This window comes from Schistocerca americana, chromosome 7 (genome assembly GCF_021461395.2).
Source record: "Schistocerca americana isolate TAMUIC-IGC-003095 chromosome 7, iqSchAmer2.1, whole genome shotgun sequence".
Taxonomy (NCBI): domain Eukaryota; kingdom Metazoa; phylum Arthropoda; class Insecta; order Orthoptera; family Acrididae; genus Schistocerca; species Schistocerca americana.
The window spans coordinates 438,328,093-438,400,181 of NC_060125.1; positions in this window are offsets into that span (position 1 = coordinate 438,328,093).

Consider the following 72,089-nt stretch of genomic DNA (forward strand, 5'->3'; position numbering starts at 1 on the left):
CTGTTGAAATATGGCTGTGGCCGAGCCCTGAAAGTAAGGAAGGACAACTGGCTCCAGCACCTCGGATATGTAGCGCCGGCTATTTAAAGTACCGGCAATGCGTATTAGAGGCGTGCGAGAGTAATATCCAATACCGCCCCATACCATAATACCCGGTGCAAGACCAGTGTGGCGGTGCATAATGCAGCTGTCCAGCATCCTCTCTCCACGGTGACTCCACACTCGAATCCGACCATCGTGGTGCTGCAGACAGAAGCGTGCCTCGTCAGTAAAGACAACGTCATTCCATTCTGCCGTCCACATCCGTCTGTCATCACACCATTGGCGACGGAGACGTCTGTGGTTCTGCGTCAATGGTAGACGAAGCAATGGACGTCTTGCGGACAGTCCACTCTGCTGTAAACGGCGTCGAATGGTACGCGCAGACACTGGATGATGCGTTACAGACGCAATGTGCTGTGCTATGGTTCGGGATGTCACTGAGCGATCCGTCACTGCCATGCGCACTATTTGCCTATCAGCACGTGCAGTGGTGCACCGAGGTGAATGCGATCGACCACGTCGGTCCGTCTTACCCTCATGCATCCAACGGTCACATATCCGCATTACAGTTGTTTGGTTTCGTCCAACACGACTAGCGATTTCTCTGTATGATAATCCACAATCTCGGTAAGCCACTATCCTTCCTCTGTCGAACTCGGATACTTGATCAAACGATGTTCGCTGTTGTCTACGAGGCATAACTGATCGTCTTGTGAAACAACCACAAGGTAAACACACGTGCCGAACGTACACTCGTCAAAATCGCCAAGCCTTAAATGGCGCTATGAGGTGGCGCCACAGGCGCGCGTGATGTGCGTCTGCGCTGAAATTCTAATCAGTTGCATATCTCATCGCTGCAAACCCATGGTGTAAATTTCACTTGATTCGGATGCTTCCTTCAGGGTGTTGCATTTACGGTGGCCAGCAGTGTATTATAAACATCTCGCATTGAAGTCCTCGCTATGTTTCGAGCTTCTGCGAAAGATCGCCAATCTTGGAGATTTTGCGTTCGTTTATATTTGGCATGCTTTTTTCGTTGTTTCTGCAACAGTATTCTAACCCGTTCGTGTACCAACGGGAATCAGGTCCGTCGTCCGTTAATTTATTTGGTATAAATCTCTCAATTGCTGTAGATACTACTTCTTTCAATTCAAACCACATCTTCTCTACACTTACGGGTACACTGTTAATTTGGAAGGAGTAGAGGTTGTCTCTCAGGTAAGCGTCAAGTGAATTTGTATCAGTTTTTTTGCGTATGTACATTTGTCGTTTATTTTTGGAGTATTTGGGGTTACAATATTCAATCTCGTTACGACAGCCCTGTGTTGCCTAATCCCTGTATCCGTTGCGATGCTCGCTATTAGCTCAGAATTATTTGTTGCTAAGAGGTCAAATGTGTTTTCAAAACCATTTACTATTCCTGCTGACTCAAGAACTAAATGCTCGAAATAATTTTCAGAGAATGCGTTTGGCACAATTTTAGATGATGTTTTATGCGTACCTCCGGATTTAAACACGTATTTTCGCCAAGATATCGAGGGTAAATTAAAGTTACCACCAACTATAATTCTGTGAGTCAGGAACGTGTTCGAAATCCAACTCATGTTTTCTTTGAACCTTTCAGCAGTTGTATCATCTGAGTTGGGAAGTCGGTAAAAGGATCCAGTTATTATTTTGTTCCGGTTGCCTAGAATGATCTCTGCACATACCAACTCACAGAAACTATCTACTTCAATTTCGCTACAAGATAAACTACTTGTAACAGCAACAAACACGTCACCACCAACTTTGTTTAGCCTATCCTTCAAAAAAAATATTCAGATGTGTGTGAAATCTTATGGGACTCAACTGGATAAGGTCATCAGTCCCTAAGCTTACACACTACTTAACCTAAATAATCCTAAGGACAAACACACACACCGATGCTCGAGGGAGGACTCAAACCTCCGCCGGGACCAGCCGCGCCTATCCTTCCTAAACACCGTTAAATCCTTCACAAAAATTTCGGATGAACTTATCTTCGGCTTTAGCCAGCTATCATTGCCTATAACGATTTGAGCATCACTGCTTTCTATTAGCGCTTGGAGCTCTGGTACTTTCCCAGCACAGCTACGACAGTTTACAACTGTTATACCGATGGTGTTGGATCTACGTTTATTAGTGTCATTTAGACTCGGTACATTCAAGGTAGCAGTTTTTATAGTTTTATTAGGTCACTTTCGCATGTTCGTAAACGCTTGTTTAAATTACAAATACGAGGGATAATCAGTAGGTGCAGCTTACCGTAGGTCACTGTTTAATTCGTTTATAATATTCACTAGATAGCCCCTAGCAGGTTCCTGTATGTCTCTGTCTTATTCTTTAGTATTCACTAACTAGCCCCTAGCAGGAAAATAAGCACCAGATCTCGCTTCTACCATAAATTTTTATTTTCATTATTGAGTGTCCTTTCTGCCAACTAGAGTGTAGCTGTTAACCTTGTGCGGCAGTAGTTTTCCTTAAGTTTTTTTACAGTAAGCCAGTTATTTGCTAGATGGTTAGGGACTGTATCTGTTGTGTGCGGATGCAGGAGGAGTTGGCCAAAGTCCAAACGCAGCTGGAAGCTTTGTTGGCCACAGTCAACAAGCTCCAGAGTGCCACCTAGAGGTGCGGTGAGGATGGGGTGCCTGTTGCAGGCTCTGCTGTACTAAATGTGCAGGGGGGGATGTCACAGCTCTCCGTCACTGAGCTGACCTCAGGTGCGACTGAGTGGGTGGCAGACTGTTTCGAGGTCTCGAGCCTCAAGGCGAAGGCTGCATGGGGGCAGCAGGCTCCTGCCAAATCCCATGCACTTTGCTAATAGATTCAGTGTGCTATCTGATGCTGGGGGGTGGGATGCTGAGCCGGATCAGACTGCACCTTCTGCCAGGATAGTAGCGGCTCCTTCAGCAAGATCCGGACAGGTTTTGTTAGTTATTGGGAGCTCCAATTTTAGGAGGTTCGTGGAGCCGCTCAGGAATATAGCGGCTAGGGCGGGAAAGAAGTCCAACGTTCACTCGGTGTGCTTGCCGGGGGGCCTTGTCCAGGATGTGTAAGAGGCTCTTCCGACGGCTATCGAGCGTGCAGGGTGCAGCCACCTGTAGATTGTTGCGCATGTCGGCACCAACGATGCCTGTCGTCGGGGTTCCGAGGAAATCCTTGGGTCCTTTCGGCGGCTGGCTAAATTGGTGAAGGCGGCCTCTATCTCTCGAGGAGTGGAAGCCAAGCTGACGATCTGCAGCATCGTACCCAGGGTGGACCGGGGTCCTCTGGTTCGTAGTCGAGTGGAGAATCTAAACCAGAGGCTACATCGACTCTGTGACGAAAATGGTTGTAGATTCCTCGTCCTACGCTATGGGGTGGAAGGTTGTAGGACGCCCCTCGATAGTTCAGGGGTGCACTACACACAGGAAGCAGCTACATGGGTAGCACAGTACTTGTGCCGTGCACATGGTTTTTTTTATTACGTTCCTCCCCATGGGAAATAAACAGCTGGCCCGAAAAATTACCAGTTCATGACAATGATGTGCGTGTGCCAACTGTAAAATTTGTTAGTTTGCCTAAACAGGTCATTCCAAAGGATTAAAATATGCCTAATCTCACGTTTGTAAATTGTCGAAGTGTCTGTAGCACGATCCCCGACTTATTCTCCGAAATAAACATTATCAATGACAATATTGCATTAGGTACCGAAAGCTGGTTGAAACTAGAAATACAAAGCAGTTAAATTTTGAACTCTGGTTGGACAATGTTTGGGAAAGATAGGACTGATGCTATGGGATGTGGTGTGTTAATTGCAGTTAAAAGCTGTTTAAACGCAGTTGAGATCGATACTGCGTCGGACTGTGAAATAGTCTGGATAAAGCTGTCAATCAGACAAGGACTGACCATTGTATTAGGGTGTTTTTATAGACCACCAGCGTCCGCAACAAACGTCGCAGACCGTTTCAGGAAAAGTGTTGAGTACATAGGAAGTAAATACACAAATTATCCATTAGTTGTAGGTGGAGACTTTAATCTAGCATCCATTGACTGGGAAAATTACACGTTTATCACAGGGGACAGAAGCAAAGATTGGTGTGAAGTTATTCTTGAAGCGCTCTCAACATACAACCTTGAGCAATTGGTTTGAAAACCAACTCCAGGTAGGAACATATTAGATAACTTGGCGACAAACAGACCTGATCTTTTTGAGGAAGTTAATCTAGAAGAAGCTATTAGCGACCATAATGTCGTTGCGGCTTCTATGTCAGTGGAAGTTGGGAAAAAAAAGAAAAGAAGAAGAAGGAGAAACAGTGTAGAGTTTTCTTGTTTGGGAAAACAAATAAAAGTGTCATTAATGAATATCTTCATAGTCAGCTCCAAGGATTCACCGTGGGACACAAAGATATTGAGCATTTTTTGTCAGAATTTAACGGTATTGACCACCACGTGCTAGAGAAGAATGTGCCTAGCAAAAGTATAGGGGAGGGAAAGGCTCCACCTTGGTACAACAAACATGTTAGGAAGTTGCTGAGAAAGCAGAGAATTTTGCACAGTCATTTTAAACGTAGTCACTGCCCCGCTGACAAACAGAAATTGTGCGAAATGAAAGCAGTTGTCAGAAGGACAATGAGAAACTCTTTTAACGAATTTGAAAACAATATTTTATTTGCAGATTCTAAAAATAGCCCCAAAAAATTTTGGTTGTACGTAAAATCTATGAACGCTACAAATAATTCATTACCTTCTCTTGCTGACAGTTCGGATAATGTAACTGATGATGATAAACAGAAGGCCAAAATTCTAAACCTAGCTTTCAGCAACTCGTTTACGATAGAGGACTGCAGCACGATTCCCCCTTTCAGTTATCGAACAAACGAAAGGATGGCTAACATAGTGTTTAGTGTATCTGAGATTGTAAAACAGTTAAGATCCTTAGACGCCAGAAAGGCATCTGGCCCAGACGGTATCCCCATAAGATTTTATGTTGACTATGCTGCAAATATAGCACCATTCTTATCCGTCATCTATCAGATATCATTGGAAAGGCGGAAAGTTCCACGGGACTGGAAGAAGGCCCAGGTCATAGCAATCTATAAAAAGGGTAGAAAATCGGATGCACATAATTACCGGCCAATTTCACTGACATCGATTTGTTGTAGAATCATGGAACATATTTTGTGTTCAGACATAATGACCTTTCTAGACTCTGAGAAACTCATCTGCAGGACCACCACGGTTTTAGGAAACAGCGGTCATGCGAGACACAGGTGGCCCTCTTTTTGCATGATATACAACAGGATCTAGATACCTGCTCCCAGGTTGATGCCATATTTTCGACTTTCGAAAGGCGTTCGTTTCAGTTCCGCACTGTCGCTTGCTACAAAAAGTGCGTGCTTACGGTCTATTCAATGACGTATGTGGTTGGATAGAAAGTTTTCTAACAGACAGGGAGCTGTATGTCGTCCTGAAAGGGGTAACTTCAACAGCATCAAGAGTAACTTCAGGTGTGCCCCAGGGCAGCGTAATAGGTCCTCTGCTTTTTACGATTTACATAAACGGTCTGGTTGATGGCATTGACAGCGGTCTTAGACTGTTTGCCGATGATGCTGTAGTCTGCAGGAAAATTGTGAAAAAATCAATGAGGATTTGCAGAAAATAAATGCGTGGTGTAATGACTGGCAGTTATCTCTCAATATTAGTAAGTGTAATCTACTGCGTATAACAAGGCGAAAATCCCCATTAATGTATGAGTACAAAATAAATGATCAGTCTTTGGAAGTGGTAACATCAGTGAAGTATCTGGGTGTGACTATTCGAAATGATCACAAATGGAATGATCAGGATACACAAGTAACGGGTAAGGAGAACTCTAGATTGCGGGTTATTGGTAGAATCCTGAAGCGATGCAGTCCTTCAACAAAGGAAATAGCTTACAATACGTTAGTTCGTCCAGTCTTAGAGTATTGTTCGTCTGTATGGGACCCTTACCGGTTGGATCTGATTCAAGAGATTGAGAAGGTCCAAAGAAGAGCGGCAAGATTCGTGATTGGTACATTTAGCCGTCGCGAGAGCGTTACAGATCTTATAGAAAGTCTGAAGTGGGACACAGTTGCAGATAGACGACGCGCTAAACAGAAGGGGCTGCTCACTAAGTTCCGAAATCCAATCTTCACCGAGAATGTAGAGCATATATTATTACCACCAACTTTCAAATCGCGTAATGATCATCATTCAAAGATAAGGGAAATTAGAGCTCGTACTGAGGCGTTCAGACAATCGTTTTTCCCTCGCGCGATCCGCGAGTGGAACAGAGACGGGGAAATATGACTTTGGTGCGAATTGTGACCTCAGCCACACACCGCTTGATGGCTAGCGGAGTATATATGTAGATGTAGATACGTTCATTCTGTGTTCGATAAGCATCATTTGAGACAAACTACTTTTGTGTCTTCCCGAGACCCTCTAACCTAACAAACAGCCCAGTCCACCCCACACAGCCCCTGCTACCCGTGTAGCCGCTACCAGCGTGTAGTGGACTCCTGACCTATTCAGCGGAACCCGAAACCCAACCACCCTTTGGCGCAAGTCGAGGAATCGGCAGTCTACACGGTCGCAGAACCGTCTGAGCCTCTGATTTGGACCCTCCTCTCGGCTCTGTACCAGAGGTCCGCAATCTGTCCTGTCGTTTGTGCTGCAATTGGTGACTTTGCTTTCATCTCGCAAGCAAGACTGGCAGCCCTTATCACTTCTGTTAGCCGCTCGAAACCGGAGAGAATCTCTTCCGATCCAAAGCAACACATGTCATTGGTACCGACGTGAGCCACCACCTGAAGTTGCCTGCACCCTGTGCTCTTCATGAAAGGAGGCATTCCACATGACTCCAGTGCGTATTGGCTTTCTGCCAATCAGAGCATGCTCTCGGAAATACAAAGAACCTAAAGGCAGTAGGAACTGACAGTTAATATGGAATTGATAAAATATTCGTAGACTTTAGTAGGATTGAAAACAAGCTTCCTTATATTTCTGAAGCTTTGATGGACAAGGTAGCAAACTCCAAAGATATCACTCATAAGACTAGTGTTCAAAATGGGCAACACATCAAATGCGGAAAATTTTAGAGGGTTATCGTTAATGAAATGAGCATATAAGAGATGTGCTAGAACAATAACCGAAAGATTAAAGCCCAAAATGTATCTATCAGAGGAACAAAGTGGATTCAGGAGAATAAAAATTGAATAGAAAAATCTCCTGCAGTCAAGATTGTTTGTTATTTTATTGGTATTTTATTTTGTTTTCGTCTTTGCATAATGACTGGTTTCGACAGAATCTTGCTGTCATCATCGGAACTTCGGAAAATTCTTATTGATATGCACACACGCCATCACTACAATGTAGGCACGTTAAAAAGAATTTTCCGAAGATCCGATGATCACAGCAAAATTCTGTAGAAACCGGCCGTTGTGAAAGGAAATGAAATACGAAGCGATCTTGGCTGTAGAAGATTTTCCTATTCAACACTGACAGCTCGCTCCCTACGAGCACGTGCGATCTATGTAATAGAAGATGTAGCGAAAAAATCTTATACTACAACAAATTATGGAGAGACTCAAGCAACGCAATAAATGGTTCAAATGGCTCTGAGCACTATGGGACTTAACATCTTTGGTCATCAGTCCCCTAGAACTTAGAACTACTTAAACCTAACTAACCTAAGGACAGCACACAACACCCAGCCATCACGAGGCAGAGAAAATCCCTGACCCCGCCGGGAATCGAACCCGGGAACCCGGGCGTGGGAAGCAAGAACGCTACCACACGACCACGAGATGCGGGCAAGCAACGCAATAAAGATTTATGAAGGCCTTCGGTAAAGTATAATAGGAGATATGAAGAAGAAGCGGAGTATCAATGCACCTTGTACAGGTAATTCAGAAGTCCTATACTAATACAATGTGGCAGTACTAGGCAGTAAGAAGAGAGAGAGTTGGACCTATTGATTGAGAAACAAACTGAAAAAATTTGTGCATTTATTTAAATAACTACTTTTAAGATACATAAGAAGTCACAGTAATACTTTTCAGATCCAAAATTTAACTTGAGCTCAGACAAGAAGCAGCTTAAAGATTTACAGTAATGCCACAAAATGTCTCGTAAACAGACTCACGATCAAACATATCAACACCTGCAAAAAAGTCTCAAATGCAATTTAGTAAAATCAATATTCAAAACAGAGCTTCAGAATTATGATGAAAAGTTGACAGTTATGTAACAAAATCTTAGAAATCAAAAGTTTAGGAACGACAGCTTCATTTCGATAATGAACTTCCATGGACCGCATTTGAATCCCAGACAGTCTTACTCAAACCTGGCTGCTGTTAAACATCCACTTGGTTCTATTATATATACGAGGGGCGTTTGAAAAGTCCGTGCAAAGTCCGAGAGATGGCACCACCGGCGCGTATCGAGGTCATGTTTAGTTAGTAGCATCTTTGGAAAGAATGCACACCAAGTTACAGTCATATTGCTCTATTTCTTTGTGTTTGGCATTCGTGTGAATCAAGGACGTCAAATGATTGTCAAAGAATGGACGAAAAAGAATTTCGTGTGGTGATTAAACATTACCTTATGAAAAGCATAACGCCTGAGGAGACTAAAGAGAAGCTTGGTAAACATTATGGTGACTCTGCACCTTCGCTTACAACAGCTTGTAAGTGGTTTCAAAATCTTCGGAGTGGCTGAACGTTCTGGACGCCCCGTGGAGGTTACGACTCCAGAAATCATTGATAAAATCGATGATATTGTGATCGATGACAGAAGAGTTAAGGTGCGTGAGATTGCTGGAGCTGTGGGATTCTCGAATAAACGCGTACATAATATTTTGCATAAACATTTGGACATGAGAAAGCTATCCGAACATGGGTTCCGCGATTGCTCACGCTTGACCAAAAACGGAATCGTGTGAAGTGTTGTAAGGATGGTCTGCAGCTGTTCAGGAAGAATCCGCAGGACTTTAATCGTCATTTCGTCACTGTGGATGAACATGGATACATTAATATACTCCTGAGACCAAACAACAATCTAAACAATGGGTTACCAAGGGAGAATCTGCACCAAAAAAGGCTAAGACCATTCTTTCGGTCGGAAAGGTTGTGGAGATTGTCTTTTGGGATTCGCAAGGGATAATCCTCAACGACTATCTGGAAAAGGGTAAAACTATTACAAGTGCATATTATTTATCGTTATTGGAGCGTTTGAAAACCGAGCTGGGAGGAAAACGCCGGCTATTGGACCGCAAAAAAGTCCTTTCCATCATGACAATACACCAGCACACACCTCAGCAGTTGTGGTCGCAAAATTATGTCAAATAAGATTCCAGTTCATTTCACATCCCCCCTATTCTCCAGACTGGGCTCCCCCGGACTACTATTTGCGCCCCAATTTGAAGAAATGACTGGTGGGACAAAGATTTTATTCAAACGAGGAGGTGATTGCAGCAACTAATAGCTATTTTGCAGACTTGAGCAATGCCTATTATTCAGAAGGGATCAACAAATTAGAACAGCGTTGGACGAAGTGTATATGTCTAAAAGGAGACTATGTCGAAAAATAAAAAAGGTTTACCCCAAATTAGTTTTTATTTTTGCACGGACTTTTCAAACGCTCCTCGTACACCTCCTTACATCTTAATTTTCATATCAAAATTAGGCATTACTCAAAGGTTCACCTGAAACAGTTCAGTATTAGACCCAAGACAAAACAACATGTTAACAAGAACAATTTAACGTATTCCTTTCTTGTGTCGCTAACAGCTTAAGTATTTCAGAAACCTCTCCGAAAGGTTTATAACAGCAAGCAATAAGCCAAAACGGTACCCGCTGGCCACAGGGAACATATTCGTAAATCAATTTAAACATTAAATAATTCTGAATAATTGCACATATTAACATGCAACGAAGACTTCATTCACTGCAGCATGTAACCTGATTACTAACGGCCAGTTAACGTAACAAGTTACCAAAGTTCCCATTGAACTAAAGCAGTTGAATCATTCTGGCTTAGCGAGGACAGAATTAGCAAAACGAGCAACTTACAGTGCCTGATCGAAAAGCTTGCTAGACAGATGCTAATCACACTTAGTTGTGGGTCACACATTAACGTATTGTTTCCAAAATAGCAGAATTCTCTGCCACATTTGTACACTCAACACCGGTACGTCACACATCTCTGAACAACTGACGTGTACTCAGCCCGGCAGGACAGGGGGCCGTCCCCCGCTGGTGACACAAGCCGCAGTCAACAGCCGAAAACTCGGCTCTCAGCCAATTTCCTCGACATGACTCGGAGCGATCAATCACTGTTTCACACGTGGAGATGTAACAAGGGGAGTTGTCACAACGTCACAAACTTGAAGCCGACGTCCGCCATGTCAGTTGCCACAAACATCGGCTTCTGACACTTTGATTGTGTGGAGTCGTGGAAGTATTTTGATAAAAAAATGCCAGCTTGCGTTATTTAATGCTGCACTACTCGTTCTGATTACAGTCGAAAGTGTGATGGTATCACATTTCATTCGTAAGTGGACTCGTTTAAGCGATATTTTCTTTTATGTACGTGAATTTTGATTGCGCTATTTACACGCACTGCAGTGGTTTTATTTCTGTAACTTGACTTCAGATTCCTTACCAACTCAACTCGAAAAGCTATCTGGATGAACCCTGTGAGAAGGAAAGATTGGAAACCGACCAAACATAGTAAAATATGTTCTCCATATTTTTGCGAAGATGTACCAGTCCGTGTTAAGGAAAATGCTGATTTACGAAAGGCAGCCTATTCACATCACATAATTCTCTTATTGGTTATTCTAAACGTATAACAAAAAAGTTACATTAACGAGATGAAATGCGCGGCACTACTGCATCAAATACGCACGTAAAACCAGTAAAACGGTTGAATACGTTATTCCCCGAAACCACCGTAGCGTTTACTATTTGAAACAGCTGTTGCGCGCACACGAAAGAAACTATGAGGCAACCGCAACAGTAATCTGCTGATGTTTGGGGGCATCTAACAGGGCGGCACCGACTTCAAAGCAACGTACAGTGTCAGTTTACAGCGCCATCTACCTTCATTATATCGCCATGGCTTTGCCATGGACCATAGATCACCTCTGCCCAGCGACTCACTGACCCAAAGTGGTGCCAACCTAGTTACATAAACAAAAATTTTGCCAATCTTCACACAACGAGAACCCAACTACAAGTACTTTAGGATAATAAGAAAAGAACAGAGTATATGAACTAAGGAGTTCGACAAGGTTGCAGCCCTACCCCATTGCTCTTTAATGAAAAAAATGTATGCCAATGGAAAACGAAACTACAGATTTACGCATACCATTTTAACCAACAAGATTATATAGTGATGATGCAATTTGCAGACGAGCAAATTTTAATCTCGAACGGTGAAGACAGATTATACACTCCTGGAAATTGAAATAAGAACACCGTGAATTCATTGTCCCAGGAAGGGGAAACTTTATTGACACATTCCTGGGGTCAGATACATCACATGATCCCACTGACAGAACCACAGGCACATAGACACAGGCAACAGAGCATGCACAATGTCGGCACTAATACAGTGTATATCCACCTTTCGCAGCAATGCAGGCTGCTATTCTCCCATGGAGACGATCGTGGAGATGCTGGATGTAGTCCTGTGGAACGGCTTGCAATGCCATTTCCACCTGGCGCCTCAGTTGGACCAGCGTTCGTGCTGGACGTGCAGACCGCGTGAGACGGCGCTTCATCCAGTCCCAAACATGCTCAATGGGGGACAGATCCTGAGATCTTGCTGGCCAGGGTAGTTGACTTACACCTTCTAGAGCACGTTGGGTGGCACGGGATACATGCGGACGTGCATTGTCCTGTTGGAACAGCAAGTTCCCTTGCCGGTCTAGGAATGGTAGAACGATGGGTTCGATGACGGTTTGGATGTACCGTGCACTATTCAGTGTCCCCTCAACGATCACCAGTGGTGTACGGCCAGTGTAGGAGATCGCTCCCCACACCATGATGCCGGGTGTTGGCCCTGTATGCCTCGGTCGTATGCAGTCCTGATTGTGGCGCTCACCTGCACGGCGCCAAACACGCATACGACCATCATTGGCACCAAGGCAGAAGCGACTCTCGTCGCTGAAGACGACACGTCTCCATTCGTCCCTCCATTCACGCCTGTCGCGACACCACTGGAGGCGGGCTGCACGATGTTGGGGCGTGAGCGGAAGACGGCCTAACGGTGTGCGGGACCGTAGCCCAGCTTCATGGAGACGGTTGTGAATGGTCCTCGCCGATACCCCAGGAGCAACAGTGTCCCTAATTTGCTGGGAAGTGGCGGTGCGGTCCCCTACGGCACTGCGTAGGATCCTATGGTCTTGGCGTGCATCCGTGCGTCGCTGCGGTCCGGTCCCAGGTCGACGGGCACGTGCACCTTCCGCCGACCACTGGCGACAACATCGATGTACTGTGGAGACCTCACGCCCCACGTGTTGAGCAATTCGGCGGTACGTCCACCCGGCCTCCCGCATGCCCACTATACGCCCTCGCTCAAAGTCCGTCAACTGCACATACGGTTCACGTCCACGCTGTCGCGGCATGCTACTAGTGTTAAAGACTGCGATGGAGCTTCGTATGCCACGGCAAACTGGCTGACACTGACGGCGGCGGTGCACAAATGCTGCGCAGCTAGCGCCATTCGACGGCCAACACCGCGGTTCCTGGTGTGTCCACTGTGCCGTGCGTGTGATCATTGCTTGTACAGCCCTCTCGCAGTGTCCGGAGCAAGTATGGTGGGTCTGACACACCGGTGTCAATGTGTTCTTTTTTCCATTTCCAGGAGTGTAGATAGCTGCCAATGTGGTACAGAAATTATGTCGGATACACATGTCAATTTAAATTCAAAAATTCAGTCACAGCTTCAGCGACTGAGGTCAACTTGCTGTTGTACGCATCGTCAACTTCAGCTGATGGTGCTGTCTGCAGATGGCCTAAGTATAGGCCGAAACCGGTCATTTTTAATAAAGTACCATCGCGATATAGACTGTTTTTTCACTGATTTTATGACGAAGAAAAGACAAAATTAGATTGTGGGACAACGAAAATAAAAGGATACACCAAGTAAGATTATAAAAGAAATATAGATCTTAGGAGTAAATTTGAAAATATTCGAAATGAACGAAAAGGTTGAAGAAAAAAGGTAAAAAGGATATCTGATCTATTGCGAGGAATCATTATTAGCACTAAATTTTTGGCAAAATAAGAGATGCATTGGAAGACCAGCAAAAAGATGGATCAAGTGTAGCTGGAGCAGACCGAGCCATGCTTATCGCTTGACAGACCAAGAGATCACATGTTTCAGGCTGACAAATCAAATCGCATGCTGTACCTGAGTTTATCGCAAGAATTGTCCATTATTGTGTTACTTTCGTACTCGCACTATTTTTTCTGTCGCAGTTTTACTTTCGCAGTCATTCAGATATTACGAAGAATATGACCCCCCGCCCCCCCCCCCCAATATTTTGTGATCATTGAGCCACTGAAAACTTTATTTCGCGTTGTTAACGATAGCGGCATTATTCAAAATTGTAACAATTTTAACGTCCCCTTAGAAAATTTTATGAATTACTGCGCTGATAAACCTCTTACGTCATCTGATTTTCAAACAGCTGATCAGAACTGAACGTACTCAGACATTTCTCTCTTTACATATTCTGATCAACACTTAACTGACACAATATTTTTAGCGCAACGCAGTCTGACTTCCAATAATCTCTACAAAAGAATGGCCCTGACTAACAATAACGTATACTTTTCATGAATTACTTACCTCACAAAAATCTTAGTTACTCGAACTACTGCAATACAGCAAGCGCCAATACTGCAAGCTACATAAAAGATTCAAACTACTGAAGGCACTAGTTACTGATAGGCATAGTTAGCAAATGAAAGATTTTGATAGAGAACAAACAATGCATTTACCTTAATAGTGTTCAAAAGTCATTATATATATATATATATATATATATATATATATATATATATATATATATATATTATTATTATTATGTGCGATTGGACCCATACGGATCACGCAAAGCTTTTCCGATTCAATTTTTTAATTCTCCAAACTTCTCTCATTCTTTCCCCATGAATTCTCTTTCTTTCCTCTGTCCATTTTGTCCCCTGTCGCTTGCAAACTTCATTCTCGGGTTGTACTTTCCAACTATTGATTTTTTGCCTGTATACATTTCTGTTTATAACTTCTGAAGAATTTATTTGTGCATTTGCTAGATCTGTTTTGGTTTCTTGTATCCAGGGTATGGTTTTCAATTTTTCAATGTATATTAAAATTTTGTGGGAGAGTCTGGGTGTTGGGAGTCTGTGAATATAACCGTAAAATTTTAGTCTTCTTTTCCGGATGTCTGCGGCGAGGTTAGATAATTTTTCTGTAGTTTTCCGAGACTGTAACCTGTATCCATCTTCCGTTCTTTTTAGGCCAAGAATCTTTCTGATAATTTTGCGTTCCTCTTTCAGGATGCCTTCCAGGTCGCCTTTTCTATGGAGTGTGAGTGTTTCGCTGGCATATAGTGCTTCGGGCTTGATTACTGTATTGTAGTGTCGTATTTTTGAGTGAATGGAGAGACACTTTTTATTGTAGATGTTGTGGGTTTTCCAGTATGCTCTTTTCAGTTTTTGCAGTCGAACTTTTTGTGCAGTTTTCTCTCCCCCTGTGGATTCTAGGACCTCGCCTAAGTATTTAAAGAATGGAACTCTCTCAATTTGTCCATATTTTGTAGTCAGTTTTTGAGTTTCAAATTTTGAGCAGATGAATTTGGTTTTTTGGAAGGAAATTTGTAGCCCAACTTTTTCGGCGCATTCTTTGAGAATGTCTATCTGTTTAATTGCTGTGGTCTCGTTTTCTGCTAAAATGGCCACGTCATCTGCAAATGCCAAGCATGAAATTTTAATACCATCTTTAGATCTTCCTAGTTGTATAGGCTTCCAGTAATTTTGATTCTTCAGTTCCTTTTCCCATTCTCGGATGACTTTGTCTAAGACAAGGTTGAAGAGGAGTGGAGACAAGCCGTCACCTTGTCTGACGCCGGTTTTGATAAGGAAGGGCTCTGATATTTCACCCAGGAATTTTATCTTAGAAGTTGTGTTTGTGAGCGTTTCTTTGATAAGGTTTAGGGTTTTCGGATCGAGTCCTAGCTCCTCAAGGATAATAAACAGAGATTGCCTATCGATTGAATCATAAGCCTTTGCGAAATCAACAAAGGAACAAATGATCGGACTGTTTCTGACTGCTTTGTATTTTAGTGTTGTCTTCAAATTGAAAATTTGTTCTGCACAGGATCGGTGAGGGCGAAAGCCAGCTTGGTATTCACCAATACTGTGTTCGAGTTGTTCTTGTGTTCGTTGAAGAAGACAAGCTGAGAGGATTTTATAAGTGACTTGGAGAAGGGAGATTCCTCGATAGTTGTTTATATCTGCCATGTCTCCCTTTTTATGCAGTGGATGAATTAGGGCGCATTTCCAATCTTCTGGTAGTTTTTCTGTCTGCCAAATGTCTTTGATGATTTGAGTGAGTTCTTTGAGGGAATTTGGTCCAAGATTTTTAAGTAGTTCTGCAGTGATATTATCTTCTCCGGATGCCTTGTTGTTTTTCAGTCTATGAATATGTCTTTGGATGTCCTCTAGTGTAGGTGGTGGGGATTCTGGATTTGTGTAGATAGCAGTTTCTTGAGGGAATCTTGAAGAAGGTTCAGGGCAATTGAGGAGTCCGGAAAAGTATCAGCTCCTCACAATTTTCCCGATTTGTGAGCGCTAGTTTTCCATCTGGTTTTCTGAAACATAGATTTCGTGAGCCGTATCCATTGATTCTCCCAGCAAAGGTCTTATAGAAGTCTCGTACATTATAGTTACGGAAATTTTCTTCAATAGACTCACACTGTTCCTTGAGGTACTTCCTCTTGACTTGTCTGATTGTTTTTGCCACTTGTCTTCTGGTGTTGTGGATGTGATCTAGATTTTCTGGGGATTTTTTACTGTTATATTTCAGAAAGGCTTTCTTTCTTTCTTCCAGCGCTTTTTCACATCCAGAGTCCCACCAGGGGTGTTTTGTGTTATTTTTCAATGCGATCAGTTCTTTTGCCTTCTTTGTAATTTTTGTTCGAAATTTTTCCCAAGAGTCAGCTGGTTCCTTTTCCCACTCCTCCTTCAGATTGGTTTCTTTGATTGTTCGTGTGTCAAATTTCATCATGTGTGTTTTCTTCGGATAGAATTTTTTTGGGGTGAATTTCACTTTAATGTGTGTTAAGTAGTGGTCTGAGTCAATGTTCGCCCCTCTGCGGACTTGGACATCATGGATCTCTTTCTGTACGATATAGGAGATGGCAATGTGGTCAATCTGATATTCGCCGATCTCTTGTATGGGGGACCTCCAGGTCTTTTGTTTTCTAGGTTTTTTTCTCAAAGATGTAGACATTATTTTTAGATTATTTTGTTGGCATAGTTCAATAAATCTCAGTCCGTTTCTGTTGGTGAATCTGTGTGCTGGATATTTTCCTACAGTTTTTTGGTGTTCTTTCTCTCTGCCAATTTGTGCATTGAAATCTCTCATTAAGATTTTGATATCATCCCGGGGATTTTGGCCATGACATCTTCAAGTTTAGTCCAGAATTTTTCAGTTTGTAGTTGGCGTTTTTTGTTGTCTATGTTTGTGGATGCATGAACATTTATCAATGTGTATTTCTTGTTGGCGCACTGGATACGCACGGTCATGAGGCGATTATTTATGGAAGAGACCTCTCTAATTGAGCCTAATATATTTCTGTGCACCGCAAATGCCATGCCCAGGAGTGGCGTACCATTGGCAATTCGTTTGTCAGTCTTGCTCTTGAAGATGCGATAGTTACCATAGTCTATTGTATTTTCATCCGTGAATCTAGTTTCTTGTAACGCTAAGATCTTAATTTTTTGTTGGTCTAGCTCTGTTACTAAGTTGTGTAATTTTCCAGGTTGAATTAGGGTCTGAATGTTAAAGGTACCACTGTACATGGGAACCTTGGGACGAAGTTTGCTTGAGAACTCTGATCGTGATGGCCCGGGTTCCCCAGAATCCGAAAACCCAGTTGTTGTCTGTCGACGAGTGGATTGGTTACCACCTGGGGTAATTCTGTCATTACTATCACGAATCATGATAGCTTGTAAGTTTTGGTCCAGTGTTTCCACTGGGTGTTTAGAACCAGGGATTGTCAGTTCCTGGAGCATATAATACAGCCGCACCTACTAGATGGACAGACGCTGACCTCGCTGCCGCTTACCTCATATATATATATATATATATATATATATATATATATATATATATATATATATATATATCTCAGTTCATGACATCCAGTCTTACAAATTTACTGTCTCTGATGGACACATGCCCAGATCATCCGCTCTCAAAACTCCGCCATGTCTCTCCCCACATCCACCACTGTTGTCGGCTCACCTCCAACTGTCCAGCGCTACACACTGTTCACATCCAACTGCCCAATACTACAATTGCAAATATTCCAACAATGCAAACCAGCCACAGACTGCACGCAGCACAGCCAGTGATTTTCATATAGAGCGCTACGTGGCGTTACCAACATAAAAACCTAAACAACCTACTTACACAATACCTAAACTGACTCTTTTCTTCAAAATAATTTTGACTCGATTCAGAGATCTTAACCATCATCTTAAAAGCTTTCCGTAACGAACGTTGCTTTATTTAGCGACCAATGCGTTCCTATCGCATCTGTGTAGCGTACAGACGGCCGAACTCCTACAGAGACACTACGAAACTACCTCAACAGCTTAACTGCAACTATGAATAACGCACTGTCAAGCCAAGCTCATCAGTGTCCAAATATGCAAAGTGCGTAAAATACTGCTAGCGAATTCCAGAACAAATTTGCAGCTTGATCATAACGTAATTTTCAACTCATACCCAAGTGGAAACAAGGCTGCACATTAGTCTTGGTTGCAGTGTTGCCGCGCGGAGTGGCCGCGTGGTTAGAGGCGCCATGTCACGGATTGTGCGGCCCCTCCTGCCCGAGTCCTCCCTCGGGCATAGGTGCGTGTGTTGTTTAGTTAGTTTAAGTAGTGTGTAAGTCTAGGCCCGATGACCACAGCAGTTTGGTCCCTTAGGGATTCACACACATTTGAACATTTGTTGCAGTATTAACATTATATTATTACTTCCCATTAGCACGTTTCAGCTTTATTTAGAGATCCCCGAATTGGCTGATATTTTATAGCGATGGGTACATGAGACACCGCGAATAAAAATATCCCAGCAGGTAAATATCCCTTGTCAAAGTTTTAAAAATACAGCATGGTGTCACCATAGCATGTGGCGCTGTCCAGTGCAACCAAATGGGATGAGACCTACGGTAAGTATTTACACTAATAACGTAAGACATACTATAGGCCTGATCTTGTTTTGTTTGCATTCGATTGCGCCAATGCTATGTTTTTAAAGTATTGACAAGGGATATTTATGCGCGGTATCTCATGTTCCCATCGCTACCAAATATCAGCCAATATGAAGACACCTAAATAAAGGTGAAACGTGTCATTGGGAAATAATGAAAAAATTAAGATTGAACATTTTAGCAGCTATCTGCAAACTACGTGCTCCATACGTGACCAATGTATAGGTTGATCGTCAGTCTTGGGATCGATAATTTTATAATAATGTTTCTTGGTCTGGTACGTTGCAAGATATAAGAGTATTCTGAACTTATTATTAGGAGATAACAAAGGTACGTCTTTCTAAATTACTTATGTTTCATAATAAATGTCTACTGTATCGACCCTGGTAGCACTGCGCTGAAATAACCGATAGACAATCGTGTGGGCTGTGTCCATAGTCGAGATAGGAATTCACGATGGGTTGTCGAAGATGAAACATTACTCGATGCAGGAACCTGCACGCATGCATTTAACGTAGGGTTCGGTAGGATGTAATGTGGACAGCGGAAGGAATCCACAGAAAATATTGTTGTGATGGATGTGATCCTAATGAGAAAAAATTTATCGCCATTGGACGACTGTCCATCTATTTTGACAAATAATAAAGAATTGTTCACGCAGTAGAATTTGCGAAAATTGTGATGAATCTTGTGGGAGAAGATTCATCAATAGGCCCCGTTAACTTCTGAAATGCACACTTCGAAGAATACAGTGTGGAGAGTACTGGTGGAGTAACATTTACACTTCTTCTGACTACAAAGTGTGCAGGCAATGAGAGCGTACGGTTCTCAACCAAGAAATCAGTTACATCAAAGTTTAAATCTTGACTGTCGTCTTTTCCTGTCACTTTCTTCTCTCCTCACCGATATATAATGTCTTATCTCCAGAGAAATTCTTATGTCACCATGATCGTGGCAGCACCAACCTTCTCGTCTTACTGCAGGAGTTTCTTCAAAACCTAGCCGCACGAGTATACTGGGACACGTGGGGAGGATACAGACAAGAAACAGTATAATTTTAACTTAATTTATGTAAAAAGGAAATATTGTTAGAAAAAAAATGTAAAAAGTTCTTGATCAGTTTACTTCAAATTTTTGCAGGATACTCTAATAAACATTTGGGTCAACATAGAGTATTCATTTTTTCAAACAACAATGTATAGGTTTTTTGTTACCAGAGTCTGTGAGAAAGAACATGCTGTGTGAATTGCCCTCTAGCGCAAGTGAACCTACAGCGCCTCAGTGGCGGAAGCTGCCTAAATCCTTAAATCGCTATCAAAAACTATTCTGATGGCTGAATCAAAGACCGTTGTTTTTTAATGTCCGATAAAACAGGGTTCCAAATCTTACTTAAAGGATAACTCTTTATTCATAAGATAGTCAGATAGTCGAATTTAATTGATTCTTTTGCAACACAGTCCCAATAGCGATATTCGTGGGCAACCATTTGCGCCTCTTCGTATAACATTTTATGTCCCTCCGTAAGACAGTGCTCTGCCACTGCAGATTTCTCAGGCTGGAACAAACGGGTGTGGCACTGGTGCTCCACACGTCGCTCCTGAGTGGTACGAATCTTGACCAAAATAAACTTTCCCAGAATGGCAGAGGAATTTGTACACACCGGGCTTACTCAATCCCATCGCATCGTTTAGTGAACAAGAGAATCCATTGAAATCCGACCATCTGATAATCTTGCACATACAGACAAGGTTTAAAAACCAACGGCCTACGATTCAGCCATCAGAATAGTTTTTGATAGGGATTTACCGATTTCGCCAGCTTCCACCACTGGGGCGCTGTACGTCCACTTACGCTACAGGCCAGTTACGACGATTTCTCGTGCACGTGCTTATGGCCTTACGCGGCGTTTAAAGGAGTCACTGTTCGCGGTCTGAATTCAGTTCCGGCGAGTTCGTGCAGCAGTATACTCATGTGAAGACGGCGGACAGGTGGACCGGGGAATTATTGTGTCAGGATGACTTCGTTATCCGGCTGAAGACCAGAGACGAATATCACAAGTAAGTGCTGCGCTGTGAGAGCGTGCGGTGTCGTTTACTTTCTCACTACGACAGCTTAAACTGAATGTATAATTGTACTCTGCAAACGGGTAGCATTATAAATTTTGGGACGATTCATATTCCCTGTCAGTATTCTTACTTACACTGAGGTTTTCTCTTAAAACTGGCTGCGAGGGAGAAAACGAAACAGCACACTGTTGTGTATACAATTTTTAATAAAGGTGGCCGAGCGGTTCTAGGCGTTACAGTCGGGAACCGCGCGACCGCTACGGTCGCAGGTTCGAATCCTGCCTCGGGCATGGATGTGTGTGATGTCCTTAGGTTAGTTAGGTTTAAGTAGTTCTAAGTTCTGGGGGACTGACGACCTCAGCAGTTAAGTCCCATAGTGCTCAGAGCCATTTTTTAATAAAGTTATATAAAGGTTGATTTTTCCCACCGTGTACAAACTCTAGGGATTGGTCGATGAGAGAATGCGGAATAAAAAATGTGTAATGAACGTATGTACGAAAACGCATGGTGTCCATGCTAGGGACCATTTATTCAATCACACTTTCATACAGAGACTGCAGTCTAACACACGCCGTACCATGCAGCCACAGTTACAGTATGCATGTCTTCCCCCTAGACGGTGGTACTGTTCCTCATACGTCACTTCCTAGCGCCCTCTCCTGCCATAGTAATTGGTAATGTTGTGTCCGATTAACTTCTCTTGCTGACTCACTTTGTAGTGCATCTGATACAGCATTGTACACAATGGTTCCATATTGGAATCGAGAGCTTTCCGAAATGGTGTTTACTTACGGAAAGGCAAATGGCAACGGGCGGCGGATAGCAAGGTTGTATCAGGAGACCTGTGTGTTTTACCGTTTGTTTGAGACAGGGTCGTTTCAGGAAGTGGGAAATCATGAAGAACGTGCCCCAAATGTTCGGACACCAAACTTGGAGAAAAATGTAACACTGTGGAAGGTGACCGCCTGTCAGTACCAGGCAGTTGGCCCGTCAATGCAGGGTAAGCCAGACACGACCGTGTGGAACATTCTCCACGACAACTGTTACTACCCTCATCATTTACAGCGTGTGCAGGGCTTACTAGCGACAGGGAGCAATTATGTCACTGGTTTCCTCACTAGGCAACCAGTATTCCGAGATTTGTGCCATCAAGACTGTTCACAGTTTACGCGGAGTGGTATCTTCAGCTTTCATAACAGTCATCTGTGGGACAGTATGCGGAACCCCCACGGTCCGGCTACAGCGAATCATCAACATCGGTGCAGCCGGAATGTGTGGTCTGGAATAACTGGCGACCTATTTTGTGACCAGTCTTCTTCCTTCCACGTCGCCTAACAGGCCGGAACTATCGGTGTTTCTTGCGGGTGACTTTGCCTCCCCTACTGGAAGAAATACCATTGATGATTCGAAGGGCTATGTGACTGCAACATGATGGTGCTCCATCACACTTCGCCGTTAACGCTCGACGCACTCAATCGTGTATTTCCTGGTCGATGAATCGGACGAGGGGGTCCAGTTGCATGGTTTGCTCGTTCATCGGATCTCAACCTGTGCGATTTCTGGCTATGGGACCATATCAAAAGCATCGTGTAGGCAGAGCACATTCCAGATGTGGAGACACTGGAGCAGCGTATTCATGCTGCCTTTGACGATGTTCAGACGTGAACGTGATACAGAACATGCTACGAGCAGTACAAACATGTTTTGAGGGACATGGACACCATTTTGAATACATACTGTAACTGTGGCTGCATGATAGAGCGCGTATTAGACCGCAGTCTCTGTAACTATATGTGATTGAATAAATGTTCTCTAGCATGGAAACCATGCATTTCCAGACGTAAGTTCGTTAGACCTTTTTTATTCCGTATCTTCTCATCGATAAATCCCTAGAGTTTGCACACAGTGGAAAAAATCACAACATATATGAGAGAAACAATTTGTGTAATAGTTTAAATGCCCTGCTATCATAGTTAAAACCGACTGTGAGAAAGGACACAAAACCACACATTTTTCACAACACAGCATTTTCTATCTCGTAGTCAGTTTTAGCAATAAATCTGTTCATTTACTTTTAAAAATTATATGTAGCCCATGTCCTAATGTTTAATGGAATACCGTATAAAGATGCGAAGGAAATCGGTCAGAAACTTTTCGAGATATTTGTCTCTTATATTCTATATGATTTATTATAATTTCCAGTTTAAATACCGTTAGAGTGAGTTAAATTCCAATGAGGGGCCGAAATTTGCATCGTGACAATTCCCAGCAATACTCCAGATTATCACATACATCAAATTATCATACGTATTTAGCAGTTACAAAGCATTGCTGATTCGATGCTTTCAATATATTCTTCAACATAAATGAAAGTTAAGACGGCTTTTTCATTTTGGGAGCCGCTAGTCCGCAATACCAGAAATAGCCCGGACACACTTTGAAAATTATTAGATAAAAAAAGGCAGATAAACGGAATAATACTGTTATTGCTAGCAAACAGGAGTATATCTGCACTACAGTTGCTGGGGATCCAATGAAACAGGTACAAGAAGAGTTAGTGTAGTTACTAACAAGGAGATCATTGTTACCGACCAAATGGGAAAAGCTACGAAGTTCTATCACGAAACCGAAGACTCCACAGCTTAGGTCTCAATTGAAAATCCATGAATATCACTATATTAGACCAATTGTTAGTTATACGAATGGTCTTATACATAAAACTACAAAAGTGCCTGATAAAATATTAAAGGAGTTTTACATCTTTGAGTACAATTTTCAGTCAGTAACAATTCTGCGGTGATTAAAGAGATCAGGGATACGTCTGTTGCTAACACTTCCTAGTTCATATCATTGGACATCAAACCCATTTCTGCGAGTGTGCCTTTTACTGAAGCCACTGAGATGATCAAAACACACTTGTTAAAGTACGAGAGATAAGAAATGTTGAATTTATTGAACTTTTAGGAGTCATTCTTAAATGTAATTACTTCTCTTTTAACAATAAATGTTATATGCAAGCAGAAGAACTGCCTATGGGCTTCAGCTTATCTGGAATCACAGAGAACGTTTTTATTAATCATCTGGAAAAAAGATCCGACACCGATGCGCAGTATCCGGTGGATAAAATTTGTATTAAAAGTCCTCCGCGCACGATACTCTGCATCTGATAGATGAATATGAAAGAGAAGTTACTGAAAATTGTAAATAAATGTAATGATTTGCCCGAAGAAATTGAATTTTCTGTACAACACGAAAATATGATGACCTGCAGTTCGTCGATCTGAATATCACGAAGTCAGTTGGTGGGCACGCTTTCAAAGTGTGCAGGAAGCCGACAGCAACGGATATTTCGATACATAATAATTTTTCTCATCTGAATGACAAAAAACTTTCAGGCCTTTCGCTGCTTAATGGATAGCTGATTTTAAAGTCTTGTTGAATAAACAGGACAGAGCGACTGGGCTGAATAGAATGGGATAGTTAGCGGAAGCTAACGGGTGTCTTGAAGACATAGCGAAAACATTAATGCATAAGAAACAGCACAGAGTTGTAAGGGGAAATATCATGCAGGATCTTAGGAGACTCACGATTTCAGAAAGTAACTAACATTTTTAAGCCATTTGAAGTCCAAGCCGCATTTAAAACCAATACCACGCTGCATTATAAATTACGGAACAATTAAAATACACTACTGCCCATTAAAATTGCTACACCACGAAGGTGACGTGCTACAGACGCGAAATTTAACCGACAGGAAGAAGGTGCTGTGATATGCAAATGATTAGCTTTTCAGAGCATTCACACAAGGCTGACGCCGGTGGCGACGGTGTGGTGCTCTACGAATTGCTTCCCGCGGTGTAAACATCGCTGCTGACTTTTATTGTCAACATGTGAGACGTCTTGCACACGCAATCCAAGAACAACGACCAGGAAGGCTGAGTGAAGTGACGCTACTCCACAACAGAGCTCGCCTGCATTCCGCTAGACTGGAAAAAAAGAACACTATACAGGACTTGGGATGGGAAGTCATTTCGCGCCCACCTTATTCATCTGACCTTAAGGCCTCATATTTTCACCTTTGCCGCTCTCTATCAAACAATCTTCGAGAAACATCCATTCTCGACGAAAGGCACTTCCACGAGTCGAAATGAGGGGCTGTTGTAAATAGTGAAGGCGAATATTTTATTGAAGACTAAAGTCTCTGTTATGTGTAATGGTGTGTTTATTAAAATTTATGGAGAAACGCTGCAAGCTTATGCACCAACACAGTAAATGTCATTTCAATTAATTGGATCTCTTTCTTTGTTAGTTGACCTTACAGAAGCACTCTTGTACATCGATTACTGAGTACAAAAAGATGAATACGGCTACTATCAACAACAACTCTGTTCCACCAGTACGTCAGCTGATGACCTCTCTAATATATCGTTGCGGTTCTTTATTTCTTATTTATTTCTCAATCAACTATTGCCCGAACAACTTTAAGCAAAACAGAAGCTTAATGAGAATTCTGAAGGGAAGAAAACCCAGACTGCAATGTCTAATAGTCTGCTGTTTCAGCCTTGCCAAATACGTTTCTTTTGATTTTATTAAGAGTATTCGTGAATAAATCTTAATGAGATTCTCAAACCGCGTCAAAGCCGAGTGGATGAAATGAAAGCGGCAGGATTTATAAAAACAGTACGACTTGAAGAAAAGCGAGGTCTCCGTGAAATCGAGGCAGAGTACAGGCGCTATACATGATTTTCAGGCTCCCCACAGAGGAGACGAGAACTAACCATAATGTCGCAAAGCGAAGTGCACGTTCTGGGGACCCTTCTGGGTTAGCAAAAGAAAAGTCGAGTGCCGTACTCCCTAATGAGCTTTGGGGACAAGGCGGCGTTGCCGTATAGGCGGCGCGCTCGTGGAGTGCAGTCTATCGATGTCAAGAGACTTTCTTAATCACGCGGATTCCTACACTACTGGCCATTAAAATTGCTACACCAAGAAGAAATGAGGATGATAAACGGGTATTCATTGGACAAATATATTATACTAAATCTGACATGTGGTTAATTTTCACGCAAATTGCGGGCATAGATCCTGAGAAAACAGTACCCATAACAACCACCTCTGGCCGTAATAACGGCCTTGATACGCCTGGGCATTGAGTGAAAGAGATCTTGGATGGCGTGTACAGGTACAGCTGCCCATGCAGCTTCAATAGGATACCGCAGTTCATCAAGAGTAGTGACTGGCGTATTGTGACGAGCCAGTTGCTCGGCCACCATTGACCAGACGTTTTCAATTGGTGACAGATCTGAAGAATGTACTGGCCAGGGCAGCAGTCGAACATTTTCTGTAACTAGAAAGGCCCGAACAGGACCTGCAACATGCGGTCGTGCATTATCCTGCTGAAATGTAGAGTTTCGCAGGGATCGAATGAAGGGTAGGGCCACGGGTCGTAACACATCTGAAATGTAACGTCCACTGTTCAAAGTGCCGTCAGTGCGAACAAGAGGTGGCCGAGACCTGTAACCAATGGCACCCTACACCATCACGCCGGGTGATACGCCAGTATCACACGCTTCCAATGTGCGTTCACCGCAATGTCACCAAACACGGATGCGACAATCATGATGCTGTAAACAGAACTTGGATTCATCCGAAAACATGACGTTTTCCAATTCGTGCACCCAAGTTCGTCGTTGAGTACACCATTGCAGGCGCTCCTGTCTGTGATGCAGCATCAAGGGGAACCGCAGCCATGGTCTCCGAGCTGATAGTCCATGCTGCTGGAAACGTCGTCGAACTGTTCATGCAGATGGTTGTTGTCTTGCAAACGTCCCCATCTGTTGACTCAGGGATCGAGACGTGGCTGCACGATCCGTTACAGCCATGCGTATAAGATGCCTGTCATCTCGACTGCTAGTGACACGAGGCCATTGGGATCCAGCATGGCGTTCCGTATTACCCTCCTGAACCCCACTGATTCCATACTCTGTCAACTGTCATTGAATCTCGACCAACGCGAGCAGCAGTGTCGCGATACGATAAACCACAATCGTGATAGGCTACAATCCGACCTTTATCAATGTCGGAAACGTGATGGTACGCATTTCTCCTCCTTACACGAAGCATCACAACAACGTTTCACTAGGCAACGCCGGTCAACTGCTGTTGTGTATGAGAAATAGGTTGGAAACTTTCCTCATGTCAGCACGTTGTAGGAGTCGCCACCGGCGCCAAACTTGTGTGAATGCTCTGAAAAGCTAATCATTTACGTACCAGAGCATCTTCTTCCTATCCGTTAAACTTCGCGTCTGTAGCGCTTCATCTTCGTGGTGTAGCAATTTTAATAGCCAGTAGTGTATATCCTCTTACAGTGCAACGTGCGTGTATTAAGACACAGTGACACAAAAGAAGAGAGACTAGCACATAACCTTACTCTTCTCGAGTAGCTGCAAAACAGCCTCTGAGTTTAAATATCCGAATTGTAGGACGAATCATTATCACTAAAGTGCGCGTCATATATCTTGGCGGCCGAGTTTAGGTTCGTTCTGCGCATCTGACGTCACAAAACACAGTCAGCCAATGAACAGAGAACGACGTTGCCAGATCTCGACAGCAGTGCAGAGCACGGACGGGTGTCTTCAGTTTTAGAAACGTTCAGTCATAAATAAAGTAATAGAACAAAAGCAATGTCTTGATAGCAGACTTTCTTTTACAGAAAGTTTGGAAAAAGCATTCTTTATACCAATTGCTTCATATTCTATTAATTAATTAAACCAAACAAGCAATAAGACTCCTAATTCAGGTGATAGCAAGGAAAGGTGTTTGTTTCAATCTCACGAACTGCTTTTTCGCAATAAAGAACAGCGGTAACTGTTTATTTCCTATTGTACTTCGACGAAGCGTGAGTAATTCATAGTCATACCAACAGTGTTTATAAGTAGTTGCGTGAGGTGTTAGAGTCCTTATGGAGTTACCCTGTTTGATGAGCTGAGGTAGCTGAACGGTTCAGTCTGCCTTCGGCAGTGACACAGTGCGGACCGTGTTGCCTGCCGGCCGCGCTGTGGTGCGCGCGCATGTTTGTTTACGCCGGAGCAGCTTCGCGTGTGCGGTGTTGTGAGTCTAGAACGAGATGGCACACTCGTACAGAAAAACGACTTTGAAGTTCAGTTTTGCGAACGACTATACACGACCAAAGGCACACGAGATTGAACGTTTCTTCAGAGAAGAGGTAAAAATCGATCCACAGGAAATCGTGGGAATCAATTTATCGCTCGTTTCAAGCGTCGTCTATGTCAAGCTTGTTGACGAGGCTGCTTGCGAAAGACTTCTACAACGATCACCGAACGGGTATCGTTTCTGTCATGGCGACGGGAATGTTGGTGCGGTTACAGTCGATCACGCGGGAATGGGGATCCGCACTATACGAGTCTTCGAGCTTCCGTTTGAGGTCCCGTCTGAACTTGTTACCGACGCCTTTCGACCATACGGTACAGTTCTATCCCATGTGGCCGAAAAATGGACGAGTTTTACCACGTACCCCGTTTTAAATGGGGTGAGACAAATACGGATAGAACTGCGCAAGCACGTCCCCTCTTATTTGTACATAGGAGGTTGTCGAGCGATTATAATCAATGATGGGCAACCTCGCACTTGCTCGGGGTGCGGGAAAGAAGGTCACGTCCGCTCGGAATGCCTCCAGCGACGTTTAGTGCAGACTCCACGGGAAGACGTTCAGGCGCCACAACCGACGACTGTCTTATCGTTGACCTTTGTGGAAGCCCTGAGAGGCGACGTGAGGGAGACTTCCGTTGGGCACCAGCAGCTGCCCCCTATAGAGAACATGGACACCAACGGACTGGAACTCCGACCGCCGGTTCCACCACAGCAGACACAGGACACCGCACAAGAGATGCAGCTGACGACCGCTCCAGGCTCATCCGTGGTGGCTGCCAGTGCTTCCACCGAGAGCGTGATAGGCCAGGCCCAAGACGGAGGATACGCAACCCCAACAGCCGAAGCGGAAGCAAGGCAACGGAAACAGCGTTCGCCGAAGAGAAGAAAGAAGCGTCGACTGACTTCTGCTGACGATAGCCATAGTCCCGAGGAGACAGTGGACGACAACGACAGTATCGACCTGAGACCAGTGGATTCAACAGATACCGAGATGACGATGCAGGAACTACACAGCGACAAAAACTTGAACTCTCCTTCTGGTGACCGGATGGCGGAAGTGGAGATGACAACTGACCAACATCAGAGCGATGACAACGTTACCTCCCATCCTTCGACCAGTTCCGGAAATATGCTGGGGGACTGGGCGCAAGAAATGGACCAACAGGAACAGGATGAAAATACGAACGCGACGGTTGAGGACACTCCTGCCCAGAGGCCGGGAGGGGTCGGGAAATGTTGACCAACTTAGTGTGTTGAGGAGCGCCGGGGGTGCAGATGGACGCTTAATGACACCGCCCTACAACTGATGAACACAAGCCAGGCGTACCGCATTGCCACGATAAACATTAATGGCATACGGACACCGCTTAAAATTCAAATGCTGAAAGATATGTTACGCGCTGCGGACGTGGATATTGTACTCCTACAAGAAGTGCGTTTCACATCGCCGCCAGAGTTCTTCGGTTACGAGGCACATTATTCAGTGCACGATGAAAGTGGATGCGGTGTGGCGATTCTCACCAGGGAAGGAATAGGAGTGGAGGACGTCAGGTCTCTCCCTTCGGCACGCGGCATAGCGATCACTGTCGACGGCGTTCGTTTCATCAATTTATACGCACCATCTGGCTCCACAAAACGAAGAGAAAGGGCGGCTTTTTACAGCGAAGAGATAGCACCGTTGTTCGCTGGACGCTTTGATAACTATATAGTGGGCGGCGACTTTAATTGTGTCGTCGACAAAAAGGACCAAGTACCTCATTATGTGCCATGCATGGAACTGCGTGCGTTGATTACCGAAATGGCGCTTCTGGATACCTGGGAACTGCAGCATGGTGACAGACCGGGTTATACGTTTGTCACGGGACACTCGGCGAGTAGACTTGATAGAGTGTACGTGACACGAGCTCTACGGACGACGATACTGGATGCCGAAATCTGGCCAGCGGCTTTTACGGATCATATGGCGTACGTCTGTACGATTTCACTAACGCGTCAGAAGATATGGCGGAGTAAAGGTCACTGGAAAATGAATTGTGCACTTTTACGTGACACTGAATGTCACCGGTCGATAGAGGCGGCCTGGGAGCCCTGCGTTCGCCGCCAATGAGCATACACCTCGGTTCTCCAGTGGCGCGCAAAACCAACGTTACGGCGAACGTTGATACGATACGGGCAGGACAAATCGCAGTGGAACCGCACAACGGCTGATTTTTATTTTACAGCCCTGAGGGAGCTGATGACCCAACAACCATCGCCGGAAAGGCACACGGCCATGCGCAGGATAAAAGCCAAGTTATTACAGCTGACGAGACTAAGAATGGAAGGTATAATGGTCCGGGCGAGATTGGCGGACACAGTTGCTGCCGAAACCCCCTCCATGCACCACGTGGTACGTGAACGCCAACGACGACGCAGGACATTGATCAGGGAACTAATCTCTGAAACTGGCCAGCAAGTTGTGCACAAGCGTGATATTGCGCATGTGTTTACCGACTATTTCCGCCAGTTATATCGACCAGTACATGTGAACCACGAGACACTACATGATGTCATCTCGGAAATGCCAGACAGAGGACCACCACTGGATGCAGAGACTTTCATCACAGCGATAACAGAGGACGAGCTGACAGACGCAATTGCCAGGGGGGCTCCGAACAAGTCCCCAGGACAGGACGGCTTCCCAATTGAATTTTACCGCGCCTTTGCATACCTCATGGGACGGACCTGGATTCAGATGTACAACGAACTCCTGTTACCGCAGACTGAGATACCTGCCGAATTCACGGAGGGTATCATCATCCCAATACCCAAACCACGCGGTGGCAGAAATCCAGAAGATTATAGACCACTCACTCTCTTGAACTGCGACTATAAGATTTTCGCGCGCATCCTTGGGGCTCGCCTGCGGTCTTCACTTTCTGATAGACTCCTCATAGATCAAACTTGCCTCGGCAGTAAGAGCAACGTACATACGGCGCTCAGTGACTACCGAGATATCATCGCATTAGCAGCGGCATGCCGAGTGCGTGGGGCACTCGTCGCTATTGACTTCGATCATGCGTTCGACAGAGTGGATCATACCTTTTTGCATGCGGTGATGGGCAGATTGGGAATCCCACAGGCCTTCATCCTAGTGATCATGCGACTGTTACACGGCGTACGATCAAAGGTCTCGGTGAATGGGCGGGGCACTGACTACATTGTTATTTCAAGGTCAATTCGTCAAGGTTGCCCCCTTTCGATATTTTTGTATGCAATGGCTTTGGAACCCTGTCTATATGGTCTCCGAAGACGGTTGGAGGGAGTGCCGTTGCCACAACTGACCTTTCATTGCCGCGCTTATGCTGACGATGTGATGCTGGTGGCACGGACCGGCGAAGAAGTACGTACGGCGTTGGCATGGATACAGCGATACGGGATGGCGGCAGGAAGCGTGCTTAATCTACAAAAATCACGCTGCATGAATGTCGGTCGAGGATTACAACCGGGGGAGGAAGGCCCGCTCATCTTAGTTAAGACCATAAAATGCCTAGGTATTACGTTCCACACGGATGTGCAGCGGACAGCAGCGGATAACTACCGACGCATATTGAAGCTGATGCGGACAATGGTGCTGTTACAGAAATTACGAGCGTTGGATATGATTCAGAGGGTGACCTATGTTAACGTATACCTAGCACCGAGACTCACTCACGTAGCGCATGTCCTGCCTGTAACGCGCACAATGGCATCACGGATACAAGCAACTTTCGGAACCTACGTGAGTGTGGGACACCTGTTTAAGATCCGATACACAACGCTTACGCTACCACCTGGAGAGGGTGGACTTGGTCTAGTTAACGTATATGAAAAGGCACGGGCGTTATTCGTCAGTACGATGTTCCGACAGTGGCGCGGTCAATTTCGCAATATCTCGGGTGCTTTGGCCGATGTACTTGCGCCCACTTCAATGCTGCCCCCAGTCGATGTGGGCCATATTTCACCGAAGCTGTCACATTTCAAGTCTTTTTTTTTGGAGCTTAGCTATGTCAGAGATTCCTTCCCAACAACACGACTACCGACGACGCGAGACGTATACCAACTCTTACTGCGCCGGTGCCCCAGGAATACCCTGGAAAAGAAGTACCCAGACAAGAACTGGCGACAGATATGGCGCGTTATACGGAACGTTTACCTCCCAACGTCGGTACGCTCAACATGGTATGTGGTGATAAATAGGAAGTTCGCAACGAATCAACGGCGGCACGCGATTCATTTGGCAGACACTCCACTATGTTTAGGCTGCGCAACAGTGGACACTGATGAACATCGTTTAGCATGTAGTGGGACGGCTCCAGTGTGGCACTTGGCACAACAGATATTGGCGTTCCTGTTACGCTCCGCCCCTCACACAATTTCATCAGACACACTTTTTTTCCCCCAAGAATCTTATTTCCCGGTCCAAAAAACCAATGCAGTGACATGGGTGCGGGGAATGGTGGTGGGCTACGTGTATAACGAATCGGAAAAGGACAAAATTGATTTTTGGCATTTTCTCCTAGATGGACACACGAAGCTGCAACAGCATCAGAAATATAGGCAAGACTTCGCTAATTACTTGCGACTTACATTTACCGACCCGCCGGCCAGATGGGGTGTGACGGGTGAGAGATGAGATAGACGAAGAAGCCGAGATAGACATCGATCACACTTACGGAACCTTAGTTAATTTCGAGAAGACGACCCAGTCTTACACCAACGTCTGGAGAACGAGTCGATAGATGGCTCTCTTGCTCTATCGAACGTCGGGTCGTGAGCAGGTGTCGCCCCCGACACGAATTTCATTTCATTGCTACAGGAGAATGTTTCTTTTGTATTTGTACTATCCGCAATGTCTTCATGTCTTTCATTTGGGCATTTTCAGTTTTATTCATTTCCTTAATTAATTAATTTTCTAATTAGCCACTATTTGTCAACATATGGACTTTGTAGACACTCTTTATGCGATAGTACAACAACATGTATGTCAGCAAAGGTGGTAAGCCTGACATTGGATACAAAAAAAAAAAGGAAAAAAAAACAAACAAAAAAAAGTTGGTAGAGCATTTGCCCGCAAATAAAAAAAAAAGTGGTAGAGCACTTGCCCGCGGAAGGAAAAAAAAAAAAAAGTGGTCCTAGGCGCGCAGTCCGGAACCGCGGGACTGCTACGGTAAAAAAAAAAAAAAAAAAAAAAAAAAAAAAAAAAAAAAAAAAAAAAAAAAAAAAAAAAGTTAAGGTGTTCGGCTGCCAAGTGAAAGATATGAGTTCAAACCTTGTGTGGTTCTTAATATTTTCTTTCTTTAAAAACAATATTGGAGTGTCTTACTTCACGAATTTTATTCGTTTGAATTAAATTTCTAGTGCTTTGCCTCTTCATTAACTTTTTCGCTGCTGCAGACACGTGCTCCCCGCATTCCGCGCTGTGCGCGATTTTGTCATCACCGCACTTCTCGCCTGTGCAGACACGTGGTGTTCCCACTGCTTTGACACACTTATCATTCGATTTCACAAAAACTATTTGGCCAAAAAATTTGATTTTTACACGTCTTCCTGCCTGATACCTTCCCCCCATAAATGACTTAATTTTGTTTTGATGTGCAACATTAAATGTAGTGAACCATTGCACGAAATTTTGAAGAGTTTGCAGAGGTAAAAGTCCATAGCGTATACTTTCCGTATGGTCGATTTTAGTTGCCACAATGTTGAGAATGAAATGTGGACAAGATACCTAAATTTCATATAATATTTACTGTATAACAATATCTCATTTAATTTAAGTACCACATAGGTGTCGTATGTTATATTGAGAAAAATTCCGTCTTTCGCGAATGTAATAAAATTTTTATATACACACGGCGCGTTTGGCTTTATTTTAAAGCACTTCCATCGGTGAAAGGTATGGCACATACACAATGGTATTCATGTTCTATTTCTTGTTTTTGTTCCACAGTCGCAGTTTTACCAATGGTATTGAAATATATCCCTCTTCTGCAACTGTAATAAGCGACTTATTTAGACCAGACGCGTTTCTCTCTTTTGAAGCATCATAAGAGGACTGTATTTTGTGTCCTCCATTGCCAAGTCACCTTTCGTAGTTTTGTGCTGCGGTATCACAATATTCAACGTTTGTGTTGGCTCATCAGTGTTTTAGCAAATAAATGCTGCTTGTGTGTGCCACACACAAAATTATATTTGACATAGATCTGAGCACTTCACTGACAGATGGTATATTCAAGTCCTAATGTTTTTGTAAGTCCACAGTTTTGTTTAATGTATTTTGTCTACTTCCTTTTGATTGATTGAAGTGCTTTAAAATAAAGCCAAACGTGCCCAGTGTAAGTAAAACTTTTGTTACAGTCGCGAAAGGTGGAATATTTCTCAATATTACATACGACACTGATGTGGTACTTAAATTAACTGAAATATATAGGTATCTTGTCCACATTTCATTCTCAACATTGTGGCAACTAAAATCGACCATACGGAAAGTATACTCTATGGACTTTTACCTCTGCAAACTCTTCAAAATTTCGTGCAAAGGTTTACTATATTTAATGCTGCATAATAAGTGCGTTGAACATCGAAACAAAATTAAGTCATTTATGGGGGGAAGGTATCAGTCAAGAAGATGGGTAAAAATCTAATTTTTGGGCCAAATAGTTTTTGTGGAATCGAATGATAAAGAGTGTCAAAGCAGTCGGAACACAATGTGTCTGCACAGGCGAGCAGTGCAGTGACAAAATCGCCCACAGCGCGGAATGCAGGGAGCACGTCTTTGTAGCAGCGTAAGGGTTAATGCGGCCGTAGTGGCTTTACTTCATAAACTGCGCGCTCCCCCCTACACGTAAGCTTGCGAACTATGCTATACTATAGCGCTGCTTCTATTGGCGCGTGCGTCGTGTGCAACTGGCAACGCAGCAATCTCCAGCGTCTGGGCGGGCATGCGCGAGCCGCCAAGATAAAAGAATTGAACTATAGTGTCGCAAACTTCACAACATTAACTGATACGTGGCGCCGTTGGCGCCAGTCGCTTCTCTCTGTATTCATGTAAGATCTCTTTGATCGCTTTTCGCTTACTTAAGCGCACAACGCTTTAGGGAGAGGCTGGTTTTGGTCGGTTTGTTGGTGTTCCTGTCTGCAGTGCGGTTGTCGGCTGTCGCTCTTGCGCATGCTCTGCCTCCTTCTGTCACGTGGGCACTGGGGCTGCCGACGGAGGCGTGCGTGCCGTCGGTGAGTGTGTACTGCGTCTAGTGAGAGGGCGACCGTCTCGTCTGTCCTGTTAAACGACGTGACAGAATTTCTGGTCCGTCAGTGATGAAGTTTTAAATAGAGGAAGGACAGAACCGGTAGCATCATTAGAAACTTCGCTATTTGCAACGTGATTATATGGTGAACATTTTAATTATTAATTTACAAAGCGAATAGCGACAGCCTTGTCGCAATGTAGCCGATGTTTTCTGAAGTGCTGTTGTGTACAGTATACTGCAGACCCGTGGCATCGAATAGAAGTGAACGTAACCTAGTTCTGTCCCATGTGTGTGAGTGCGGTAGAAAAATTGTGTGGGAGTACTTTGTATACACCACCATTTCATATTAGTAGGAAGTGCTGAATGTGAATGGCTTGTGACTCCTTTGTGGCCGTATTCCTGTTTTCATATTTTTCTAATGTTTGCTACTCTGGATACATTCCAGTTGCTGTGTGGTTTTATGTTGTCGTTTCCGTGGTATAATCAGCGGTGCGCGTCGTCCATTATAGCTGGTCGTTTAACTGAAGATGACACCATGGCGACGGCCAGTTTGAATTGTAACCGATAGCGCGGTCGCTGTGTTTGTCAGTAGACTCCAATTTGCGGCGAATTTAAGCTGAGTGTCTGATAATTGGTTGCTGGTGACGCCGAGGCGTCCGTCTTTCCTTCTTCACTGCTCCTTTCAGCTTTCATTCAGAGAGAGAGTTGTAGTTTCCAAGCACCTCCGATGTGCCATTACTTGTCACTGAAATTTTGTAATACCTGAAAGATGCCTTTCATTGTGCTGCGTTTTGTTATACCATATTCTCAGAGAAAGTGTGAGTTGTTTCTGCTGTTATCTCTTAAAAGGTATCCTGCTTCTGTGAGAGTTTTCTCGGTAAACCATTTAATGCGTCACATGGTTCTAAATGTTTATATAAAGATGGTTTTAAAATTATTTATTGTTTGGGGAGGGCTTTCACACCCGTTGACATTTTGTTTAGTAAAATGGTTCAAGTGGCTCTGAGCACTATGGGACTCAACATCTGTGGTCATAAGTCCCCTAGAACTTAGAACTACTTAAACCTAACTAACCTAAGGACATCACACACATCCATGCCCGAGGCAGGATTCGAACCTGCGACCGTAGCAGTCGCGCGGTTCCTGACTGAGCGCCTAGAACCGCTAGATTTTGTTTAGTAATGTTTCAAATTCTTGGGCAATTATGTATATTATTCTGGGATATTGTTAAATAAAATCTGTTATAAATTGCAAGCCAGAGTTTGTGTTTGATTGGTAATTACTGCCTTGTCTTTACTGAGTTGAAGTATCCTTGAGTGTGCGTCCAATGTCTCATAAATGCTGAGAAGAATTTTTGAATTTTATGCATGGTGTTGGAGGACAATTAGTTGGTCACCCTCTGTGCTTCACAAGCACAGCTCCCCCCAAAAAGTTGAATCTTGTGAAGATAGGAGACACTGTTTTTTTTATAAAATCCTATTGGCTAAATTGAGAGAACTGTATTCCAGGAATACTTCATAACAATCCTGTTGCCATCATTGTATGTCTACAGAGGAAGGACAAATACATGGAAACACTAAAAACACAATATGGTGTAGGGAAAGCGTAGGCCTTTCAAAACAGTTTCTCGTTGTCTCGCAATAGATAAATACAGATCCTATATGGTTTTAAGGCTAGTCTTATGCCATTTTTCCAGCAAAATATTGCTAACCGTGATGGAGATGGGTAGTGTTCATGTAGCCTTCTCTCCAAACTAGACCATAAAAGCTAAATAATATACAGGTATGGTGACTTCCGTGGCCAAGGGAGACGCGACAGTTCATCCTCATGCTTGCAAAACAAGTCTTGGATAACGCGAGCTGTGTGAACCGGGACCATGTCGTCTTGGAAAACAGCATCACCATTGGGGAACGAGCACTGTACCATGCGATGCACTTGATGAGCCCTTCTGAATGTATAATCACGGTTAAACTCTTAAAGAGCGTTGAATTGAAGACATTTATATTAGAAAGCCAAGGCACACCACCTCCGTAGCCGAGCTGACAAGTTACAGTGCCTCAGAAAAGCTGTGGAAGGAAGAAGAAAAAAAAAAAACTTTTCCAAGAAGTGTTTGATTCATTTTGTCTGAAATAATATTGAGTTGTTATTAAGAAAAGAAGGGTTCTTTATGTATTTCTTTCAATTTCAAGGTTGAAGAATTTAGCGTATTACTTTACGGTTGGAGAGAAGAACAGGCAGTGAAGCCAGGCCGCGAAGACAGGATATCGGCGAGCGTAAGGATTGGCTGAAGGGGAGGTAGAAGTGGCTGAGAAGACGTCTTGATTTATTTTAATCATATTCAAATGGAATGAGTTCAGTTTTAGTGGGCACTTGACTTTCACCCTCTCTAAAAGCCCTATCATAGGCTACCGAGACAAGAAGCAGAAGTGTATATTTAGTTCTTTGGTATTTTTTATTTTTGCTGACGAGAAACTTATTTAGTTCGCAGAAATGTCGAGGACGACGGATACGTCATTAAACAAGAGAAACAGCAATACTAAATACATAAGGGAAAAAACAAGGGTCTGGTAGCTGGTTCTTTCAGAATTATGAGAAGTCGCACTTATAGAACATAAACAACTGAACATAAGAACAAGACAATCATGATAATGTGGGCAAACTGCGAAAGCAAAACTCTGAGAAGGCGAACTCTGAAGCAATCGGTGCGCTGCAATACAAATAGAGAAATGACATCCATAGTGACGACTCAAACTAAAGATAAGAAGCTAGGGGAGATGAATAGCGACGGCAGAAACTAAAACTAAGAAGCTAGGGGAGGTGGGAGCAAAAAAAGGAAAAGATCGCTAAACCACGCATTTGCGTTGGCTCTCGACTCGAAGGTAAGCAGGAACGGGTGCTGTTGATGGATGAAATCGTCACTGCAAGGGTAGGAGAGGAGAGGCGGCGGCATGAAGGTTCTGATCGCCAGTCTTGTTGATGGAGATCCGTTCCCAAGCTCGCCGGCCTCCTTTCTGATACTCGAGCGGAGTACAATGTGTGGCGGCGGCGAGGTTCACCCTCTCCCTTCCTTTCGTCACCATCGTCATACAACGCAGCTCTAATACCGTATGGTTACAGTTCAAGTGCAGCCACTCACAGAGGTCCAGCGTGAGCTGTAATTATTGTAAAGCAGCGAAACTTGGTAAATATGCCAACGTGTTAATTCGGAATCATTGTATGCTAGAAAAAAATTAGTTCCAATTTCAGCCACCAGGTGCAAATGTAGCGCGGTACAGAACCTCGTCGACGTCTCCGGTGCTCGTATTGAACAAATTCTGTAAGCGGCAGTTAATAATAAAAGCAACATTACACCTCTCTCACTTGTTTCGTCTTTTCTGCCCAGCTACCGTTCCTAATCCATTACACATGGAATAATTTCTACATCTACGTGATTACTCTGCAATTCACATTTAAGTGCTTGGCAGAGGGTCATCGAACCACAATCATACTATCTCCCTACCATTCCACTCCCGAACAGCGCGCGGGAAAAACGAACACCTAAACCTTTCTGTTCGAGCTCAGATTTCTCTTATTTTATTTTGATTATCATTCCTACCTATGTAGGTTGGGCCCAAAAAAATATTTTCGCATTCGGAAGAGAAAGTTGGTGACAGAAATTTCGTAAATAGATCTCGCCGCGACGAAAAACGTCTTTGCTTTAATGACTTCCATCCCAACTCGCGTATCATATCTGCCACACTCTCTCCCCTATTACGCGATAATACAAAACGAGCTGCCCTTTTTTGCACCCTTTCGATGTCCTCGGTCAATCCCACCTGGTAAGGATCCCACACCGCGTAGCAATATTCTAATAGAGGACGAACGAGTGTAGTGTAAGCCGTCTTTTTAGTGGACTTGTTGCATCTTCTAAGTGTCCTGCCAATGAAACGCAACCTTTGGCTCGACTTCCCCACAATATTATCTATGTGGTCTTTCCAACTGAAGTTGTTCGTAATTTTTACACCCAGGTACTTAGTTGAATTGACAGCCTTGAGAATTGTACTATTTACCGAGTAATCGAATTCCAATGGATTTCTTTTGGCACTCATGTGGATCACCTCACACTTATCGTTATTTAGCACCAACTACCACCTGCCACACCATACAGCAATCTTTTCTAAATCGCTTTGCAACTGATACTGGTCTTCGGATGGCCTTACTAGACGGTAAATTACAGCATCATCTGCGAACAACCTAAGAGAACTGCTTAGATTGTCACCCAGGTCATTTATATAGATCAGGAACAGCAGAGGTCCCAGCACGCTTCCCTGGGGAACACCTGATATCACTTCAGTTTTACTAGATGATTTGCCGTCTATTACTACGAACTGCGACCTTCCTGACAGGAAATCACGAATCCAGTCGCACAACTACCCCATAGGCCCGCAGCTTAATTAGAAGTCGCTTGTGAGGAACGGTGTCAAAAACTTTCCGGAAATCTAGAAATACGGAATCAACTTGAGATCCCCTGTCGATAGCGGCCATTACTTCGTGCGAATAAAGAGCTAGCTGCGTTTCACAAGAACGATGTTTGCTGAAACCATGCTGATTACGTATCAATAGATCGTTCCTCTCGAGGTGATTCATAATGTTTGAATACAGTATATGCTCCAAAACCCTACTGCAAACCGACGTCAATGATATAGGTCTGTAGTTCGATGGATTACTCCTACTACCCTTCTTAAACACTGGTGCGACCTGCGCAAATTTACAATCTGTAGGTACACATCTATCGGTGAGCGAGCGGTTGTATATGATTGCTAAGTAGGGAGTTATTGTATCAGCGTAATCTGAAAGGAACCTAGTTGGTATACAAACTGCACCTGAAGACTTGCCCGTATCAAGCGATTTGAGTTGCTTCGCAACTCCTAAGGTATCTACTTCTAAGAAACTCATGCTAGCAGATGTTCGTGTTTCAAATTCTGGAATATTCCATTCGTCTTCCCTGGTGAAGGAATTTCGGAAAACTGCGTTCAATAACTCCGCTTTAGCGGCACAATCGTCGGTAACAGTACCATCGGCACTGCGCAGCGAAGGTATTGACTGCGTCTTGCCGCTTGTGTACTTTATATACGACCGGAATTTCTTCGGATTTTCTACCAAATTTCGAGACAGTGTTTCGCTGTGGAGCCTATTAAAGGCATCTCGCATTGAAGTCCGTGCCAAATTTCGCGCGTCTGTAGATTTTAGCCAATCTTCGAGATTTCGCGTTCTTCTGAACTTCGCATGCTTTTTCCGTTGCCTCTGCAACAGCGTTCGGACCTGTTTTGTGTACCATAGGGGATCAGTTCCATCTCTTACTAATTTATGAGGTATGAATCTCTCAATTGCTGTTGCTACTATATCTTTGAATTTGAGCCACATCTCGTCTACATTTGTATAGTCAGTTCGGAAGGAATGGAGACTGTTTCTTAGGAAGGCTTCTAGTGACACTTTATCCGCTTTTTTAAATAAAATTATTTTGCGTTTGTTTCTGGTGGATTTGGGAGAAACGGTATTGAGCCTAGCTACATCGACCTTGTGATCACTAATCCCCGTATCAGTCATGATGCTCTATTAGCTCTGGATTGTTTGTGGCTAAGAGGTCAAGTGTGTTTTCGCAACCATTTACAATTCGCGTGGGTTCGTGGACTAACTGCTCGAAATAATTTTCGGAGAAAGCATTTAGGACAATCTCGGAAGATGTTTTCTGCCTATCACCGGTTTTGAACAAGTATTTTTGCCAACATATCGAGGGAAGGTTGAAGTCCCCACCAACTATAACCGTATGAGTGGGGTATTTATTTGTTACGAGACTCAAATTTTCTCTGAACTGTTCAGCAACTATATCATCGGAGTGTGGGGGTCGGTAGAACGAGCCAATTATTAACTTAGTTCGGCTGTTAAGTATAACCTCCACCCATACCAATTCGCACGGAGTATCTACTTCGACTTCACTACAAGATAAACCACTACTGACAGACACATACACTCCACCACCAATTCTGCCTAATCTATCTTTCCTGGACACCGTCTGAGACTTCGTAAAAATTTCTGCAGAACTTATTTCAGGCTTTAGCCAGCTTTCTGTACCTATAACGATTTCAGCTTCTGTGCTTTCTATTAGCGCTTGAAGCTCAGGGACTTTCCCAGCAGAACTACAACAATTTACAACTATAATTCCGACTGTTCGTTGATCCAAGCACGTCCTGTATTTTCCATGCACCCTTTGAGATTGCAGCCCACCCCGTACTTTCCCGAGGCCTTCTAACCTAAAAAACCGCCCAGTACACGCCACACAGCCTCCGCTACCCGTGTAGCCGCCAGCTGAGTGTAGTGAACTCCTGACCTATTCAGCGGAACCCGAAACCCCACCACCCTATGGCGCAAGTCAAGGAATCTGCAGCCAACACGGTCGCAAAACCGTCTGAGCCTCTGATTCAGACCCTCCACCCGGCTCTGCACCAAATGTCCGCAGTCGGTTCTGTCAACGATGTTGCAAATGGTGAGCTCTGCCTTCATCTCGTAAGCAAGACCGGCAGCCTTCACCAAATCAGATAGCCGCTGGAATCCAGAGAGAATTTCCTCAGATCCAAAGCGACACACGTCATTAGTGCCGACATGTGCCACCACCTGCAGCTGGCTCTTCATAGCATTCGGAAGGACCCTTTCCATATCAGGAATGACTCCACCCGGAATGCACACGGAGTGCACACTGGATTTCTTCCCCTTCTTAGCCGCCATATCCCTATGGGACCCCATTACGCGCCTAACATTGGAGCTCCCAACTGCCAATAAGCCCACTCTCCTCGAACAAGTACAGATAAAATCCTAGTGCAAACTTCAGTTCATCATCCCATACAATCTGAAGACACAATGCCCACACACAACCTCTATGTAATCCATCTGAGCCAAATCTTCTACTCATTATGAATTATAAAATACATTTTGGTTATCTTGTCCATCATAAAATAAAATAAATGCATACATGACCTCTAACAGCCTTCAGTTTGAATAACTTTCAGTAAGCAGGTGCTAGTACCCAGTGTTAATGATCATATAAGAATTTGAATGAATAAATCGTAATATTTCACAGTGTGTACACTACTTCAAAAATCATGGCAAAACAGAAGCAAACATGTGGAGTATTTCTTCGTGTCAAGTGTCACTTGCTATTTCAATTGCTCACGAAGAATGCAGTGAAATAAATGTCAATGGTCTAAAGCTAGTGTTGGTATTTCATGTCGTCAGCTTCCTTTCTATTATAATGAACTTATACAGCTTCCATAAAACCGCCAGTTCATGTGACTTCAATGAAGTTTCTTGTACCCATGTAGTTCGTAGAATTATAGCGGTTCATTTTCTTATCTAAAAATGTAAAGCACGGAGCGTAAGCAAAACATGCAATAGCGAGTATATATACCAATAGAGAACAGAATGTCAACAAGTGGATGCAGTACAATCCCTACAACGAGGCTCTGCCAAGCGAACAATCTATAATTAACACCAAAGTGTAGCCTAAACTCTATGTTTGTACGCAGTACATAAGTATTTCTCTATACTAAATTAAAGAGTAGTTATGACAACAAAACAGAAATGTGTAAATGTATAATCCATGCACAAAGCAGCAAGTATACATCTTACATAATAAATAGTTCATTAGCATCATATCAGCATAAGCAAATAAATGTTCATATGTAATCTCAATAAGCAAACATGAAGGCGCAAGCAGATAAATCACAAACTTACATACATAGCCATATCAGCACAACTAATCAGGTGACAAATATAATTTAAATAAATAGGCACAGCAGGCACATAGTAAAAAATATGACATCAGTGAAAAAGCATAGCATCCAAGCGATGCATGATATACACAAGTAACAACCCTGTTCATTAATAAAACATTGTCAAAATCAGCAAATGTACGCAAGCATGTCACTTCACGAGTAAATTCATAGAGCATAAAATTTAACACAAAGTATAAATCACGTAATCACGAGCAGCAAATTACGTATAAAGTACATTCCTAAGTAGAAATATGTTACCCGAAAAATAAAATCAATTAATAATTACCTTTTTAGTTTATTACTTTCTTTCTCGAAATTACATTCTTCCTGAAATGTTCTCGATAGCAAGTCTTCTTAATGTCGGACACGCAGTGAATTTACCTGAAGTTCATAAATATTTTATACAACTGTATCCTGGAAAAACTGAACGTTAATAACATAAGTTATCAAGTCACTATAGCTTTATATTGAATTTAATCGGAGAAATTAGACTATGTATTTGTCTACGGCTGTCAGTGCATTCGCACTGAGCGCTCGATCAGCTGCAGGTAAGCGTGACGTAGAAAGTAATTGTTTGCGGTCAACGGCTACCTTGTGCGGCGCTCGGACTGACTGTCGCTTTGTGTATGTGCTGCCGCTAGAACACGGCGTGGTATCCCTGTACTCTCTGCGTGTTTACGTGTAACTGTTAATTTCTCAAACGTATGTCATTCCACAAAAATTCTAACGTCCGATGTATGATGTATTCCCTTAGAGCGCCGTGATTTAAGAGTTTCTACTTCAACAGTGTTATCATGAATAATTTTGCGAACTCTATTTGGACCGTTATATAGCAGAAAAAATTTGCGACGCAAGCCTTTTCCTTTGTGAGACAAACGATGAGACTTAATTAACACCTTTTGACCAACTGACAAACCTTTTAAACGACCAGGATGTTTAGCTGATTTCTCTCTTCTAGCAGCCGCAGATGCAATATTTTGTAGAGCCAGGTTGACAACTACAGAATGCCGCAGTTTCCGTGTAGGTGGAAAAGGAACGATTTCAGAAATACGATTTGTCGGTGCTTTATTTTGTAATATCAATATAGGCGGTAAAGAAGTTGAATCATTAGGGAGGTCATTCAGAATGTTTTGAAAAATGTGAAGATACTGATCCCACGTTCTGTGATTATGATGACAATAAAGACGACACAATTTATTGATTTCCTTCATCCATCTCCCTGACGTGTTAGATTGAGGGTGAAAAAGTGAAATGAAAATTGGTTTAATCTTACGACGCCGTAGAGTACGAAGCCAAATTTTAGAGCGAAACTGTGATCCATTATCTGATATAACTTTATCAACATGACCCACTTCTTTAAGAAAATGTTTGATGAAAGCATTAGATACTGAACGAGCTGTTGCTTTGCATAAAGGTGTAAAACACACATATTTTGATGTCAATTCCACTACTACCATAATTTACGCAAAACCATTAGTAGAACGAACCACTGGACTGAACAAATCGACTACAGCCATCTCCTTTAATCTCTCTGGAATGATAGGAAACAACGGTGCTCTGTGAGAAATAGTTGGCGGCTTAGCCTTTTGACATAATTTGCATTTAGCAAGAACAAATCGAATACGTTTTTCCATATTACTGAAGTAGCAATTTTCTCATAATTTATGAAAGCATTTTCTGGGACCAAATTGTGCATAGCTGAAAAGTGTATACCAAATCAATTTATTAACCCACTCATCAGGAATGCAAACTAACCAAACAGAGTTGTCAACCGATTTTCGTTAAAAAAGAATATCATTACGAACTAAATAATACTGTCTAACCGCTACACTTTCCTTTGTCATAAGGCTGGTATCTATTGTCCTGTCTGTTTAGTCTGTCATTTCCAAAATTACCGTTATAACGTCCGTTCCGATCATTATCCCTTTTCTCTGAAAATCTATTGTGATTACCGTAACTGAAAAAATTACTAGAAGTTCCGTCGTCGTTGTCATACTCAAGTTCCTGTGGCAAATTCTTAAAAGTTTCAATGTCGTCTTTAGAGCTTCCGGCTAAAGGAATGTGTCTTATCGATTGTGGCAGCTTAGTTGAACAAATACGAATTAATTCAGTCGGTCTATAAGGGTTGGAAAGGAACTGATTGTTTCGAATCATGTCTTCAAAGTATTCTGCCGGCGTGTGGAACTCAGACTGTTTAAAATTACGCTGCGTAATAAGACTATGTTTGACTCTGTCTTGCCTGTTTTCGGACCAATATGCCGATAAAAAGGCATGAAAAAAATCATTTAAATTATTACAATCTCTAATAAGTGCGCGCATGCGCGTTGCCGGTTCGTTTTCGAAACATCCACACATAAATTCCAGTTTGTGACTTAGTGGCCAATTTGGCGGAAGTGCGTACATAAACTGATCTAACCATGAACATGGATGTATGTCATTATTAGAATTGTGAAAGATCTTAAATTTCCGAACAGTTAAAAAGTGTTTATAGTCAAAGTTTTCGCCTCGTGTCGACAAAGACCTACCGCGTCTGTCCCAGTCTGAATGTCGATTATTGTCAAGTTCGCGCGCCTGGCGCTCTCTTCTTGCATCTCGTAAATGAAATAAATGATTTTCATCAAAACTCCCCGCTATCGGTCAACTGCTCCATATTAACTGGTTCGAAATTCCTTTCGCCCTTAACATTTCCTGTGAAACTAACTTCCTTCGTCATATCCGTAAAGATATCTGTGTTCGATGCTATTCCAGAATCTTCTATCGCTAATCTCGAATTCTGAAAATTTTTTAATTGTGAAAAATTTTGAACTGGTTCCGGGCTATTTTCCCGGCTTATTAAATTGTTTTCTACTTCATTATTCACCATACTGTTCTCCTGTGTTGGCGAGTTCGCCATGTTAACAATTTCGTTATTCTGACTATCCATCATTCTTGCCTTTTTCATCGATCGCGTAATCATTTACAAAACATGCAAAACTCGTCACTATACGAAAATTACACACAATATAACACTTTATCACCAACAATACCATTCACACGAAATGTTTCCCGACAAACAAGAGTAACGAACAATTAAAACCTTCACAATTGCACAAAATTGTCAAACCCGTACACGACACATCAAAAATTAAATTCTACAAAAATACCATCAGAACAATGACAAGACAGCTACAAATGTTCACTTACAAAATCTACACGTGCAATATAGACTACAATCACTAAACTACAGATTACTACAACAATACTACTGTCTACTATTTTTACTATCAAAAGAATTCCAAGGGACGATCCGAAGCAGCGGTCGCCACATGCATGGGGGCTTAATTAAAAATATTAATGAATAAATGCAACAATTTTAGTAGCTGTATGACTGGTTACAAAGTCTCGTAACCGGTTGGCTCTGACTAGTATTAGCACGCAATCTGACTGCATCAAACAAAAATAAAGAATGACAAGGAATTTCCATTAACACAATCGATTAATTAAGTCCCCTTCAACTATAAAAGCTACGAAGCAACAAAGCACAGGTGTAACTGTTCTGTGTGTGGTAGTGCGATTCAACGTACATGTATCTGGCTCAGTTCTTTCTCAATACGACAAAATATTTTAAACACCATTTAAAATGAACCAACTGAAAAACCAGAAATACTATAATTGCACATAGAAACCAGAATTACAAGTCTAGTAAATGAACACGAGCCAGATGCCTTGTTCACTGTACCTGTGAGTAAGAGGCATTGTCACTAAAGAATACTGTAATACCTTTTTACCTCATTATATATTGACGAAAATTTTCGATTACACCAGCATCATTGATAATCGAGAACATGGCGGCGAGTGAGTGACGTGCGTTAGCTTGGCTCGCAAGTTTACGTGAAATCTGGAGGTGTTTTAAGCAGTTAGGCTAGTGTACATATACTAAAGCCGTATATCTACTGCCGAGTGTCGTATTTTACATCACATACTGAGCACCAATTACACGGAATCGCACTAAAAATGGAAAATCGCCGAACAACGCGCAGTGCAGCCAACGGCCAGGCCGGCGACAGCGCAGGCGTGGAGTCCACACCGGGAGCTGCGGCCGCTCCGCCCGGGATCGCTGACATCGCCGCACTCGTGAAGGCTGAGGTGAATGCCACGCTGCAGGCTAAGGAGACGCTCGGGCTCGATGTTCAAACCATCACTGATGCTGTCACTGCAGCAGTGACGGACAAAATACAGAAAACTCTGGAGGCGAATGCGAGCGAGATCCGTGCACTGGACACATCGTTAAAAGCAAGTGAGGAGAAAGCACGACTGCTCGAACAGAAATTGATCGAGAAGACGGACGAGCTCGAACAATATCAGAGACGCAATAATCTTAGACTGTTCGGCATTCCAGAGAGCAGCAGAGAGAACACAGATGGCTTGTGATAAACCTTGTCCAAGAAAAGCTAGGCGTGCAGGTGACTCTGAGTGACATTGACAGAAGTCATAGAGTGGGTCGTAAGTCGCCAGGTTCTACAAAACCAAGACCTATAATAGTGAAATTTGTGTCGTATAGGAAGAGATCTGAAATCTTCAGAGCAAAGAAGAATCTCGCGAAGTCGGGTCTGACAGTACGCGAGGATCTGACCTCTGAAAGACTAAACATTTTGAAGAGCGCGATTCCGAAATTTGGGCTACATAACGTATGGACAAATGACGGCAGGATAATGGTTAAGACCGAAAACGGAAAGAAAACAATTTGCAGTGTTAATGAACTCGAAAGCCTGCGCTTTAGAAGCTAAATCATGTCTAATCTTGCTGCCACTAACCTGTATGTTTATATTGTTTACACTGTCAACCATATCGTAACTAATGTATTATCAAATTGTTCGTTTCTCTAAATAGCTATTTTTTTATCTCTAATTATTTTTTCTCGTGTAATATTTGTTATTATTTGTATTATCAACTTTTCGTTTCTCCACATAACTATTTTCATTTTTAATTGTTTTTCTCATGTAATTTTGTTAGTTATTGCATAAGGTAGTCTCACTTCCATCCTTAATTAGCAACCCACCATCATACTTTAGTTGTTATCCTCATAAGTGCAATTAATATCACACTCTGTCATAACGTGCAGATTACTCCCGTTGTATTTAGCGAAATTCCTTCCCCTGCCAGCCCACGGCTACTTCCATAACCGTTGCAGACCTCGCTGACCTTGGCCGCAGATCCCGTTGCCTCCCCGGGGACCTACCCCCTCCCCCTCCCGGCCGCTTTCACTGCACAGAACTGGGAGGACACTCCCTCACCCCCCTCCTTCACACGCCTTCCGCATTCCTCATGCCAGACCCTCTTGTCACCGCCAACCACGACCCGCAAACATCGGTCGGCAGCCTCCTCGGGCAATCAACACCCGAACGCACCAAGCTGCATATTGTACATGCAAATGTCCAGTCTCTGCCAGCTCACTTCGACGAGTTCAAATATATATTTCAAACTGCTGACGTACACGTAATACTTTGTCAGAGACTTGGCTCAAACCAAGTATTCCTACAACTTCCGTAAACCTAGATGGCTATATCTTTCTCAGGCACGACAGATGCAACAGACGAGGGGGCGGAGTAGGGGCGTACATACGCTCTGATTTGTCGCCTACAGTACTACACACATCCGACAACAATGTAGATAAACAAATGGAATATATGTTCATAGAGATCAAATCACTTAACACAAACTGCTTAATATGTGTCCTTTACAAACCTCCTAAAGTAGGTGGGTTCGCCTGCTTCGAAACTGCCCTCTCTAGTCTCGAATCGTCATATGAACATGTAATTATAGCTGGTGACACTAACATTAATTTTCTGTGCAATAGTCCTTCCACTGGGAAATTTAAGAGGATGCTTTCTTCCTCAAATATGACGCTACTTCAGCTGGCACCTACTCATCACACGACTACCAGTCACACTTTCATAGATATATTCGCAACGAAATCCCCGAACAGAATAATCCGCACCTCTCAAATATCTGCGCCTGGCATGTCTGCCCATGACATCATTTCCATGACGTATTCACTAGAATGCCCTAGAAAGAAACAAAAACTGTCTACGTACCGAGACCTCAAACGCATAAATTTGCCTGAACTCGAAACTGAGGCACAAGAAATAGTTTGGGGGATGACCTCTACTCCCCTCATGGATATAAACGACAAACTCCACGATTTCACTAACAAAATTACTCAACTATATGACAAATATGCTCCAATAAAGACCAGAAAAGCAAAAAGGCAACCTGCACCTTGGCTGACTGATGAACTAAAACAGCTCATGAATATCAGAGATGCTGCACATCGAGCATACAAGATACACCCTACACCTGAAAATCACGCTGTATACAAGCAGAAACGAAACAAAGTCAGTCAAGCGGTGAGAAACGCTAAGCTCAGACATGCCCGTACATTAGCTGACAATAGATGTAGACCAGCTATCCTGTGGAAAAATCTCCGTAGTCTCGGTTTAGGGAAAATAAAAGTTGCAGAAAATCCCATGGTCCCAGCTGAAGAACTAAACCGATTCTTCACATTACCTGCAACCAAAATTGATCCGCAAAAAAAACAGAGAATCATTGATTACTTCATTGGGATGAACGACTGTAGCAAAGAAAAATTCTATCTACAGCACGTCACTTGCAGTACTGTCAAGAAAGCCATAATGCGGATTAGATCAGCATCTACTGGACATGATGGTATCACTATCCAGATGGTAAAACTTATTATTGACCAACTACTGCCCTCTATAACAGACATTTTCAACGATTCATTAATCACAAGTGTTTCCCCTGAGGCCTGGAAACTGGGACAAATTAAGCCACTGCCTAAAAAGGACATCGCCACAGCAGCCTCTGACTACCGCCCCATCTGCCTTCTTCCTGCACTATCAAAGGCCTTAAAATATATAGTTCATGACCAGCTCACCAACTACCTAACTACTAACAACCTATTAGACGAACACCAATCAGGTTTCCGTAAACATCGAAGCACAACATCCGCTCTGATAAAGGTGACAGATGACCTGAAACTTGCCATGGACAGACAAGAAGCGACTATCATTTGCTTCTTAGATTTCAGCAAAGCATTTGATACTGTCGACTTCGACATCTTACTAGCCAAACTTAGCGGTCTAAATTTCTCACCAAGCGCAGTGCAATGGTTTCACTCATACATGACGTCTCGTCAGCAACGCGTCCTGTCTGGGAATATAAAATCACAATGGCGGCAGGTAGTGTCAGGCGTTCCCCAAGGCTCAGTATTAGGTCCTATACTCTTCTCTCTTTATGTCAATGATGTGTCATCGGTCCTGACCTATTGCAAATACCATATGTATGCTGATGACCTTCAGTTGTATCTATGTGCGAAACCAAGCAATCTCAAGAAAGCTATTGAAAATTTCAATACTGACCTCGACGCACTGTCAAAATGGGCACAGGACATAGGACTAAAACTAAACCCATCTAAAACCCAAGCGGTACTTGTTGGTCACTCTAAGCTCATTAGCCCAAAACATCGGGAATCCGTACCACCTCTTATCCTAAATGGAACAATTATTAACTTCTCGCCCTCAGCAAAGAGTTTGGGAGTAATAATAGATGAAAATCTAAATTGGACAGAGCACGTAACTGCAGTGTGCAAAAAAGCATCAGCGTCCCTTCATGTCCTACAAAAATATAAAAAACTCTTCCCTTTCGATCTGAAAAAGAAATTAGTACAAACGCTTATACTCCCAATCATTGACTACAGCGATATTATCCTACAAGGCCTCTCTCAGGAAAATTCCCGACGTCTAGAACTGGTCACGAATGCCTGCGTCCGATTATCTGTGACGTTCGACTTTTTGATCACATTTCACCAGCATATGGAAAATTGTCCTGGCTGCGGGCAGACAAACGCAGAGATTTCCATACACTCTGTCTCATCTACTGCCTTATAAATGTACACTGTCCCTCATATCTCTCCTCGTCACTAACACTCATGTCGGAACGACATGACAGAAACACACGTTCCCATCATAATAAAATCCTCTCCGTTCCACTGCATCGCTCAGTCACCTTCTCCAAGTCCTTTACAGTAGCGGGAACCCGACTCTGGAATAACCTCCCTCGTTATGTTAGAGAACTTAAAAACATGACCGGCATCAAAAAACAGTTAATGACGTATCTACTTAAGCAACAGTAATGCCTTCCTCTGTACATGAGTGCACTTCACCTCATTACTTCCCTCTCTCCCCCTCCTTAAACCTCCCTTACCCAAAACTCGCTGTACTAGTAAACATCTACTTTACACACCAAAATATTAATGTACATCTGCACAAACCTTCATTACTATTGCGAATCTTTCTCATGTTTGTCATTATTATTTGATTTTTTTTTACTGTTATTATTATTGCTTTCACCATAATCTGTATGTATAGCACCTGATGTAAAAATACTGCCAGCATTTACTTTATTAGGTCTTAGTCATGTTTATCATTATTATTTGATTTTTTGTTTTACTGTTATTATTATTGCTTTTATCATAATCTGTATGTATAGCAACTGTTGTAAAAATACTTCCGCATTTACTTTATTAGGTCTTAGTCACTAGTCTTTATTCATATTGTCACTAGAGTAAGCTAATTTTCTCATTTAAACTATGTTCATGATGTTACTCTGATGTGTGAAATGCTGCATGTGTGGAACACTGGTCCGATGTAAGAGAGGGCCTGATGGCCCTAATCTGATCAGGTTAAATAAATAAATAAATAAATAAATAAATCAAAAGCCCATCTCCTCAAATACACTCTGACAATTGCAACTTCTTCCATCTATACATTACACCGACCGAACAGCATCTACTCTCTCGCCCAACAGAACAACAACTGCCCTCGACATCCTCTGAACTACTACTGCACCAGTGGAGGCGGCGGAACAATAATCTTTGGCGCAATCTCTGGCGCTGTGACTCAGTGTAGAAACCTTTCAACAGCTTTTAAGAAAAATGGATACGCTGATAACAGGATACATCGAGTACTCCATCCGAGATGAAAAGTATCCGGAAACATGCAACAACAACAACCGCTGGGTAAGTTTTTTTTTTCCATTTATCCACAATATTACTGACCGTATGTGACAATCGGTTACCTTTGATCGAGAGTAATGACGTCAGTGAGAGATAGTTTCACTGTCAAAGCAAGTGCGAGTGGTGGCCCCCTATGCGCTCTATATAAAGGGGACCTCCACGGCGTAGCAGCTAGTCGTTGGCTCACGTCGGAAGGTGTTGCCCGCAGTTGGCAACGAGACGTCAGGAGGAAGAATTTCTAGTGTTCGACCACTGCCTCTTACAAGGAGATGGCACGACCGTGGGGTCCGGGATTTGTCCGAAATTTTGTGTGGTGAAAGAGGACCCCTAACACCTCACGTGGTTAAAATATTAGGACGCACTACTCGGAAAATCCCGAGAAAAATCGTTCCAAAGTTTCTTAGGTGCGTTATGACTATAAAATATTAATCCATTGCCGAGCCGCTGTCTGGCCTAGATGGTTAGGGCTCGCACACTTACACCAGAGGTCTCGGTTCGATTCCTTCTCTGGCACCTTTGTTATTCCACCAATTATTCAAAAAGTTTCTCAAACCTACATTATTGTTAAAACATTATTTTAGCTCAAGAACGTTAAGTTTTTCATTCACTGAAAAATATTCGTGCTCGTTGTTCTATTTCGTTTTATGGGGTTTCAAGGTTTAAAGGGGCTTTGTAAGGGTCCCCTTGGGATTATAACGGTCATCTGCGCATAGGACTGTGCGCGAGCCGTGAGAAGCAAACGGCAGTTTGTTTTTCGATTTCGTCGTGAACAGACGTGCCTGTTTCAAATTTCAACGTCTTATTCCGATCCGAGGTTAAACATGTCGACTGAAGAAGTTGCTGGCTCATCTGGAATAGGGGAAGAAATTCCTAAAGAATCCATTCATAGTAACCTATCAAAATTACGATTCAAGGACGCAGTGGTGTATTATGAAAAGCTTTTGACGGAAAATAATTTAATTGCATCGACATCTTCGGAAGTAATATCTCGCGATGCTATGTTATTGGCCGGAGAACTTTATAATAATACACTGGGGAGAGTAAATATTTACTTCTCATTGACTCTTGGGGAGGTCAAACGAATCCGGAGAGATATGATGCAATTTTTCAAGATGACGAAAATATGCCAACTTGGTCTGTAAAAGTGATACCTCCAAAATGCACTTCTTTGGTGCAACCTTGTGATGTATACTTTTACTGGCAAGTTAAAAATTTCATGAAGCTCTTGCAAAATTGCAGCGCATTGTTACAGGAGAATCGTGAAATTAATTCCCTGGAAGATTGTATAAAAATTCATTCTATGATTCACCATTAATTATCATCACCAATATTCCGAGACATGATTCAGTATGCCTGGTGTGCCTCAAAATTATCAGAAACTCAAAACATTTTCGTAAATGTTAATGGGGCATGTTTTTGTACAGATTCATTGCATACGCCCTATGACTGTAAAAAAAATCCGCTTTTATATGGTGCACAAGAGGTCGCAAAAATTATTACTTTGTTTGTTTTTACGATAATTACCACTGCGATTCTTGTTTATAATTAATATACGTATAAAAATTGAATGTTTCCCAATCGACTTTGTTATTCTGATTAAAAACTCAATGTTTCCTCTCATATACTTTACAATGAAAAATGGAAAACCTACTGCCATGAATTGTGTTGTTGGACAAAAAGAAAATAATTATTATTCAATAATGTAACTACTTTGTTAAAGATAATGTAGGTTTGGGAAACTTTCTGAATAACTGGTGTAATAACAAAAGAAAATGAAACAGAAGAAGAAAAAAGTGCCAGAGGAGGAATCGAACCCGAGACCTGTGGCGTAAGAAACCCAACCGCTAACCATCCAGGCCAGACGGCGGCTCGGCAATGGACTAAAATTTTATACTCATAACGCACCTAAAAACCTTTGGATCGATTTTTCCCGGGCTTTTCCGGGTAGTGCGTCCAAATATTTTAACCACGTGAGGTGTTAGAGGTCCTCTTTCACCACACAAAATTTCGGACAAATCCCCGACCCCACGGTCGTGCCGTCTCCTCATTAGCCCGGAAGTTTTAATTAATGAAGACGCCGTCCGTGAAAGCCTACTTGTTAGGAACTGAATGTTTTCATAAAAATCTCAACGGAATTAAGCCGAAGATTCGGTTTACCAAGGAACAGGAAGCAGGCGTATGATTGTGTTTTCTGGATGTGGTAGTTTTCAAGAGAGAAGATGGTAGTTTGGGCCACACGGTTTTCCCGAAAACTCAAGCACACAGACCGTTACCTACACCGGGATTCGAGCCACCACCCACAACAAAAGCGAGGCGTCATAAAAACGTTGGCGGACAGAGCAAGGAAAATCTGCGAACCAGAGCTGCTTGGCGCAGAATTAAAACATCTAACCAATGCACTGCTCAAGAAAAGTTATTCGTTCGCTGAGGTGAAAAGAGCGTTAAGGCTGCCGCGTAGAAATAATTGCGATGCCCAGGCGCCGGCGAAATCGAAAGTTTTCCTGCCTTTCATTAAGGATGTTACCGACCGCATAGGAGAAATCTTGAGAACGTAGAACATCGTGGTAGTAAACAAACCCACCGAGAAGATACAAGATCACCTAAAATCGGCCAAGGATGCCCGCCAAAAGCTGGAAAAGCAGGAATTTATAGCATTGCGTGTTGTTGTGGGAAGGTGTACGTGGGTACTACAGAAATAATGGTCGCAAAATGACTTGAAGAGCACAAGGGCAATTGCAGAAGAGGGGAGACTGATAGATCAGCTGTTGCGGAACATGCTTTGAAGCCAGAAGACCACCAATTTTTTTTGGTAGGACTCAAGTACTGAGTAGTGACAGACACAAGCGGATACCATAAAAGGATATACACACAGCCCATAGATATTGTAAACCATCCCAATAATTTCAGAAGGAAGAAGGAGGGCGTAAAACTGAATTACATCTGGATTCCGGTGCTGAAGATGTGTACCATTCTTACATCATGGAGTGATAGGAACAGCGACGACAAGAGTCGACAACGGCCAATTGCGCTCGCGTATTCAAAACATGTGACGCGGTAATTGTGCGGCTCTATTGTTTCGCGCGCACTGCTGAAATGACGCTCCCAACTCGCGATAATCAATCGCCCGTGTGCATCGACCCTAACCCTCAATTCTAGCCATGAAATTTCGGAAATACATTTGTCTAGGTAGCGTACGTAAGTGCTTAACCTTTCAAGATCATAGATTAATGTAAGAGCGATAGAAGCTATTGCGAATGTGAAATAACCGGTGTAACAGCCAGAATGTTGAATGAAGGCATGCAAACGTGCACGCATTGTTTTGTACAGGTGCCGGATGTAAGTTTGTGACACGGAGTTCCATGCCTGTTGCACTTTGTCAGCCAATACAGGGACGGTTAACGCTGGTTGTGAATGACGCTGAAGCTGTCGAGTGGTCTGGTGATCGAGTAGGCCAAGACAACCTGTCGGTACTCTGTAGAGCATGTTCGGTTACAACAGCGGTATGTAGACGAGCGTTATCCTGTTGAAAACATGCGCTTGAATGCTGTTCATGAATGGCAGCACAACAGGTCGAATCAACAGATTGATATACTGGTTTGCAGTCAACGTGCGTGCGATAACCATAAGAGAGCTCCTGCTGTCATGAGAAATCGCACCCCACACCATAACTCTAGGTTAGCACCCAGACAGGTTGGTTGCAGGCCCTCAACTTTCCTCCTTCTAACCAACACACGGTCATCACGGCACCGAAACAGAACAAGCTTTCACGAGAAATCACACAGACCTCCACCCTGCACTTCACTGAGCTCTCGCTTGACATCACTCAAGTCGTAAATGGCGGTGGTATGGGGTCAGGTGAATGCTCCGTCAGGGCGTGTAGCTCGGAGCTGTCCTGGAAGTAACCGATTTGTAACAGTTCGTTGTGTCACTGTGGTGCCGACGGCTGGTACAATCGCTACTACGGATGCAGTGCGATGCGTCACAGCTATACACTTCCTTCTTGCTGGTGTCACATACATTACTGGGCATTAAAATTGCTACACCGCCAAGATGACGTGCTACAGACGCGAAATTTAACCGACTGGAAGAATATGCTGTGATATACAAATGATTAGCTTTTCAGAGCATTCACACAAGGTTGGCGCCGGTGGCGACACCTACAACGTGCTGACATGAGGAAAGTTTCCAAACGATTTCTCATACACAAACAGTAGTTGACCGGTGTTGCTTGGTGAACCGTTGTTGTGATGCATCGTGTAAGGAGGAGAAATGCGTACCATCACGTTTCCGACTTTGATAAAGGTCGGATTGTAGCCTATCGCGATTGTGGTTTATCGTATCGCGACATTGCTGCTAGCGTTGTTCGAGATCCAATGACTGTTAGCAGAATATGGAATCGGTGGGTTCAGGAGGGTAATACGGAACACCGTCCTGGATCCCGACGGCCTCGTAACACTGGCAGTCGAGATGACAGGCATCTTATCAGCATGACTGTAACGGATCGTGCAGCCACGTCTCGATCCATGAGTCAACAGATGGGGACGTTTGCAAGACAACAACGAACAGTTCGACGACGTTTGCAGCAGCATGGACCTTGACGCTGCATCAGAGACAGGAGCGCCTGCGATGGTGTACTCAACGACGAACCTGGCTGCACGAATGGCAAAACGTCAGTTTTTCGGTTGAATCCAGGTTCTGTTTACAGCATCATGCTGGTAGCATCATTGTTTGGTGACATCGCGGTGCGTATCACCCGGCGTGATGGTATGGGGTGCCATTGGTTACACGTCTCGGTCACCTCTTGTTCGCATTGACGGCACTTTGAACAGTGGACGTTACATTTCAGATATGTTACGACCTGTGGCTGTATCCTTCATTCGATCCCTGCGAAACCCTACATTTCCGCAGGATAATGCACGACCGCATATTGCAGATCCTGTACGGCCCTTTCTGGATACAGAAAATGTTCGACTGCTGCCCTGGCCACCACATTCTCCAGATCTCTCACCAATTGAAAACGTCTGGTCCATGGTGGCCGAGCAACTGGCTCGTCACAATACGCCAGTCAGTACTCTTGATGAACTGTGGTATCGTGTTGAAGCTGCATGAGCAGCTGTACCTGTACACGCCATCCAAGCTCTGTTTGACTCAATGCCCAGGCGTATCAAGCCCGTTATTACGGCCGGAGGTGATTGTTCTGGGTACTGATTTCTCAGGATCTCTGCACCCAAATTGCGTGAAAATGCAATCACGTGTCAGTTCTAGTGTAATATATTTGTCCAATGAATACCCGTTTATCATCTGCATTTCTTCTTGGTGTAGCAATTTTAATGGCCAGTAGTGTAGCTGTCCGTAACCCGATCTTCTTACGACCGTGTACTCACGTGACCACCACTACCAGTAGCTATGTACAGTGGTTGCGTTCGTGCCATCTCTTTCTGCAGTACTGCAAAGGAACATTTCTCGTCGCCCTATTACGACCAACGTTAAAAGTACGAAAACTTGTGTCATTACGGTTATTAAAAATTTACAAGGCCACCAATACTCTCAATACCTTCATCGCTAACAATAGCCACGGTAAATGTCATACAAGCGATGACCTCGTGAGGTGTTGATAGTAGCGTCTCTGTCACCTTACAGACATTCTTGTTGTCAACTCACCGCGTCCAATCTCAAAGGTATCACGAATGTTACAACACGTATTTAAAACAAACGTGATTTGCATCCTGTTAATGGCGATACTGGCGCCATGCCTCTGCCACTGGCACGAAATCTCATTCGACAGCGTCTTTCAGATGTATAAACACTCCTGGCAACTTTGGTTTATGTCGCTCACGTGGCACTCATGACGCACTGAGCCGACCGTGGCCCTCAAGTGGCCCTCTGACACAGCGCAGGGCCAACGGACTGCCGGAGTGGTGAAGGTTAGCGGCAGCGGCTGCGGGTCTGCCGCACCTGCCGCTGCCACCTGCTCCCTCCACCTGCAGGCTGCCCATGCGGCTCGCGACCTTGCTGGCGACACCAGCTGCTTGTCGCGCCTCAGACACGAATTCCGCTGCCGCCTGCGAAGAAAGCTGAAAGAGTCGCGTGCAGATGGGGTCGTACTGAGGGCTTAGTGGGATCGGCTTCTGTCAAGTGCGCAGGTACAGAGGAGGCGCAAAATCTGCCCCCCCAAAAAATGCAAGAAAGAACTAACTGGGAGAGTGTCATGACTTCTACCACCCGATATCTTTATGTTTTCTTTCTGAGGTGGCAAAATTCGAGGGATGCCTCCTAACATTGTATCGGACCTCCAATAAGAAGTCCCGTGCAGAAATATTGACCCTTGCTGCCTCTACAGCCGACCATAATTCTGAAATAGTTGTCGGTGCATAATTTTTTTGCACAAACTGACATCTCTATTAAGCCCCACAAATCTTCGATGGGATTCATGTCAGGCGATCTGGGTGGCCATATCATTCACTTGAACTGTCCAGGATGTTCTTCAAACCGACGGCGAATAAATGTGTCACCCACAAAAATTTCACGGTTATTAAAAAGTTACAAATGGTTCAAATGGCTCTGAGCACTATGCGATTTAACTTCTGAGGTCATCAGTCGCCTAGAACTTAGAACTAATTAAACCTAACTAACCTAAGGACAGCCGGCCGAAGTGGCCGTGCGGTTAAAGGCGCTGCAGTCTGGAACCGCATGACCGCTACGGTCGCAGGTTCGAATCCTGCCTCGGGCATGGATGTTTGTGATGTCCTTAGGTTAGTTAGGTTTAACTAGTTCTACGTTCTAGGGGACTAATGACCTCAGCAGTTGAGTCCCATAGTGCTCAGAGCCATTTGAACCATTTAACCTAAGGACATCACACACATCCATACCCGGGGCAAGATTCGAACCTGCGACCGTAGCGAAAAAGTTACAAGGCCACCAACACTCTCAATACCTCCAGCGCGAACAGTTAGCCACGGTAAATGTCATACAAGCCATGACATCGTACATATTCAGTGAGGTGTTGATAATGGCGTCTCTGTCGTCTTACAGACATTCTTGTTATCAACTCACCGCGTCCATTGAATCACTTTGCCGTTTTCAGCCACACATGTGGGGCTCTTGTACTGCAGACGATCACCATTTGCCTATTGTGCAAAAATGCTTCACCAATAGTTTATGAGCGTCAACCGTCTTTGCCTCTGCAACAGGAATGCCAACTGGCAACGGGTTTTGGTGCACAGAAGCCCATGTTTTGCATTTCTTTAGGGCGTGGTTGTCGAGGTTCTGCCCTCTAATCGCCTGGACCGCGTTGTGTGGCAGTTGCCGCGCTCTCCAACATACACAGCACCCACGATTACAGCTCACAAAAGACTGGTGCTTGCTCTAACACCCTAGAAGCAAGGCCGCGCGAGTGGCGTGATCTGCAGCGAAGTATTTCGATTGTTGCATACACGTTGTAGGTTTTGAAAGGGAAAAAATGAGGTAGTTCACATGGCAGGATTTGAACCTTATCGCAATATTCAAAGTCTTATATTACAGCAAGTCGTTGACTTATGCACGATTAGTTTTTAGCACATGTTAAAGTTTGATATCGATAACTGGAGACAAGCAGTGCCCTGGGAAGTGTGATAGAACCGCTGTTGTTCTCTACGTAAAAAAATGATTTAGCGGATAGAGTGGGCAGCAATCTGTGATTGTTCAAATTTCGGGCTTCCAGCCGGTCGTCGTTCAATATTTCGCACGATATTTCAACTAGGCACCTGCCAGTCATCTTCAGGTGAGCCGTCGCAGACTGGCGAAAACGTCCTCCGTTCCGCAATATATAGCCTACTGTAACTATTCTGCGTGGGAGGATTCGGGGCTGCGCCCTGCGAATGGGAGCTCTGTCGTCTTAGAACATAGCTTCACCACTCCGGAAGAAAACTGTAGCAAGGGATGGATGTGATCAGCCAAACTGGTCACATAATTCCAGTAATGCGACCTTGCAGAATACTCACGGCAGCCATGGAGTACCACGGTATGGCTGTCCAACGATCTCCGGACGCCTTCCACGTTTCATTCTTTGGAGATAAACTCAGCCAGAAGTTGGAAACAGTTTGAAACAAGACTCTTCCGACCAAACGATTTTCTTCCATTGCTTCAGCACCGCGTTCTACTGTTAAGGGTATTTGCGTTACTGACGTGTGGTTTTCCAGCTCGGCCTGCAATTCCCTGCTTATGGAGATACATTCGTGTTTTTAGGTACTGACGCAGTTCACCAGCGCCACATTCAGCTCTGATGTGACTTTGGCAGGTATCTCCCTCTTATTTTTTGTCACAAACTTCTTCAGTGACCGTCTGCTACGATCATTCGGCACACACGTCCGTCCACGGATGATGTTTTTCCGTCGAAAACTTGATAGATGAACCACACTGCCCGCCGGCAGCGCCCTCGCTGGTGGAATAACGGAACTCAGTCGCCCTCTGCGTTGCTGTTTGCCGCGGCCGTCGACGCACTCTGTCGTCTTAGATTTGAGCAAATCGTGGAGATGATGGGATTCCATGCACTGTCCAGCTGGTAGCCGCTGTCACGGTTTAACAGATTTTCCGCCAGTCGTATTTCTACGGATTCTTTAATAATGAAGTCCCAGAAAGACGTTGCTGTGGATAAAATCATTGTTTTTTCATACTCCGTTGAATGTCCAGTAGAAATACAATGTTCAGCAACAGCGGACTTGCTTGGCTGCAAAAGGCGGGTGTAACGTTGATGTTCCCATCATCTCCACGATTTGCTCAAATCGAAGACGACAGAGTGCGTCGACGGCCGTGGCAAACAGCAACGCAGACGGCGACTGAGTTCCGTTATTCCACCAGCGAGGGCTCTGCCGGCGGGCAGTGTAGTTCATCTATCAAGTTTTCGACGCATGTGCAGAATAGTTACAGTAGGCTATATATCGCGGAACGGAGGACGTTTTCGCCAGTCTGCGACGGCTCACCTGAAGATGACTGGCAGGTGCCCAGTTGAAGTATTGAACGACGACCGGCTGCAAGCCCGAAATTTGTTTGAACAGTCAATTCGCCGGGAAAATTTTAAAATTCAAATCTGTTGTTGTTTGCTGATGATGCCATAATGTACGGTAAGGTGTCAAAGTTAGTGATTGTAGGAAGATACGAGACGACTTAGACAAAATTTCCGCTTGGTGTGATGAATGGCAGCTAACCCTAGCCGGCCGCGGTGGTCTAGCGGTTCTAGGCGCGCAGTCCGGAACCGCGCGACTGCTACGGTTGCAGGTTCGAATCCTGCCTCGGGCATGGATGTGAGTGATGTCATTAGGTTAGTTAGGTTTAAGTAGTTCTAAGTTCTAGGGGACTTATGACCACAGATGTTAAGTCCCATAGTGCTCAGAGCCATTTGAACCATTTTTGAAGCTAACCCTAAATGTGGAAAAATGTAAGTCAATGCGGAGTACTAGGAAGAACAAAACTGTAATGCTCGGGTGCAGTATTACTAGAGCCCAGCTTGACACAGACAAGTCAATTAAATATCTGAGCGTAACGTTTCAAAGCGGTATGAGGTGGAAGGAGCATGTGAGAATTATGGTAGGAGAGGCAAATGGTCGACTTCGCTTTATTGGAAGAATTTTAGGAAAAAGTGGTTCACCTGTAAAGGTGACCGCATGTAGGAGGCTGGTGCGACCTATTCTTGAATACTGCTTGAGTGTTTGGAATCCGTACCAGGCCGGATTGAAGGAAGACATCGAAGCAATTCAGAGGAGGGCTGCTAGATTTGTTACCGGTAGGTTCGAAGAACACGCTAGTGTTACGGAGGTGCTTAGGGAACTCCAGGGGGAATCCCTGGAGAGAAGACGACGTTCTTTTCGGAATTATTGAAAAAATTTAGAGAACACGCATTTGAAGCTAACAGTCGAACGATTCTGTTGCCGCCAACATACAGTTCATCGAGGGTAAGGACCACCAACAAAAGAAACGAGAAATTAGGGCTCATACGGAGGTGTACAGACAGTCGTTTTTCCCTCGCTCTGTTTGCGAGTGGAGCAGGAGGGGAAATGACAAGTAGTGGTTCAGGGTGCAGTCCGTCATACATCTTACAGTGGGTTGCGGATTATGTATGTAGATGCAGAAGTGGTTCCTTCTGTGTTGGTGTGATGTACTTGCGTTAGATGTCATTACATTCACTTGATAAGAACGGAATAAGGAAACTGCTCAGTACGATGTTCTGATATACAGTGTGTATATTGTATAAGCCGCCAAAAAAAAAAAAATCCTGTTAGTAGAACACATGTAAATGATTTTAAACGTCTAGTAACAAGTCCGTCCACTGCCTACGGTTGTTAGTTTTCTAAAGGGTAGTTTCAATCAATTTAACTGTGGATCAGAAAAAGATGAAAAAATTTTCGTAATAAAGAGAACTATAATATACATTCTTGCAGCTGGTGCACCTAATCCTTTTATTTTATATTGACAGTAAAGACCGTAATCACGTCCATTTTAGTTAATATCAGTAATTAACGTAAATTAGCTTCTTAAGGAGAATCTAAAGACTAATTTTCAGTTATTATAATTGGATATCTCAAACTGTTTGCCATACTAACTGATGAGACATGCCACAGCATTCTACCTCTCCCCTCCCTCCACAGTGATTTCCCTAAATCGCTCCAGGCAAATGCCGGGATGGTTCCTTTCAAAGGGCACGGCCGACTTCCTTCCCCGTCCTACCCTAATCCGATGAGATCGATGACCTCGCTGTCTGATCTCCTTCCTCAAACCAACCAACCAACCAACCTCCCTCCACAGTTTTGTAGAATTTTCATAGCAAGCGTCAATATAAGGGTGACATTTCACAATGACCGATGGTACCTTCTTTAATAGAGTGGCTGTTATGATCTAGACCATTTCTCAAGAGTCTTTAGGGTTGTCGTATTGCTGCTACAGCAAAAAATTAATAAACAGGGTACCAGGCCTCAGATAAAAATCCAGCTGAGGTTTGATCTATGGAAATGGTTATCTTTCTCACCTCTCACTGTCACGACGTACATGCTGGCGTGGACACAACCACCATACTAAACAAACAAAAACTCCAACCAATTACGAGCTACACTTCCTGTGAACTTTTCCATCCAGTAGTCTCGTGAGCTCCACGAATGTTTGCTGCACTCACATGCTTTTCAATGTCATCTACCCACGTTCTTTATATCATCGTCTATCTTTCATTATTTCTTGGGACCCATCAAAAAAACTTCATTAGTCGATCCATTCACCGAATTACAAGCCTCACCCACTTCCATTTCAGTTTCATTACAATGATAATTACGTCTTTCCCTTCACTTTCTTCATCTATTTGTCTCCCTTTCTCTTCCAGTAATTCCCAGCACGCATCTCTCCTTTGTTCACCTATCAACCGTCAGCTAGAACCGCGGGATGTCTTCATACCGGAGAAAGTGTCATGTGAAGCACGAGAACTTCGACCACCTGCTGAAGGCAGTCGTGTGCACGATTCGCTGCGAGTGTAGTGTGAAACACACAGCACAAAGTATGTCGAATAAAAGCGTTCGGTTTTCTGAAGATCGATTATATAAATACGTTTTGCAGCCGACTAAATCTACAACAGCTGGCACTGCAACTTGTCACTCATAAAATTGATTGCATTGCGTATAAGTTATAAAATTGAAGAACCCGGGATCTGGGACAAGGTCATTGAGATGTCAGTCGAATTTTCATGGTTTCAATAATCATCGTAGTAGATTTCAGGTAACTGAAGCGTGACGCCTTTTCTTCACGACAGGACGAACTCATGCCTGATCACAGAAGACGCTGTGTTCGCCTGCGTGGTGAGGCTACCCTTCGGCGCTTTTCACAGGAATTCTTTGTGTAGCGTGAATGACTTGAGCGATAACAATACAGTTATGTCACCTTTCTGGCTAACTACAGTTACCATTATACACAAACAAAACCAGCTGAACCACAGAAGGTTGAAAACATGCTTACCACTGAGGAAGTGGTACGTGATTTTATCCGGCAACTATATCGCATATTTTATAGGAAACGTAAATAAATAACAAAATTCCTCAGGTGCGATTGGTACTCTCGCGCTGAGGGTTGAGTACAAATTTAATTATGTGTATACAACAGCTCATTCATTTCGGAAATTGAGGATCTCAACGATTTTTGGCTGTCATCACACTGGCAAGATATCGATCTCAGGGATTCAAAACTTTCGTGAATGTTTTAATTTCAAGTTTGAAGTGAGATAAAAAGGATGAAAAATATTTTGTCGTGTGATACAATAACAAATTAATAATCTGTTATTAATAATTTTTCCTTCTCATTTACTGTGAAATCTTTTTCTTGCCAAATTTCATGATTCTACGTTAAGGGGACGTACTCTATAGGTTTTAATGAGTTTGTTTGCGAGTATCGAAGTACGACATAAATGGCCGTATAGTTTGACTGCATTGACCTAGAAGCTAAGAGACCGAAGACCTTAGTAAGTGAAATCATACGTCTACCGTTCCCGAGAAAAAGGGTTTTTAACAGTCAGACAGACAGACAGACAACAAAGTGATCCTATAGGGGTTCCGCTTTTACCCACTGAGGTATCAAACCCTAAAAAGTAGTCTTAAGTTGGACATGGTTTACGGCACGATGTTGTGGCGGCCCACCTGTGGATCAAAAGTAGTCACCGATGCTACGAGGGTGAAACTGCACGTAGTCGGTCAGACAACTCCTCCCTGTAGAACAATATGATAGCGAGGGTGATCGAAAGTTGCTCCGAAAGTCGTGATACTTATACAGAATATATAGAGAATATACACTGAAGCGCCAAAGAAACTGGTATAGGCATGCGTATTCAAATATAGAGATATGTAAACAGGCAGAATACGACACTGCGGTCGGCAACGCCTATGTAAGATAACAGGTGTCTGGTGCAATTATTAGATCGATTACTGCTGCTATAATGGCAGATTTAAGTGAGTTTGAACGTAGTGTTATAGTCGGCGCACGAGCGATGGGACACAGCATCTCCAATGTAGCGATCAATGGAGGATATTCCTGTACGACCATTTCACGAATGTACCATGAATATCCGGTAAAACATCAAATCTCCGACATCGCTGCGGCCGGAAAAAGATTCTGCAAGAATGGGGCGAACGACGGCTGAAGAGAATCGTCCAGCTTGACAGTAGTGCTACCATTCTGCAAATTGCTGCAGATTTCAGTGCTAGTCCATCAACAAGTGTCAGTGTGCGAACCAGTCAACGAAACAACATGGGCTTTCGGCGCCGAAAGTCCACCCGTGTAGCCTTAGTGATTGCACGACACAAAGCTTTACACATCGCCTGGGCCCATCAGCACCAAAATTGGACTGTTGATGATTGGAAACATGTTGCTTGGTCGGAAAAGTCTCGTTTCAAATTGTATAGAGCGGATGGACGTGTGCAGCTATGCCTGCCGGGGTGGCCGAGTCGTTCTAGGCGCTACAGTCTGGAGCCGCGCGACCGCTACGGTCGCAGGTTCGAATCCCGCCTCAGGCATGGATGTGTGTGATGTCTTTAGGTTAGTTAGGTTTAAGTAGTTCTAAGTTCTAGGGGGCTGATGACCTCAGCAGTTAAGTGCCATAGTGCTCAGAGCCATTTGAACCGTGTACAGCTATGGAGACAACCTCATGAATCCATGGACCCTGCATTTTAGCGGGGGACTGTTCAAACTGGTGGAAGCTCTGTAATGGTGCAGAGCGCGTGCAGTTGGCGTGCTATGGGACTCCTGATACGTCTAGATACGACTCTGACAAGTGACACGTACTTAAGCATACTGTCTGATCACCTGCATCCATTCATGTCCATTGTGCATTCCGAGGGACTTGGGTAATTCCAGCAGGACAATGCCCCACGCGTCCAGAATTGCTACAGAGTGGCTCCAGGAACATTCTTCTGAGTTTAAACGCTTCCGCTGGCCACCAAACTCCCCAGACATGAACATTATTGAGCATATCTGGGATGCCTTTGCAACGTGCTGTTCAGAAGAGATCTCCACCCCCTCGTACTCTTACGGATTTGTGGACAGCCGTGAAGAGTTCATGATATCAGTTTCCTCCTGCACTACTTCAGACATTAGTCGAGTCCATGCCATGTCGTGTTGCCGCACTTTTGCGTGCTCGCGGGGACTCTACACGATATTAGGCGGGCGTTAACATATTCTTCTGCTACTTGAGACAACCCGTATTGTTTGAACTACTTCTTCATCACTGCCGTATCCCTTGTTGCTCTAACTCAGAACATTTTACTTGGTTCAGTTCGTAGATGTATTATCACAGTCAAGAATCATGTCACGGACTAATGGCATACAATTTTTTTCTTTTTTTAGTCATGAGTCTTCTTTTTAGTCACCAGTCTTTTGAGCGGTTTGATGCGGCCTAGAGCTATTTCGTCTCCTGTGCTGACCTCTTAATATCAGAGTAGGACCCACCGTCCTCAATTATTGTTGAATATATTCCGAGGTCAGCCTTCCCTTACAGTTCTTACGCTCTGCAGCTCATTCCAGTAGCATGGAAGTTATGCCTCAATGCCTTAATACACGTCCTATTATCCTTCCCCTTCTTCTTGTCGATGTTTTCCAGACGTCGCTCTCCCTGCGGATAAGTCTTATTTCTTATAAGCCTATCTAATTTTCAACAACCTTCAATAGCTTCAGTTCTCTTCTTTTCTGGTTCCCTCACAGTTTGTGATTCACTTCCATATGTACTATGCTCCAAATGTACATTCTCAGAAAGTCCTTCCAGAGATTAAGATCTACGCTTCATAGTAACAGACCTTTTTAATCTTGCTCGCAAGGTGGATGAAATCCTTAACTTCGTCTATCTCATGGTCCCCAATTTTGATGTTAAGTTTGTCGCTAATCTCATTTCTGCTACTGCTCATTACTTTCGTCCTTCATCGGTTTACTCTCGATCAGTAATCTATATCCATTAGACTGTTTACTTTATTCGACACGTCCAGTAATTCTTCTTCACTTTCAGTGAGGATAGCAGTACCGTCACCGAATCTTATCCTTGATATCCCTTCACCCTGAATTTTATTTTCACTATTGAATCCTTATGGTACAATAGCCCTTCTTGGGAATACGATTCTGAATTTACTTTGGCGAAGGAACAGCTGAAAAAGGAGAATTTTAGTCAATGGTCATTCAATGCTACAAAGCACAAGCATGAATGTCCTACAGCCTTATCATTCCAATAGTACACCACCAAGAATAAAGGTAGGTTCCAGGTTGTATGGCCGTGGTCCATGGAACTCTCCTATCCCTGAAGTTTCGTCCAAAGCTACGTTGGGCATCTTCGGAGGTGCTCCTGGTTGTGCTGAGTCTTGCCGACTGACGATTCGGACGTCAAAGAGCGGCCTAAATACCGTGGAAAGTGGGCGTTGTTGGATTTTACGTGATAGCAGAGATAAACCTTGTCAAAGATAAAATATAACTATGGACCATCGATTCTGTAGTGCCACTGTCCATATATCGCTGAGTTTCATTGCTTCTTGTTTTCTGTTAAAATTATCCCCATGGTTATATATTTCGATGGCTTCTGTATATAGCCGTGGATAATAGTTCGTCATAGTACATAAAACTTCAGTTTCTGAAAATTTCACTGCGTGATCACCTGACTGAAGAGCATGTTCCGCCACGGCTGACTCGTCTGTTTTCCCTAGTCGGCAAAGACTTTCATGTTCCTTCAACCGTGTGTTCAAACTTCCTATTGTAGTTCCAATGTAGACCTTACCACACGTACACGGAATCTTGTATACACCACTTGCAGACAGAGGGGGACGTTTATCCTTAACTGACCACGCCCACTTTCCACTGTATTTAGGCCGCTCTTCGATGTCCGACTCGTCAGTCGGCAAGACTGAGCACACCAGGAGCACCTCCGAGGATGTCCACCATAGCTTTGGACGAAACGTCAGGGATAGAAGAGTTTCATGGACCACGGCCATACAACCCGGAAGAACTCTCAGCAGCTGAAATATCCGGTCGTGAAAGCGTTCATTGTATTAAGGTAGCGCTACTATAAATGATTCATTCGTTTCCAAAGTCATATTTTTTCCAAAATATTACATACATTACATGCATGAACAAAACCGTAAACTCATCGAATTTGTATTGTACCCACGAGTTAGCGTAGCGAGTGCAGTGCCGTAACAAAAAGGCGACAAACCAAGAAAACGCTTTTTGTGTGCAGAATATGCGAGATGTTATTCTTTTACAACAGCGCAGCGTGCAATTAGAAGGTGCTATGGAAAACAACCGCCATATAATAGAGGATCGTGTGCTACTACTAGCAGTTTATGGACACCGGTTGTCTCTTAAAAGGGAAGCTCCCCATCTCAACTCCCTCAGATTTACTGCTAAGATAGCCCAGTGGACAGCCAATCAAAAACTGAACACAGATCAAGCATGAAAACAGGAAGAAGGTGTACGGAGCTGTGAAAAGAAAGTGAACGGTCAAAACTTAAGAGGTGCAAAATCGAGAGGAGTTGAAAAGCCGCGGCGTCGAGGTTAAGTGGTCACGGCGTTGAAGTGTAAAGCGGAGGAGCCGTGTTCGAAACTCTCTCGTGCCATTTATTTTTATTATTTTACTCTTCGCCTCATTATAAACTGTCCGTCCGGCCATTTAAAGGTTTGATCGCTTTCTGTATTTTTGGCAGGTGCCGTACTATGCATTGTTCATAGAATATGAGTCATGTGGTAAGAATACGTTTCCGTCGCATCTAAACGTGATAAATAATGACAGCAGGCTAGATACCACATAGACGTCCCATAGAGATGAACACAACGAATAAACGGGTATGAACTATGTTACAACAGAGGAATTCAAGAGTCAAAACTTCCAAAATGGAAAGCAACTTCGAGATCTTTAAAAACATATGTTTTGGCACAGCGCAGAGAAACTGTGTGATTGTGAAATTGTTGCGTTCATTTGTTGCAGCTGATGTGACAAACTATGTGTTTCCATCATTTTCTTGGGAGTGATCACACATTCATATGAAAACCTAAATCGGGGAAGGAGGAATATCTCACTCACTTACCAAGCGACAAATTAGGTGCGTCGGTAAGAAATTGCTATCATATGACACACGTACCGTCACTAATGCCGTGTATGACGCACCATACGTGTTTTCCGGTGGAGGATTCGGTTGACTTGTCGCCTTGTTATCAAAAGTTTGCGCTCCCCATTCGAAAGCCACTTTCTTTCGTCTGCTACATTTGAAACTGTATCGTCTACAACTCGTGCAACAATTAAAGTCGCAAGGTTACGGCCGGCACCTTAAATTTTGCACCACAACGATGAACATTTCGCCTCAAAGCTGATATTCAACGACGAAGCGACCTTCCATTTATCTGGAAAGTTTAATCACCGCAGCGTGAGAGTGTGAGGAATTGTTACGCATAAACGAGATTCGACGAAGCTTAATTTTTTTGCAGTGTCACGGTCGAAGCAGTATGGGTCGTTTTTCTTCTGTGAGAAGACTGTGAAGGAGAACCTCTTACCTTGATACGTTGCAACTGTGGTTGTTACCATAAATGACTGTTGATTTGGAGAATTTCATTGTCCAGGAAGACTGGGTACCTCCTCATTCTAACATCGATGTTTGTCGCTTCCAAACGATGAACTTCCTTATTGGTCGGTTGGTCACAGTGAAGACGATGTGGCTCTCATCCATCGACCCTCCAGGGCGTCTGACATAACGCCTTGTGACTTTCTCCTTTGGGAGTACATTAAGGGGACCTGGACAAGATGGCCTTACTAGTATTTTGAAGTTTAGTAACTCAAACTTTAACAGCTACTGGAATGAAACATTAACTACATAATTAGTATATTGTGACTTCTATGTGGAAAAAAATTAAAAACTATGGACTACATAGTGGAGTGAATACTGATTTCTATTTTACGTACTAAATTACGTGTAATTTGTATTTTAGGTGCACAGTACTTCCACATTATTAAACAATGGTCAAAACAAATGTTATTCTTTTAATTATTAAGTCGTTCAAACAGTAACCTGGAAAATTTGCCAATTTGTTACTTTGTGTATTTAAAAAAAAAATGTTTTTTAGGAGTCAATTTTTTCTTCTAATAATTTAAGAACATATGACATGCTCCACCTTAAAATATATAATAGCGTGGTTGACTGTGCAGGCAAGCACTAGGTTATCATTCATACATAATTTTGTGTTTGTACCTTTAATACTGGATGAGATAATGATACCTATTTTTGCAAAAACGTTGATTACGGGAAACTAAAGCTAAAGATTTGCACGTCTTTTTCTTCTGACTGATAACATGTCAAAACATTCCAGCTTCAAAATGTATTTGATTCTGAGTGTCCTTTCATCTTCTTTAGTTTTGTTTTTCTTTGTTATTCTGGCTTCCTTTGTTATACTTTCAGCAGCTTTTTCGTCTTCAGTGACACGTTGTCTGTCCGCTGGTAGCAGCTCACTTTTCATGTTGTCCCTAGTTTTGATGCCTACTCTGCTCATGGTTTTTAATCTGCTTGATACTCCATCACTAAAACATATTACGGCGTCCATTACAACAATCTGAAAAGTTGACACGCCAAACAAAAATATTTTTTCGCAGGCGTTCCCAAACGTAGCTACTGAAACTTTCATTCGGGTTATGTATTTTGCCATGTAAATATTTATACGGGAGTTTAGAATCTAAAAGATCTCTGTATATTGGCTTCAGTTCTACCATAACAGTTTCTGGCGCGGGGTGTGGATGCGTACGTTTTCGTCCATTTGCTTCACGTCTATTATACTTGCTCCATGAAGTGTTTCCTTCTGGGTGAAGGCATGATGTGGATACTCGTCAGTGGATATTCTGTGAAACAGAGTTAACCAAATTGTTTTACTCATCACTGACATATTCGCTGTTTCATCTGATGGCTAGACCATAATATTCTGTGAGGTTTTCTGTTTCTAATTTGGTGAGTCTGCCATGTCTACTAATTGATTTGCCATCAGACAATTCTTTCTCCTGTCATGTCCTTGCAGAATTTCTTAAGTCTCGCTCCCATTCTCTTCTCCACATGTCCTATTCATTCCATTTTTCTTTTAATTTCAGTCTCACCACATGATTTAGCAGCCAGAACACTATTGAAGTCTTCAGAGTCACTATCAACAAAGTAGTGAGTGTATCACATACCACATTTAGTAACTGACCTGCTAAAAATACACGGCTTGCTTCCCATAGCACCACTAAAATCTTCAAAGTTTTTGTGAAATTTTACCTTACTGACGCGACCTGGACAGTGGTTTGTCAGCACCTTGCCTGTATCCACGGAGGTAAATGTGACAACTCCATTCAGCGATGTGTGGCCTCTCTTCTGCCAGGAACAGTCCAATGCAGTAACAATATCAGTAGATTGGCAAATATCTAGTTTCTTTCGCTGCCTTCTGCACAGATGCTTCACTTAGACTTCTTTTAGGACATTATGCAAACGTTTATAATACCTCTCAGACTTCACAGCTGTGGTGGGACATCCATCACAGCGCAGAATATCTGAACTGAATAAATATAATAACTCGGGTAATACACGCCATCAGAATCTCATTACTGAAAGTTCTCCAGAACGTCCCGTACTGCTGGCGCTACTTCGTCCCGCTATAAATTATAAGCGACGCCGCCTGACGCTATCTACCCCCCCCCCTCCCCCCCCCCCCCCCCCCCCCCCCCCCGCCTTTATAACACTATGAGGTCCCACTGCTCACGCACGGTTGCTTCTCTTCACGCTCGGAGCGCCTACATTGATTTCTCGTCAGTCCAACCAGAGACTCCCGATTACATCGCATTGGCAACTTCCAAAACTTCCCCTCATCTGCTGATTGGAAATCAATCGTCATACTGCCCTTAAAATTGCAGTAAATAATTTTTCCTGTCAGAATTGTGGATTTGGTAACTTTTGGAAACTCTATATCTTATTTCAAATTCGGAAGTTGAATTAAATTAGCTCTAGGCAAATGATGTCATTCCACTTAATTTGTCGTTTGATTTATCTAATGTATTCTGTATGTCTTGTGAGTGTACATGACCGATTGTCGTGTACATTTCAGTCACGAAATTTCAGCAGCATATCGTTCGTTAGAGAATCGCGTACTTTT